General features: G+C 44.0%; 1 protein-coding gene across 1 annotated transcript; it reads right to left on the bottom strand.

Annotated features, from left to right (window-relative positions):
- Nucleotides 1–11,178: 11,178 nt before the first annotated feature.
- On the bottom strand, nucleotides 11,179–54,593 carry LOC115105333 (ceramide synthase-like). Its single transcript, XM_065007243.1, has 5 exons — nucleotides 54,021–54,593; nucleotides 39,503–39,589; nucleotides 30,673–30,892; nucleotides 24,681–24,776; nucleotides 11,179–16,170 (listed from the first exon to the last, which is right to left on the bottom strand). Exons 1-5 carry the CDS (start codon nucleotides 54,140–54,142, stop codon nucleotides 15,850–15,852), a joined length of 846 nt encoding a protein of 281 aa, XP_064863315.1. The 5' UTR covers nucleotides 54,143–54,593; the 3' UTR covers nucleotides 11,179–15,849.
- Nucleotides 54,594–54,938: the final 345 nt, after the last annotated feature.

Below are 54,938 nucleotides of genomic sequence, written 5' to 3'. Positions count from 1 at the left end.
TCGAGCCGCCGGGCGCAAGAGCGAGGGAGTTCGAGTGCCTGCCTCGAGCGGGGTAGCAGTGGCCATAATTCTTTGAACCGGGTAGTCAGATTGGGCCGCGGGCAAGCCACTGTTACCCTTCCTACATCCCTATAAAAAAAGCCTGCTAACCCAGTAGTGCCTGCAGTGAATTAGCCTTTACAGACATAAGGTAGTTTATTACGTGCCACAAGGCTAATGGCTAGCTGGAGTGAGCACTGTGTATAAACGCTATAGCCATGGTGGGCTAGTGAAGGCGTTAGTTAGCTAGCAACCAGCACGTAGGCCAAGATTGTTAAAGCTAGCATGGTGCTTGGTTCCCCTTGGGCAAGGGTAGCAGGCTCCATGGCTCCAAGTAATAGCTAGTCCGAGAACAAAGTGAAACATAACTAGCTTTTGCCACGTAGGTTAATTGCCTAGCTAGTTAGAACAGTTTTAGCCAGATAAATCAAATCCTCTAACAATGTGAACGTAACTAGCGATCACCTTGTGATCTAATAGCCTAACTAGTTAGCACAATGTTCGCCGGAGCCTGTGGAATCTAGCACTTAGTTAGTCTTGCGAATAAAAAAGCGTCCCTCGGCCGATAAGCAGTGATAGCTCTCAAAGGATCAGATGGGTATTAGCTGTATTACCTACAATTTACCATGTTAGGTGACATTATTGCTGTTTTGCTGGCAAAATCTTTTATTTTATTTATTTTACTAGGCAAGTCAGTTAAGAACACATTCTTATTTTCAATGACAGCCTAGGAACAGTAGGTGTGCACGATTTTACATTGCACTCTGTTTTTGTACTTACCGACTTTACCGGCTCCACATACTAGGTTTTCCAGTCCAAGAGACTGCCTGTTCAGGGGCAGAATGACATACCTTGTCAGCTAGGGGGTTTGAACTTGCAACCTTCCGGTTACTAGTCCAACGCTCTAACCACTAGGCTACACCACAGCCTGACCCAACTCTTTGAACTAACACACAGACTGACACTTAGTGGTGGGGAGTCGACTCCAAAATAATAGATTCCTCGACTCCTTGCTCGTCGACTCCCCGTGTCAACTCCCATTTCTGGGTGTCAAGATTCGATTCCGTTAGGAATCATCTCCTCGACTCCTAAGATTCAGTATCTTTGCAACGGAGGAAACCTTTCCAAATGTTGCAGCTTTCACAGCAGACAAAAAGAGCAAGTGAGGGAGAGGGAGAGAACCCTTTGAATTGAATGTAGAGATGGGAGGGGCACAGCCAGGCATAGCTACTCTTCATAGTGCCAATGAATTGAAAATGTGCAATAAAAATGATTTCCTATAGCTTATTTCATGACTTTAAACCCGGCTGGCTGTTGATGTCCTAGGTCAGGGCTCTCCAACCTTGTTCCTGTAGGATTTTGCTCCAACCCTAGTTGTAACTAACCTGATTCAGTTTATCAAACATCTAATTATTTAATCAGATGCGCTAGATTAGAGTTGGAGTGAAAACCTGCAGGATGGTAGCTCTCCACAAACAGGATTGGAGAGCCCTGTCCTAGGCAATGGATTGCGAAGCAGAATCCCTGCTAAACTTTTTGGAAATGGCAAGTTCACTTTCTCATCCATAATCACAGTCAACTGCAAATACGGTTCAGCGGCTCAAATCAGCATGATGTGGTGCATGTTACTAGGAAGGACGTCTACCATGGATGGATCGCTAAAATAATGATTATGATCACACTTCATCAATTTAAATAATATGGGGAGACCTTTACATTTGGCAGCCAAGCACGAGTTATCAGTGTAGCCTATTATCATCTAGACATGGCGTTGAAATATCTTCACGCTTGCAGTTTTGAAAAAACGAATCCCGTGTGAATCGTCCTGTGGAATAACGTACATGCTTCGAAAATAATTACAAAACCTAGTAATACCTGTCCCAATAGGGCTATAACATGGCAAAGAATAGGCTTATCAGTGTAGTGTGCCATGTCATCCCATAGGATCGTTCAAGGCTGCACACAGCAGAAATATCACTGAGCAAGAGTCGAATCCCTTCGACGCCAATCACAGCAGTTGGAATTGACTCCAAAAATCATGGAGTCGTGCACCACTATTGACACGCACCGAGACATAACATAAACGTACATCACACAGGTGTCGTTCCACCTCAAAATGCACAAGGAAAAGGATTCACACCCACCATCTTGGATTGTGCGGAAATCGTTTTTGTAGTTAGAAACAAAATAGATAAGCATTCCTGAAACATTATTTTGTTATCTGAGAAATTAAGATAATTGATTGCACCCAAATTGGCCATTTTAATGTATAAGATTCATATAATCTTCAATAAATATAGTTAACGTACATCCGATTTGGACTATAATTCTTCTAAACAAGGAGTAAGACATTAAGAATCCAATATAAATGGTCAAAAGCCACCCATGGACCCTCCACGCCAATCCCACCCCAACAACCAGTACACAGTATTAGTTCTTTGTCTAACAAGTAGTTTGGAGCTGCGTCTTGAAGTATTGCTTCTTTTTTAAAATGTATTTTACCTTTATTTAACCAGGTAGGCTAGTTGAGAACAAGTTCTCGTTTGCAACTGCGACCTGGCCAAGATAAAGCATAGCAGGTCAACATATACAACAACACAGAGTTACACATGGAATAAACAAAACATAGTCAATAATACAGTAGGAAAAAATATCTATATACAGTAGAGGTCGACCGATTAGGATTTTTCAATGCCGATCCTGATTATTGGAGGATTTTTTAAAAAGCGATACCGATTAATCGGCCGATTTAAAAAAAAATGTATTTGTAATAATGACAATTACAACAATACTGAATGAACACTTATTTTACCATAATATAATACATCAATAAAATCAATTTAGCCTCAAATAAATAATGAAACATATTCAATTTGGTTTAAATAATGCAAAAACAGAGTTGGAGAAGAAAGTAAAAATGCAATGTGCCATGTAAAAAAGCTAACGTTTAAGTTCCTTGCTCAGAACATGAGAACATATGAAAGCTGGTGGTTCCTTTTAACATGATTTTCAATATTCCCAGGTAAGAAGATTTAGGTTGTAGTTATTATAGGAATTATAGGACTATTTCTCTCTATACCATTTGTATTTCATATACCTTTGACTATTGGATGTTCTTATAGGCACTTTAGTATTGCCAGTGTAACAGTATAGCTTCCGTCCCTCTCCTTCTCCCTACCTGGGCTCGAACCAGGAATACATCGACAACAGCCACCCTCGAAGCATCGTTACCCATCGCTCCACAAAAGCCCCGGCCCTTGCAGAGCAAGGGGAACAACCACTCCAAGTCTGAGCGAGTGACGTCACCGATTTAAACGCTATTAGCGCGCACCCCGCTAACTAGCTAGCACATCAGTTACACCAGCCTAATCTCGGGAGTTGATAGGCTTGAAGTCATAAACAGCTCAATGCTTGAAGCATTGTGAAAAGCTGCTGGCAAACGCACGAAAGTGCTGTTTGAATGAATGCTTACGAGCCTGCTGCTGCCTACCATCGCTCAGTCAGACTGCTCTATCAAATCATAGACTTAATTATAACATAATAACACACAGAAATACGAGCCTTTGGTCATTAATATGGTCGAATCCAGAAACTATCATTTCGAAAACAAAACATTTATTCTTTCAGTGAAATACGGAACTGTTACGTATTTTATCTAACGGGTGGCATCCCTAACTCTCAATATTTCTGTTACATTGTACAACCTTCAATGTTATGTCATAATTATGTACAATTTTGGCAAATTAATTACGGTCTTTGTTAGGAATAAATGGACTTCACACAGTTCTCAACGGGCCAGGCGGCCCAATCTGCTGCATATACCCTGACTGCTTGCACGGAACGCAAGAGAAGTGACACAATTTCCCTAATTATAAGAAATTCTTGTTAGCAGACAATATTAACTAAATATGCAGGCTTCAAAATATATACTTGTGTATTGATTTTAAAGAAAGGCATTGATGTTTATGGTTAGATTCAATAGTCCGGTGGCCATTTGATTAATTGTTCAGCAGTCTAATGGCTTGGAGGTAGAAGCAGTTAAGGAGCCTTTTGGTCCTAGACTTGGCACTCCGGTACCCCTTGCCGTGCCGTAGCAGAGAAAACAGTCCGACTTGGATGACTGGAGTCTGACAATTTTATGGTCTTTCCTCTGACACCGCCTATTACATAGGTCCTGGATGGCAGGAAGCTTGGTCCCAGTGATGCCGTATGCACTACCCTCTGTCATGACGTAGGATCATAGCCCCACTATCTCTCGCTCTCTCCCATTACAGGTTTATGATGGACGTAAATACCGAAACTCCTTTCCCCACTTTGCCAAAATGAAAGTTGAGAATCCCTTTGTTACCACAGAGAACGACTTTGCAGTATGGTAACCTCAAAAGGCTGAATAATGCAACAACATTTATGTATTCCAAACAGTTTAAATTGTCCATGGGTATTTAAAGAACAATCCTGTCAAATGTGTTAATAATTTGTGACGCAACTAAAGATGGTAGGACAACATAACCGTTTCTCTTAATGTATATATTTCCCAGTTGTCAGGCTCACAACTCTAGGGGAACGTATATGATTAAATATGAAACTATTTGTGAGAAGATTAAATGTGATGTTAGTCTTCTAAATGAGAAAATATTGTTTAATGTAAAGTTTATCCAGTTTAGTGGCCACGCCCCCGTGAGCACAGACATTATACCCAAATGTCATGAAACACTCCTTTCCACAGAGTTAATAAAATTACTCATGACAAAATGTACATTTAGTCATGAGAATGCAGGGACAAGGTCTCCACATTGGAATGGCTACCACTCCACAGACCAAGCAGACTAAGGCATGAGCCGGATGTTGCAAAATGGTTGAAACTACAACTCCAACAAAAGGACAAGACCAGAGAACGTGGATATCATCCCCACGCTGAAATGGTTAGGAAATCTACAAACTAAAGACCAATTATTCAGTCTGCAGCTGTTGAATTACTTTAGTCTGTTCTTAGATCGAATGCGTTTACCAATGGTACTCTGAAAGACCCATTCACTATCGAACGACCAAATTATAACACCTGACGCATTCATTATAACAAGCTACAACTACGAAAGACTGATCTCTGGTGGACATCCAGAGACTTTCTGTCGACAATCTATCCAGCAGATGGACCAGACAACAAAGGCATACACTCGGAAATATGTCAATTGCAATTTATATTCGAATGAGTGGCTGTGCATGTTCAAAGAATTAGCATTTCCATGAGTGTAGTCAACTGTATGTCCGTGGGTCCACTGAGTTTCCCGCCTTTGAGCTGTCCCCACCTTTTCTTTGTCTACCAAGCCCTCATATCGGTTTCGTCAACTAGGGACTTTTTTGTGTCATGTTAGTAACCAATGTATGACATACTGTGTGTGTTTTATGTAATTCTATGATTGATTAGTTAGTAAATAAATAATTAAGCCAATTTGTATATCGCTGATTCATGATTTATATTAGGGTTTGTGCATAAATCCAAGGGTTTGCGACGTTCAGGAATGAGACTGATGAGGTAATACATTAATAGAAGACCGTAATCGATAAGATATGAACATCTGAAGAGTTAATTCAGGAAAGACTCTTTAAACTCTAAATATTCCCGTGGTGCCCCGACTTCCTAGTTAATTAACGTTTACATGATTAGTTTAATCACATAAGGAATAATTAGAGGAAATGTATTTGATAATATAAGTCTTCATATTTAATGATAGACACATTACAACACTGTAGCACAACATCTGTAGCGCCTTAAGGTCATACCAGGCGGTGATGCAACCGGTCAGGATGCTCGCGATGGTGCAGCTGTAGAACTTTGATTGAACCCATGCCAAATCTTTTCAGTCTCCTGACAGGGAAAAGGTTTTGTCGTGCCCTCTTCACGACTGTCTTGGTGTGTTTGGACCATGATAGCTCGTTGGTGATGTGGACACCAAGGAACTTGACCATCTCGACCCGCTCCACTACAGCCCCGTTGATGTTAATGGGGGCCAGTTCAGCCCGCTTTTTCCTGTGGTCCACGATCAGCTCCTTTGTCTTGCTCACATTGAGAGAGGTTGTTGTCCTGGCACCACATAGTTTAACCTGACTGTGAGAACGAACAGAGCCAGTCCCAAAACGCTCTTTTCCCCTCCCCCTTGGCCCTGACCCTTCAATGTTTGCAGATATGAAAGGTGGAAGCAATATGGTGTTTCACCACTACACTGCGCATACCCTCCAGACATGCAAATATCAAGAAATATTTTTTTCTCTATATCAAGGGGAAGCCGCTAAGTGGCATTTTAAGAAGATTCAACTAGATAAGTATAAACCCAGTAGCAATCAATAGGGTCAAACTGACAGAGACAGATATGAGGCACATGATAACAAGGGCTTCTTCCTGGCACAAATAGAGCTGCCTTATGGGCTCCACCTGCTCCCACAACTGTACAGGACATAGAAATAGCCTCCCCCATAGCATGGGTAATAAGAATCTGCTCTATCAAACACCGATACTCACCCGATGAATGGTAGTTTGACTGAAGATCCATGCGCGACGCAAGTAAATCATCCATTGATGGCAATTGAAGACCTGCGCCAAAATGTGGAGATCTGAAAAAAACAAAAAATGAAGCAATTTATTGCTGGAGGACGACGACTCATAATACAGGAACAGAGAAAATGTAATGCCGTCAAACATATACAAAGTATGTGTTTGATACCATTCCACTCAAGCCATTACCACAAGCCCGTCTTCCCCAATTAAAGCGTCACCAACCTCTGTGTTTCAGTCCCACTAAGGTGCCTCATTGTGTTGCGTGTGATTGCCCTCTGTTGGTCTTGGAGAGAACATTATCCTTTCATTTGCTTGGAATGTGGCAGCCTGGTCTCATATCAATTTGCAATGGTTTTTGTTGTTACTCTAGTAGATATCTGGACTATAGAAGTTGGCTATAAAGCACAAACAGATCTGGTACCAGGCTAGGAACGTGGGAAGAAAGGAACATCAGTTTATTGAGATGAACCTTAAGTGGCATTCTCTCCATCTGCACTGATATGAAAAGACAGGCTAGGTGGAAACTATACAACAAATGGTGCCTGCCGGAAACTAGCTTTCACTTGTCCAGTTCTTTCTGATCAGTTAGACTAGAGATTAGAGTGTAGATGCACCCAGAGAGTGAAACAGAGACCAGTGGTGCATTCAATTAGGTCAGGGGTGGGAAAACTACAGCTCGGATCCAGCCCGCAAGCCCATTTAATACATGGGAGATTGGAGTGGGGGGGTTATTATTTTGGGACTCCAGGCCACACTTGAACCTCTAGAATTTCTACATACTTTCTATATAGTTTTAATGGACCTATATATTTTCAATTCAAATAACTGCCCTTTTTTTCTGGCCTGCAAATAGGTTTTGGCCCAAAAAAGAATCGGTCCCCAAAGAATCTGTGCAGCCCCCCGTTTAATTTTTACATCCCGACGTGGGCTTCAAGCCAAAATCATTTCCCACCTCTGAGTTAGGTTCAACATTAGCTACTTGCTTGAAGGTTTGTACTGAATGGCATGTTTTCCCAAAACTGTGCACCGCGTTCATCAACAGCTTTTGAAGAATGTTTGCTCCCATTGGGTGGGTGTAGCCTGATCAAAATGGGTGTGAACATGTGCTTCATGAGCACACCATACACCATACACAATCACCCTCTGGGCCACCATTATCACACCGTTCTTCAAAATAGTTGTTCAGTACAGTACCTTTTCCGTTAAATTAAACGTTGAACAACGTTCTGTCGTACTGAATGCACCACTGGGTGGTGTTCATTGGGACACACCATAGCAAAACGGGAAACAAAAGTTCTTCTTAGACAACTTCAGATTGAAACAGGGAGGTACTCTCTGTTTTCCGTGATTCCCTCTGAGAATTTTCTTCGATTTCGTGCCTACTGCAGTGTTCTCAGAAAATTGAGGCAGAGGCATGTACAGCAATTAACGCAGATTCTGGTTTAAAAGGATTCATCAAATCAGTTTTATTTGTCTTTATGGGGTGTCTTTTACAAGTTGCAACAAAATAATTCCTCTCAATCAATGTTTAGGTTAGTTAAAGAGCCCATTCGTTTCTCAGATAAGAAATTCCTCAAAAAAGGGCACACAACAAAAAAAAACTTCATATATATATATATATATATATATATATATATGTATATATCAAAATCAGATATATAAATATATATGAAAAAATCAGATAATGTTATCAAAAATAACAGGAGGCAGGGAGTGTTGAAGGTAGTGAATAAGCTGCATTTAGTAAATTACACAGCCAAAAGGTGACATGAGGTGACAGACACTATTGTGAGGATGGAAGTCTGATTCGGGACAGAAAACGTTAACAGTACACCGTGTACTGTCATAGAGAGAGTCTAAATCCACAAAAAAACGAAGCACAGCAAACAAATTCGGAACTTGAGTATATAAAAACTTTAAACAAACCGTGATGATGGAAGAGAGAAGCACATTGGAAGACCCCCCAAAGGAGTTGACAAACACCCTTTATCCTAAAAAAATATAAGGCCTCCCGAGTGGCGCAGCATCGCAGTGCTTGAGGCGTCACTACAGACTCGGATTTGATCCCAGGCTGTGTCACAACCGTCCGTAACTGGGTGTCCCATTGTGCGATGCCCTATTAGCCCAGCGTCGTCCGAGTTAGGGGAGGGTTTAGCCACGGGGGGCTTTACTTGGCTCATCGCGCTCTAGGGACTCCTTGTGGCGGGCCGGGCGCCTACAGGCTGACTTTGGTTGTCAGTTGAACTGTTTCCTACGACACATTGGTGCAGCTGGCTTCCGGGTTAAGCGGGCGCATGTTAAAAAGAGCGGTTTGGCGGGTCATGTTTCAGAGGATCTCACCTTCTCCCTCTCCCTCACCCGTTGGAGAGTTGCAGCGATGAGACAAGATCGTAATTGGATATTCACGAAATTGGGGAGGAAAACGGGGTAAAAAAATAGTATGGGGATTTTTTAAAGACGTACCGTAGTATTGTACAAAGAGGACAGCGGAAATGCAACGGATAAAATGCATATTTAAAATAAAATGTTTTATCAGCCCAGTTATAGAATTCAGTTTTAACTTGAATCCAGTGGCCAGCCAGACAGTGGGCCATACCCTCGACACCTACCAGGTCCCTGTGAGTCCCTTGATAAGAAGGACCGGCCCTGTGTGGATATGTGTGAAATCAAAGCAGCAAAACTACTGGAAAAGTAAGCCTAGGGGGCACTGCCCCCAGACCCCAGCTAAATGTTCCACCTCTGCACAGCCATTAATCCTGATCACACTGATAATGCACAACTCAAGCTTCACTGTGCCGAGGCTCCTACATAGACTAGATATGGATGGATGCTGACCTGGGATAAGGGTTGTGTTAGTGGGAAGGGGAGACACTGCCCAATGCAGTCTGGGGGGGGTTGACTAAAGTGCCTGACAATCTTTGGTCTACCAACCCTACAGGTTGCAATACCACAAGCCATGTCAAAATGCATTTGGAAGAAAGCAAAGAAGAAAACAATGGCACAAGCAGGAGAAAACCGCATGCCATTCCAGGTATTTTCATATTTCAGAATCCATTGTTTTCATCGTAACTCGTTTCACAATTTTTAAAACAAATCTAAGTTATACAGTTATATGTTAACATCTTCATCAAACCCTGAGCAAAGAGAGGAGCCTCCAAGAAGGCCGAACATAAGACTTCATATATTATAACAAAACAAATCTGTCCGGATTAAGAATGAAAATAAAGATGATTAACAGGATATGTGTTTTGCATGCAGACCCTTTAACCCCTATGCATGATTCGAAGGCTCTGGATTGGATGTCAGGGTAGGGGGCGGGGGATTGCACTTTAGCGACACGTCAAGATGCCCTGAGTGTCAAAGTGTACGAGACTACTAGCTCTCTATAATCCGCCTCATACCTCACGACGACGTCGACCGTGACCTTGCAACAGACTAAGGGACATTTCAAAGGTATACCATGGAAATCCCTTAAGCCATCAATGTCACCCTCACCTTTTCAGGCCAAACCCCATGTCATGGTCTTACATATCAAATCAATAAAAAAACACTTCAAGATGGGGGAAAATGTCTCTGAAATGTCGATGTCAACCATATAAGGTTCCCAAAAGTGGCTGTCCTGTATTGTGAGGTGATTGGTTGCAGCGGTGCTGCATCGTGAGGACATTTGTGGCATTGACTTGAGGGCACGCAGATTCTGCTCTGGTCCAATAATAATACATTTTACTTGGGGTACACATTTCAAGATAGTCAAGGACATCTTGCATTAAAAGTAGGCCTACATAAAATCAAGTGCAGTACAAAAAAATAGGGCTCTGGTCAAATGTAGTGCACTATAGAGGGAAGAGGGTGCCAGTTGGGAGGGAAGAGGGTGCCAGTTGGGAGGGAAGAGGTTGCCAGTTGGGAGGGAAGAGGGTGCCAGTTGGGAGGGAATAGGGTGCCAGTTGGGAGGGAATAGGGTGCCAGTTGGGAGGGAATAGGGTGCCAGTTGGGAGGTAACCCATGTGAATATATGGAGAGTCTGTCCTTTAGGCGTGTCACTGTGAGCAGCACATCCAGAGAGCCTTTTTAAAGCCATGATGGCTTGATTGGCCTTGTTAGGAAATGGCCCTGTAGCCTAATTAACCCTGCGTTCCCTGGACTCTTGAGCTGCTGAGTGGAGAGACTGGACACCTGATGCCAGCAACGGCTCATCTAGATCAGTGGTTCCCAAACTCTGGGGCGGCATAATTTTTTGAAGAAACACAGTCCAGCTTTAAAAACGTACTCTTGAGAGCTGTAATAGTATAATACTCTAGGTGCAATTTTGAAATTGGGTAGTGCATCATCAGGTCCTCTTGTCATGTTAGTCATTGCATACCTTAAAGAGCGATTTACAGCTAACATTTGTTTAGCTCATAGATATTGTTGTAATTTTTTTGTCACTCAATATCACATGAACACACATTAGACATGGCAAAATCTATAGAACTGCAAAAACATTTGTATTAAAACTGCAAAATTTTAGGCTGTAGTGAGTCTTTGCACCCCATGACAAAAAAGAAGAAGAATTAAAATAAATAAATAAATTACAATAAATAATGGGGGGGGGCAGAATTGCATTCTCTCCACCAACAAGAGAAGTGTGAACAGTTTGTCATGAACAGTGCTTGTGCCCATAGAAATAGACGTGGCGCATACGCTGGATGTTCCCCAATGCTGGTAAACGTAAAGTAAGGGTATGAGGAGTGAGTGAGAAAGATGGAGACAGGAAGGGAGAGAGAGAAATAGGGAGGACAAGAGAGTGAGAGCGCACAATTAGAAGGCCTGGGATGTTTCTGTATGGAGATCTGTGGTCGCATCAGTCAGACAGACAGACAAAAGACACGAGTCGGGGCATATTGATAAAGTTGGACTCTTTGCCTCTGTCTCGGGGTCCGGGCCAAACCAGACAAACAAGCCCATTGTTTAAAAGCAGCAGTACTCAGCTTCCCTTCCTCCCTTCCCCAGCCTTCTGCCTGCTCTGCTCTTGCTCCAGCGCCACCCCGGAAGCACAGTGGCCTGGTTTGGTCCTTTCCCTGACTGGAGTGTTTCTCAGCACAAAATGGCTGAGTCCCCACAATGCAGGGGTCTACGGAGTACAGCAATGTCACCACAATGCAACCGTCCGCTAGAGAGGAGAGCAGATTCCCTATTCCCTACAATGCCGCAGTTTCCTGAAGAGAGATGAGTCCCCACAATGCATCAGTCACCAACAGAGAGCAGTCCCCACAATGCAGTAGTCTCCTACAGAGGACAGCAGAATCCCCAAAATGCAACCTAACATGCAGACAGAACTTCAGCGGACAGGGCCACGTTGACAAAACTGATGCAAAGGTGCATCCTGGGGCCCAATACTTATTAAAATAGCCTCTAAGACCAGATAACGTTGATTAAATACATGATGATTTGCTTGTAGGTTTGAAGCAAAGTTGTTTTGGTCCTCACACAAACACTTCCCTCCATTCTCAAATGTATCCAATTGCCAAGGGCAGCCTCAAGTCTGGTCGGTGTTAAAACTGGAAGAATGTGTTGAGTTTCAGCAGAAATAGTGTGTGTGTACGTGATATTAATGTACCTCTCACGGCTTCAAACTTTTCAAAGTGCTAACAGAATCTATAGAAGCTTCTCATTATCAAGGTTGTATTTCATGAAAAAAAATGTGCATATGGTAATGCATTCTCTAAAAACAAACATATTTCGTTATTATTATCCTGTATTTACAGCTATGCGATTGGTGCTCCATGCTAGCAGCACTGATGCCAACAAGCCTCAGTTCCTCCTTGCCACTATAAAACACATGCCGTGGATGGGCACTCTGGCTAAAATAACCAGCACTTCAATTTACTAGTAAATTAGTAATAATTATCTACAAGTTAACGGTGTTTAATTTATACAGAACTATTGCCTTCATATTTGAAGGCTACGGACAAGTAGGTTAAAAGACAACATAAAACTCTGAGAAAGTATTCAAGGTATTATTGGTTTGTGGACAATATGATAAGATGTATCACATTTAAAGTAACTGGCCAGTGTCCAGATTTCTATGAAATATGACCTATAATTAATTACAATGACTGGAATTGTTTGTTCTCTCAAAAAAATTAATTATGTTAAAAAGCATATTTTCTGTTTTGGAATGGTGTGGGCGTACCCAAACAGCCGAATGGTGTGGGCGTACCCAAACAGCCGAATGGTGTGGGCGTCGACCAGTCAAAAAATATTAATGCGAGTAGGCTGCCGGGATGACATCATCCTCTATGTGGAAATAGCTATCATTTTTTTTTAACTGTCTGTAGAGCTGGGCGATATGGACAAAAACCCATATCATGATAATGTACAACAACAAAAAAATCACAAAAAATGCTCCAATGATAATTCTGCGCTAAATTATAGAAATAAAAATTGGGTGCTAGAGCTGGGCGATATGGACAAAAAGTAGTATTGCAATAAATGTAACAATATTGCTCGATAACAAATACAATGATAAAAACATTTTATTTTTAAATGGACAGTTACTTTACATTAGCGGCAGGGCTCTCGATAATTTATTTTTCAGTGCCAAGTGACACTTGGCAGCCAGACTCAAAAAGTAAGCCATTTCATCTAACATATCCAGGAAATGAGATCTCTTGATTTGTAACCTATTAAAATATGATCCAATATTAGCAGGTGTATTTTTGACAACATCTTTGTGCAGATTGGCCTAAAGGCTATATTATTCACCACCTGAGGAAGTGGGAACTCAAAACAGCTAGATTGCTAACTCTAAATAGGATATTGTTGCTATATAGAATAAATAATTAGCCTACATGGCTATCAGTAAACATAGGCGAATGTCCTACAGAACCTTTCCACCGCTAGGCCTAGGCTACATGATGTAGGCATATTAACTGCAAATGGCGGGCTCTGCTCATCTCCGCTGCATCGAAACCATACTAACTACAGCAACTATTCTGGTTGTAAAGTGTTTCCATGAACTCAATTGAGGTGATAAATACATGATATACTCACAGAAAGCTGTGTCTCCTCTCTAACTAGAACAAAAGTAGTTGCTTTGAAAACGGAATAGCATTTTGAGCAACGGCCATATGCTTGTGCTTCTCTCCATCGCCGTGTGCAGTGGGTGTCAGCAGCCAACAGCGAAACAGGGACAAGCAGGAATCAACATAATGCATAGGCTATTACTGTTGACCAAATAATGATTTTAGGACAAACTACAGAATCATTGTATAGCAAAATCACAGAAAATTCCTGATGTATGCAAAATGCTTCGGTAAGGGGAAGGTAATGTCGGTAATTTTCTGCTTATCGTCCCAGCTCTAGATACAATTTTGAGGTGTTTTTTTCCCCTCCAATTTATGCTTTGGCCACAAATACAACTATAGGATGAGTCAACATTTGGGTACGAGTTAACAGAATATGAACTTTTAAAAGTGATATTTTCACTGGACAGTTACAAAAACAAAAAACGATGGTTGTTTCCTGCTTGCTGACCTGTTCTAAGGGGAAAACTCATAATTAATCCCCAGAAAAGGCAATCATGAGTAAAAGTAGAATACATTAAATGAGTGTATCGCCACCATCAAGCCTTTCTTATTCTATTCGACAATCTTGTGTTTGAAAATAGAGTATAATTTTGGAGCAGGGCCGCATGCAGCTGTGTAATCATCCTGCTCCAGCATCATGCTAGGAACATTACTGTTTTTTAAATCTAAACATCAGGTTAATCTCTACTACATGGGGTTTTAAATTGTCCTCGCCATTTTCAACCCAGTCTGTTTTATTGCACCAACTGGCACCTACTGGGCCGGTCCCTGGAGAACACAATGTGACCTTAAAAGGGATGCCCAGTGGTATACAAGCCCCTCCCATGTGGCCCCCAGACCCCCTGTTGCCTCAGGGCAGCATTGACCTAACAGAATCACCCCACCGCTCCCACCCCGCAAACTTGACGTTGAGTGACCGTAAAGTCTTGTCTCCACCCACTAAAAGCAGCTTCAGCTGTTGCAATGGAGTCGAACCCGGGACTAAACGAGCCCATTCCTTCTAATGCTGCTACAGCGCTCCCAGAGAAGTCTTGTGTATGTAAACATACGGACAAAGCTTTTGCTAAGCCACCCCCGTTAGGTAGGGAGGACACAGCACATAATATAGAGAGAGGCTCCTAGCTTGTGATGCCCCACCCTGTGTGACACTGAGGGGCGTGGGTTTATAGAATTCATGTAAACAGACGCAGCAGGGCAGCACACAGAACCCTGTTGGGCCGTAAACAACAAAAGAGGAAGACGAGCGCGCCGATTGGCCAGCGGCGGCAGCCATGGAGAACTGTGAATGAGGAAACGGGACAATGGGGAGGCGCTGAGGTGGATAAAGGAGGGTGGAGTTCCACAATCCAATCACATTAATGGGTTTTTGTGTAGCTATGCTGGTGCAAAGAGCTTGGTGCAAACATTTCTTTCTCATTTTCTCCTTCAAATGTAGATGAGGTGACACCCGTACCTATCTTAGTTTGTAAACACCCCATCCCATTCCACCCCTCCACCCACCACCCAGCCTTGTCACCATTACTATCTCCATGCCAAGTCCCCTTTCCCGCTCCTCCTCCTCTCCCGCCGGCGGTCTTTTCAAGATGAGGACTGGGTGGGTGGACAAACACTTCATAAAATGTGAATCTTCAGGACTTGACATAAAACCCATTGACAAAACAAAATAAATCAACAAATTCTACATACACATTCATCTACACTAACTGATCTTCAATCAGCAGAGCAAGTAATAGATGAAGTGGAGGGGCCGGGGGAGTGTATCAGCACCCCCACCCTCCCTCCGAAAAAAGCCAGGACCTCCATTCTCGGTCTTCTTCATATCTTTTAGGGAAACTCCAGTGTAGCACTACAAATATAACCCCTGTCCAATCACTCTAATCCAAGCACACACAAAAAAAATTGAGTAGAGCTTGGGACTGGGCATGGAGCGATCAGTAGTATCGAAGCAAAAGGGAAACATGGGGGTGGGGGCTCAGGGGGAGGAGGAGCAGTAGCAGTACTAGTGGAATCATAGTAGTAACGGTAGTAGTTTTGTGGAGACTGTGGTATGTAGCCGAAGTTCTTCTGCAGTAGAAGTAGTAAGTAGTAGTCGATGGTGGTTCATTTTTGTGTGACTCGAGCGCATATAGAGTAGAGAGAACCGAGAAAGAACAGAGAGAGCGCGATGGTGACGGAGTGAGCTCTCCAGCTCTAATGGTTTCCCTTGGGTTGGTTGTCCGTGAGGGAGGGGGGGCTAGGTGGGGGCAGGGGGGAGGAGTGACACTGGCGTTGGTAGAGCCGCCAGCCCTTGCGGCAGAGCAGCACGAACCAGTAGACCTGCGGCGCCAGGATACACAGGCTGCCCAGGTTGACCGACAGTGTCAGGTGGAACGGCACGCCGTAGACAGGGATGCCGTAGTGGCGGCCGTAGACCCAGTACATGTAGGGAAAGAGGGCGATTCGACACAGGAAGAAGCTGAGCAACACCATGCCCCCATTGGCCTTATGGATCCAGCAGTCCTGCAGACCCAGCTGTGAGAAACGATAGGAGAGGAGGATGGAGGGAGAGATGTGTTGGGAGAATATTGAAAAGGAGACAAAGAGAGAAAAAAGGTCATTATATGGTCAAACAGTCTTGAAATTCTAAGTGAGCAAAACTGGGCTGGACCTGTTCGAATACTTTGAAAATACATTCTTCCTTCCATGATGTAGTCACTGATCTGAAGACTGGACTGGTGAAAGCTATGAAGTGGTACCCATGCATCATGGTAGATCTGTTGATAGATACACTATTACAGGAAGTGAAGGAGGCATTCTAACAGTGCCCATGTGTGGTCTTGTGTGTTTTGACAGTGGCTCTGCAGTACCCATCCAGTCCACCAGAGGACACTAAGCAAGAGCGCAGAGAGTGGCCCTACTGAATGAAGTCAGAAGTCAGCAGAAAGTGAGCTGGAGACCAAGCAGGCTCACTGCTCTTTGCTCTTTTAGTGAAACATAAACCAGGAGTGTTTATTTAGTGAGTATCTGTATGGATACAGGTACCTGCCAAAATAAAGGAAACATCAACATAAAGCGTCTTAATAGGGCGTGGCCAACATGAGCCGCCAAAGCTGCCAGATCAGCTTCAACACACCTTGGCATAGATTCTACAAGTGTCTGGAACTTTATTGGAGGGATGCAACACCATTCTTCCACAAGAAAATCCATAATTTGGTGTTTTGTTGATGGAACACGCAGGTCTCAGGCACTGCCGAATCTCAATTGGGTGGAGATCCGATGACAGACACACAGAGGCCGAGACAGACACACAGACAGAGACAGAGACCGACACACCGAGACAGAGACGCGCACACACACCGAGACAGAGACGCACACGCACACCGAGACAGAGACACACACACACACCGAGACAGAGACGCACACCGAGACTCACACCGAGACAGAGACTCACACCGAGACAGACAGACAGACACCGAGAGACAGACAGACACACAGACACCGAGACAGAGACACACAGACACCGAGACAGACAGACACACACCGCGACAGACAGACAGACACCGCGACAGACAGACAGACACCGCGAGACAGACAGACACCGCGAGACAGACAGACACCGCGAGACAGACAGACAGACACCGCGAGACAGACAGACAGACACCGCGAGACAGACAGACAGACACCGCGAGACAGACAGACAGACACCGAGACAGACAGACAGACACCGCGAGACAGACAGACACCGCGAGACAGACAGACAGACACCGCGAGACAGACAGACATGAGACACCGCGAGACACAGACATGAGACACAGACATGAGACGTGTTTTGTTGATGGAACACGCAGGTCTCAGGCACTGCCGAATCTCAATTGGGTGGAGATCCGATGACAGACACACAGAGGCCGAGACAGACACACAGACAGAGACAGAGACGCGCACACACACCGAGACAGAGACGCACACGCACACCGAGACAGAGACGCACACGCACACCGAAACAGAGACGCACACCGAGACAGAGACGCACACACACACACCGAGACAGAGACGCACACCGAGACTCACACCGAGACACACACACACACCGAGACAGACAGACACACAGACACCGAGACAGACAGACACACAGACACCGAGACAGACACAGAGACAGACAGACACCGAGACAGACACACAGACACCGAGACAGACACCGAGACAGACAGACAGACACCGCGAGACAGACAGACACCGCGAGACAGACAGACAGACACCGCGAGACAGACAGACAGACACCGCGAGACAGACAGACAGACACCGCGAGACAGACAGACAGACAGACACCGCGAGACAGACACCGCGAGACAGACAAACAGACAGACAGACACCGCGAGACAGACAAACAGAGACAGACACCGCGAGACAGACAGACACCGCGAGACAGAGACAGACAAACAGACAGACAGACACACGCGAGACAGACAAACAGACACACCGCGAGACAGACAGACATGAGACACCGAGACAGACACACCGCGAGACAGACAGACACCGCGAGACAGACAGACACCGCGAGACAGACAGACAGACACCGCGAGACAGACAGACACTGCGAGACAGACAGACAGACAGACACCGCGAGACAGACAAACAGACAGACAGACACCGCGAGACAGACAGACACCGCGAGACAGACAGACACCGAGACACCGAGAGACACAGACATGAGACACCGCGAGACAGACAGACACCGCGAGACAGACAGACAGACAGACAAACAGACAGACAGACACCGCGAGACAGACAGACAGACACACCGCGAGACAGACAGACAGACAGACACACGCGAGACAGACAAACAGACAGACAGACACCGCGAGACAGACAGACAGACACCATGAGACACCGAGACACAGACAGACACCGCGAGACACAGACATGAGACAGACAGACAGACACCGCGAGACAGACAGACACTGCGAGACAGACACCGCGGACCGACACCGCGAGACAGACAGACAGACACCGCGAGACAGACAAACAGACAGACAAACAGACAGACAGACACCGCGAGACAGACAGACAGACAGACACCGCGAGACAGACAGACACCGCGAGACAGACAGACACCGCGAGACAGACAGACACCGCGAGACAGACAGACATGAGACACAGACATGAGACACCGCGAGACACAGACATGAGACACCGCGAGACACAGACATGAGACACCGCGAGACAGACACAGACAGACACCGAGACAGACAGATACCGAGACAGACAGACACCGAGACAGACAGACACACAGACAGACACCGCGAGACAGACAGACAGACACCGCGAGACAGACAGACAGACACCGCGAGACAGACACACAGACAGACACAGCGAGACAGACACACAGACAGACACCGCGAGACAGACAGACAGACACCGCGAGACAGACACACAGACAGACACAGCGAGACAGACACACAGACAGACACCGCGAGACAGACAGACAGACACCGCGAGACAGACAGACACCGCGAGACAGACACCGCGAGACAGACAGACAGACAGACACCGCGAGACAGACAGACAGACAGACACCGCGAGACAGACAGACAGACAGACAGACACAGACAGACAGACACACAGACAGACAGACAGACAGACACCGCGAGACAGACAGACAGACACCGCGAGACAGACAGACAGACACCGAGACACCAGATACGAGACAGACAGACATGAGACACAGACAGACACACAGACAGACACAGACATGAGACACCGCGAGACAGACACACAGACATCGCGAGACAGACAGAGACTCCGCGAGACAGACAGACACCGCGAGACAGACAGACAGACACCGCGAGACAGACAGAGACACCGCGAGACAGACAGACACCGCGAGACAGACAGATACAGACAGACCGACACACAGAGACAGACAAACAGACAGACAGACAGACACCGCAGAGACAGACAGACACACGACGAGACAGACAGACAGACAGACAGACAGACACACGAGACAGACACAGACAGACACCGAGACAGAGACAGACAGACAGACACCGCGAGACAGACAGACATGAGACACCGCGAGACACACACACAGACACCGCACAGACAGAGACATGAGACACCACACAGACACAGACAGACAGACACCGCGAGACAGACAGACAGACACCGCGAGACAGACACACAGACAGACACCGAGACAGACAGATACCGAGACAGACAGACACCGAGACAGACAGACACACAGAGACAGACAGACAGACAGACACAGACAGACACACGACAGACACACAGAGACAGACAGACAGACACCGCGAGACAGACACACAGACAGACACCGAGACAGACAGATACCGAGACAGACAGACACCGAGACAGACAGACAGACACACAGACAGACACCGCGAGACAGACAGACAGACACCGCGAGACAGACACACAGACAGACACAGCGAGACAGACACACAGACATCGCGAGACAGACAGACACCGCGAGAAAGACAGACAGACACCGCGAGACAGACAGACAGACACCGCGAGACAGACAGACATGAGACACCGCGAGACAGACAGATACCGAGACAGACAGACACCGAGACAGACAGACACACAGACAGACACCACGAGACAGACAGACAGACACCGCGAGACAGACACACAGACAGACACAGCGAGACAAGACACACAGACATCGCGAGACAGACAGACAGACACCGCGAGACAGACAGACAGACACCGCGAGACACACAGACAGACACCGCAAGACAGACAGACACCGCGAGACAGACAGACAGACACCGCGAGACAGACAGACAGACACCGCGAGACAGACAGACAGACACCGCGAGACAGACAGACAGACCGACACCGAGACAGACAGAGACAGACACCGCGAGACAGACAGACAGACACACGAGAGACAGACAGACACAGAGACAGACAGACAGACACCGCGAGACAGACAGACAGACACCGCGAGACAGACAGAGACACCGCGAGACAGACAGAGACACCGCGAGACAGACAGACACCGCGAGACAGACAGACAGACACCGCGAGACAGACAAACAGACAGACAGACACCGCGAGACAGACAGACAGACACCGCGAGACAGACAGACACCGCGAGACAGACAGACAGACAGACACCGCGAGACAGACAGACAGACAGACAGACACCGAGACAGACAGACAGACAGACACCGCGAGACAGACAGACACCGCGAGACACAGACATGAGACACCGCGAGACACAGACACGAGACACCGCGAGACACAGACACGAGACACCGCGAGACACAGACACGAGACACCGCGAGACACAGACATGAGACACCGCGAGACACAGACATGAGACACCGCGAGACAGACACACAGACAGACACCGAGACAGACAGATACCGAGACAGACAGACACCGAGACAGACAGACACACAGACAGACACCGCGAGACAGACAGACAGACAGACACCGCGAGACAGACACACAGACAGACACAGCGAGACAGACACACAGACATCGCGAGACAGACAGACAGACACCGCGAGACAGACAGACAGACACCGCGAGACAGACAGACAGACACCGCGAGACAGACAGACATGAGACACCGCGAGACACAGACATGAGACACCGCGAGACAGACAGACAGACAGACACCGCGAGACACAGACAGACACCGCGAGACAGACAGACAGACACCGCGAGACAGACAGACAGACACCGCGAGACAGACAGACATGAGACACCGCGAGACACAGACATGAGACACCGCGAGACACAGACATGAGACACCGCGAGACAGACACACAGACAGACACCGAGACAGACAGACACAGACAGACACCGAGACAGACAGACACCGAGACAGACAGACACCGCGAGACAGACACACCGCGAGACAGACACAGAGACACCGCGAGACACAGACATGAGACAGACAGACACCGAGACAGACAGACACGAGACACCGCGAGACACAGACACGAGACACCAGACGAGACACAGACAGACGAGACACAGCGCGAGACACAGACATGATACACCGCGAGACACAGACATGAGACACCGAGACAGAGACAGACACCGAGACAGACAGATACAGACACCGAGACAGACAGACACCGAGACAGACAGACAGACACACAGACAGACACAGACAGACACCGCAGAGACAGACAGACAGACAGACACCGCAGACAGACACACAGACATGAGACAGACAGACACAGCGAGACAGACACACAGACATCGCGAGACAGACAGACAGACACCGCGAGACAGACAGACAGACACCGCGAGACAGACAGACAGACACCGCGAGACAGACAGACATGAGACACCGCGAGACACAGACATGAGACACCGCGAGACAGACAGACAGACAGACACCGCGAGACACAGACAGACACCGCGAGACAGACAGACAGACACCGCGAGACAGACAGACAGACACCGCGAGACAGACAGACATGAGACACCGCGAGACACAGACATGAGACACCGCGAGACACAGACATGAGACACCGCGAGACAGACACACAGACAGACACCGAGACAGACAGACACCGAGACAGACAGACACCCAGACAGACACCGCGAGACAGACACGAGACACCGCGAGACAGACAGACACGAGACACCGCGAGACAGACAGACACGAGACACCGCGAGACAGACAGACAGACAGACACCGCGAGACACACAGACAGACACCGCGAGACAGACAGACACCGCGAGACAGACAGACACGAGACACCGCGAGACAGACAGACAGACAGCGCGAGACAGACAGACAGCGCGAGACAGACAGACAGACAGACAGCGCGAGACAGACAGACAGACAGCGCGAGACAGACAGACAGACAGCGCGAGACAGACAGACAGACAGAGCGAGACAGCGCGAGACAGACAGACACCGAGACAGCGCGAGACAGACACCGAGACAGACACCGAGACAGACACCGAGACAGACACCGAGACAGACACCGAGACAGACACCGCGAGACAGACAGACACCGCGAGACAGACAGACAGACAGACACCGCGAGACAGACAGACATGAGACACCGCGAGACACAGACATGAGACACCGCGAGACACAGACGTGAGACACCGCGAGACACAGACATGAGACACCGCGAGACACAGACATGAGACACCGCGAGACAGACACACAGACAGACACCGAGACAGACAGATACCGAGACAGACAGACACCGAGACAGACAGACAGACACCGCGAGACAGACAGACAGACACCGCGAGACAGACAGACAGACACCGCGAGACAGACACACAGACATCGCGAGACAGACAGACAGACATCGCGAGACAGACAGACAGACACCGCGAGACAGACAGACAGACACCGCGAGACACACAGACATGAGACACCGCGAGACACAGACAGACAGACACCGCGAGACAGACAGACAGACAGACACCGCGAGACAGACAGACAGACAGACACCGCGAGACAGACAGACAGACACCGCGAGACAGACAGACAGACACCGCGAGACAGACAGACAGACACCGCGAGACAGACAGACAGACACCGCGAGACAGACAGACAGACACCGCGAGACAGACAGACATGAGACACCGCGAGACAGACAGACATGAGACACCGCGAGACACAGACATGAGACACCGCGAGACACAGACATGAGACACAGACATGAGACACACGCGAGACAGACAGACACAGAGACAGACAGACAGACACCGAGACAGACAGACAGACACGAGACAGACAGACACCGAGACAGACAGACACCCAGACAGACACCGCGAGACAGACACGAGACACCTCGAGACAGACAGACACGAGACAGACAGACAGACACCGCGAGACAGACAGACAGACACCGCGAGACACACAGACAGACACCGCGAGACAGACAGACACCGCGAGACAGACAGACACGAGACACCGCGAGACAGACAGACACGAGACAGACAGACAGACAGAGCGAGACAGACAGACAGACAGCGAGACAGACAGACAGCGCGAGACAGACAGACAGACAGCGCGAGACAGACAGACAGACAGACAGCGCGAGACAGACAGACAGACAGACAGACAGACAGACAGACAGACAGACAGACAGAGCGAGACAGCGCGAGACAGACAGACACCGAGACAGCGCGAGACAGACACCGAGACAGACACCGAGACAGACAGACAGACACCGAGACAGACAGACAGACACCGAGACAGACAGACAGACACCGAGACAGACAGACAGACACCGAGACAGACAGACAGACACCGAGACAGACAGACACCGAGACAGACACCGCGACAGACAGACAGACACCGAGACAGACACCGCGAGACAGACAGACACCGCGAGACAGACAGACACCGCGAGACAGACAGACATTAGACACCGCGAGACAGACAGACACCGCGAGACAGACAGACACCGAGAGACAGACAGACACCGAGACAGACACACAGACACCCGAGACAGACACACAGACACCGAGACAGACACACACAAACAGACACACACACAAACAGACACACAGACAGACAGACCCACCCTTTGAACCCTCTATGCTCCTTTGAGACCTCTTACAAAGTCACTTCGATCACTTCTAGCCATGATAGCCAAAATAATGAGCAACTGGGCATTTTTATACATGACCCTAAGCATAAACAATTGCCTCCATGGATATGGTCCGATTCTGGCAAAGCTACTTTTAGCTTTAAGTTTTCAAAATGCATACTGCCTCCAGCTCATTGCACAGTGGTGCGTGACGCACTGATGAAGCCCGCCATCCGATTTTCCACTCCAAGCCTCTGTATCTGTACGTGTGTGATAAACAAGATTCATAACAAATATACTGTACACGCGCCAATTTCATTTCACAACATCATGCAAATTTACCTACAGACTGATTGGCCGGTGTAGATTTGTTTTATTAGCCTGTAATAGCCAGCTTTTGGCCAACGAAAACCTTGGTGTGTATACATGGTTGTTATAAGTGGTGATTAGGATGTTCTAATGTGTGTGTGCGTGCATCGCTCTCACCTGGATGAGGATCTTCCCTAAGGAGACGAAGGGCGTGCTGAGCTCTGTGAGGAACAGGCAGCCAATGAAGTAATCGCCCTGGTCCCTCCTGAAGAACTGAAAGGCACAGGGAGGGAGAAGGCACACAGTTACAAAAATCTGAAACAAGACCATGCACACACAGAAATACACACACACACCCACCCAAAATGGTCCTCGGTACTATAGGACTTGTAGGCAAATTGACTTTCCCTAGGGCTGCACATACAAAAACACAAGTCAGGACACAGCTCAATAACACCAACAAGGCTACAAACCAACTTGGCCAACAGAGGTCAAACCAGGCCCAGGGTCATGTTCATCAGGCAACAAACAGAAGAAAATGGACTGAAACTGGGAGGAACTACCTGGACGTTTCCAACAAGAAGCATTTCGTAGCAAAAGGTTTCCGTTGCATGCAACAATGAACAAGACCCAGACTTATGCCATAAGACCAGACGTTAACCTCTTGAGACTAGGGGGAAGTATTTTGATGTTTGGATGAAACTGCCTATTTCTCAGGCCCAGAAGCTAGAATATGCATATAATTGCAGATTAGGATAGAAAACATTAACGTTTCCAAAACTGTCAAAATATTGTCTGTGAGTATAACAGAACTGATAATGCAGACAAAAACCTGAGGAAAATCCAACCAGGAGGTGCTGCTTTTCTGAAACCGCTCTGTTCCATTACATGCCTTCCCTCCATTTAAAGGGATATCAACCAGATTCCTTGCCCTATGGCTTCCACATGGTGTGAACAGTCTTTAGACATAGTTTCAGGGTTTTATTCTGAGAAATGAGTGAGAATGATCACATCGCGTCAGTGGATAGCTGGGTGTCCTTAGATTTTTGCATGCGCGAGCAGCTTGGAGCAGACCTTTTCTCTCTCTCTCTCTCCTTTTGGAAAAAGCTACCATCTGGTTGAAATATTATCGATTATTTATTGTAAAAACAACCTGAGGATTGATTAAAAAAAACATTTGACATGTTTCTACGAACTTTACGGATACTATTTGGAATTTTCGTCTGCCCGTCGTGACCTGCACGAGCCTGTGGATTACTGAACAAAACGTGCCAACCAAATGGAGGTTTTTGGATATAAAAATAACCTTTATGGAACAAAACAAACATTTGTGTAACTAGGAGTCTCGTGAGTGCAAACATCCGAAGATCAAAGGTAAGCGATTAATTTGATTGCTTTTCTGACTTTCGTGACCAATCTACTTTGCTGCTAGCGGTTTGTAATATTTTGTCTGCTGAGAGAGCTGTCCTAACAAACACTTGTTTTGCTTTCGCTGTAAAGATTTTTAAAAATCTGACACGCCAGGTGGATTAACAACAAGCTACGCTGTGTTTTGGTATATTGCACTTGTGATTTCATGAAAATTAAATATTTTTAGTAACTTAATTTGAATTTGGCGCTCTGCAATTCAGTGTATGTTGACGAAAATGATCCCGCTAAAGGGATCGGTGCGCCAAGAAGTTTAAGGTAAGGGAATAGATCACAATGAGTAAATTAGTAAATGTATGGAGGAGCATTGATGGAAGCTGCAGACAGGGAGGATGCCAAACAGAGGGCTCTGTGTGTGTTATGTGATGATGAATAAACCAGTAGTGTGTGGGGCCGAGACACCAGTTCTGCCATCTGCCCAATGGAAGAATGACCTGCAGCACAAACTGCTGCCATGTAACACTACACCTACCTACCCCCTGTACCTGCCTGCTGGACCCAGAGTGTGAGTGTGTGTGTGTGTGTGTTACCTGACTGTGTGGGAGGGAAACAAAGCAGGGAGCAAAGGAGGAGGTGTAGGAGAAGGGGAGGAGAAGAGGATCACAGCAGCTGGAGCCTGAATAATGGAGGTGTAGGGTAAGGTGATCTCATATCACCATTGAAAGCCACTGAAAACTAAGATGCCAGGTTTCCAATGCACTTGACCTTCTCTCTACATGAAATGGACACAATTTCTTATTTGACCTTTATTTAACTAGGCAAGTCAGTTATGAACAAATTCTTATTTTCAATGACAGCCTAGGAACAGTGGGTTAACTGCCTTGCTCAGGGGTAAATCCCCCAGCTCAGGGATTCGATCTTGCAACCGTTCGGTTACAGGCCCAACACTCTAACCACTAGGCTACCTGCCACTAATACGACGTGTGTGTGTGAGAGAGAGAGAGAAAGAGAGAGCGTGAGTGATGGAGCAAGCTAGCGAGATCTCAGGGTTTTCTTTAGCGGGCAATTGCCGGCTTTAGGCCCCCAAAAATAAAATGAAAAGCCTATAAATTAAACTGTTGCCGGAAAAACAAATCCCATTGCAAACTAATGCTTTTTAGTAATTGATGGAAATACCAGTTGATGTAAATGCATTTGACCTTTAGGCTTATCGGTATATAGGTTAATTTGCATAATTTAGTGGAATTACTTTAGACTGTATTTTCGTTAGCCATCATGTATTTTATTTATTAACTAACAAATATCACACGCACACAGCATTCAGAGACTATTTTGAGTGGGATTTCTCCTGCAGTTGGAATAAAACATGTGCTTTTAAAAGCCAATTAATTGCACAACAATTCTAAATGCAACCACGTGCTGAAAACTGTTTTGGTGCAACATTTTTCAAAATAGCTATTATTTTTATTTCTCAACTGGTAATTAAAGCTAGCCTCCCATTCAAGCGCAGGCAACAGGCTATCAGCACATCACCCACCACTTTACAATGGGGAGCTGGAGGCAGTATGCATTTTGAAAACATAGTTAATTATTTGAAATCAGAATGTTTTATTGAATACTATGAGGAATGTCTTACTCTGCTTCAAAGTAACCTATTGGCAAAATCTGACTATGGGAGCAATTATTACTTCATTGGCAGAGCGTGAGTTTCAAGTTTGGGGAAGCTTAGAATTTATTCTACCAATCTGTGTGCCAGTTGTGCATTTCTCAAAATCATTGTCACGTGGTCAATCATAAAATTTGGAACTAATGTGAGATCACCAGCCTCTGCCATAGGGACACATTGATACGTGATCCATTGGCGGCTAAAGAAAGATTTTTTTCAAATAGTATACTTTGAATTATAGTTTTAACATCACTCACATTAGATGTTAACCCATACAAGTCTAAGTCCCTGAGGTTCTACTAAGCTATATGGAATTGTTTTAAGGTTATACCAAGGATCATTAAGCTAATTGATTTAGAATTTTAAGACCCCTTGAAGTATATATATATTTAAAAAATGTACAAAATGATTAGATAAATTATTTTTGGCCTTACTGCTATTAGCTCATACAAATGCATTGAATAACAGATTCACTACATGGAACATCCTATAGTACCAACAAAAATATCAAAAAGTTGTTTTGAAGAGTTTTTTCTATGTATCCGAGAGATATAAGAACAGGAAACATATACACACACTTTTTTTCTTCACACATGTATTTAACCCCATTAAGACAAGTCTTCTGACACTTGTGGAGAAAACCATCATGTTTGTGAGAATCTCATTTTTCCATGGAGGGATTAAATTCGTCATTTGGCCAAACCGTTTGGACGCTACAGACGACTTTGTAAGAAGGCCGATTTTCGGGATGTTTCATGGTCTGACGAACACCCCTCTAGCTCTGTCACCACCTTTCACCGCAGATGGGCTGTTTCATGGTCTGACGAACACCCCTCTAGCTCTGTCACCTTTCACCGCAGATGGGCTGTTTCATGGTCTGACGAACACCCCTCTAGCTCTGTCACCTTTCACCGCAGATGGGCTGTTTCATGGTCTGACGAACACCCCTCTAGCTCTGTCACCTTTCAACGCAGATGCGGAAGTGCGACATAGAAAAACAAAGATCTCTAGCTTACATTTACAGATTCTCATGGGGATTTGTGTATTATGCTAATTAGATGTCCACGCTCCCCCAACATTATCAGGACAGAGAAAAACAGACATGCTCATTGCTCACATGGAGCAATCCAAACGAAAGACAAATCTCGTAAATGATGGTTATGAAATAAACCAACGCTTGTTTTTCACAAGTGTGGCAAGTTGTAAACTCTGCAAACAATGTTTCCACTCCGAGAATGAGAACAGTAAAACACTAATTAATACATTAACAGAAATTAATGTAACCAATTGATGTACATTGATAAAAATAAATAAAAAGGGTAAACAATTCACACAAGGGAAACAATGAATGCGAAAGAATTGGCAGGAGACAGCAGAGCCATTCTGGAGAGAGATTCGCCACACACCCCTCCCCTTCTTCTTGTCTCAACATTTAAAATTCTACTCAAGACATCATCTTCACACTTATTTTAGATGCTATTCACTGACAGCCGCAACTCAATAATCAGCTAGGCCTATTGCCACGCAAGCTGCCCAAATTGCGGGATAATGATCCTTGATTCTTTCTGGTGAAGAAGTATTTTGAATAATGCATTTATTTCTGTATAGACAGGAGTAATTATATACTTCCCTATTGGACCCACCACTATGCCATTTCTCTCATGTTCTATCGGTTGTCACATCAACTTTCTGTCATTGTCTAGAAGCCAAAGGTACAATTCTAGTCATATTAGCAACCCATCCTAGTTGTGGCATCTTTAGATTACCCCTCTTTCAAAGTTCCTAACAGAGATTTTCATCTCTATCACATATGGAACCGCTATCGGGTGCGCTGTTTAGAATAGTGTTTTCCCGCAAATTGTATTTTGGGAAATGTTTGAAAATGATGTTTTATTGGCTGCTTCATTACATGAGTTGAATATTCTGTTAAGGTGCATTACCATAATGTAATTGTGATGTCTGTCATGCTGAGCACTATGGGTGGACGCCTTAATGGGTTATGCACCCAATGCATATGGGTCCGGTTAATTTCTCAAATGGCCAGTAAATTAACATTTTCCCGGTCACATTACCATAATTGTCCAGCGCCACATTTTCCGTGGGTATGTGTGTTCTCTCTCGATTATTGTCATGATACACTCATCTGTCGTTATGTGGATATTAGCTAGTGTTCTTGACCGAAAATGCAGTCGACGGGGTAGACAATGTAATGAAAACTAAAAGGAAAAGCAAATATCAGCTAGCCAGGCTACACACAGGTCTCTTTCACACGCTCTCTGACTCATTTCATTTGCAAAGCACTTTCCAAATAGAGTTAGTGCCATCTCTCTCTCAGTGCCATCCTCCTTCCCCTCTATCCACCCTTCCATCCCTCTCACTGTCAGGCAGCAGAATGGTCAGCAGGGAATCTCACCCCCCTCCTCTCTGTTCTCTTGCACGAGAGTGATGGGCAGCATAATGGTCAGAAGGGAATCTCACCCCCCTCCTCTCTGTTCTCTTGCACGAGAGTGATGGGCAGCATAATGGTCAGCAGGGAATCTCACTCCCCTCCTCTCTGTTCTCTTGCACGAGAGTGATGGGCAGCATAATGGTCAGCAGGGAATCTCACCCCCCTCCTCTCTGTTCTCTTTCACGAGAGTGATGGGCAGCATAATGGTCAGCAGGGAATCTCACTCCCCCTCTCTGTTCTCTTTCACGAGAGTGATGGGCAGCATAATGGTCAGCAGGGAATCTCACCCCCCTCCTCTCTGTTCTCTTTCACGAGAGTGATGGGCAGCATAATGGTCAGCAGGGAATCTCACTCCCCTCCTCTCTGTTCTCTTTCACGAGAGTGATGGGCAGCATAATGGTCAGCAGGGAATCTCACCCCCCTCCTCTCTGTTCTCTTTCACGAGAGTGATGGGCAGCATAATGGTCAGCAGGGAATCTCACTCCCCTCCTCTCTGTTCTCTTTCACGAGAGTGATGGGCAGCATAATGGTCAGAAGGGTCATATCACTTTATCACTCTCCCCTCCTCTCCCTAATCAGTGACAGGCAGCAGAATGGTCAGCAGGGACTCCCAAAAACTTTTCCTGGTCAATAAGTACTGTGCTATTTCGGCACAAACCAAGGTAGTGTGTGTGTGTGTTACTAACCAGGGTGACGGGCAGCAGGATGGTGAGCAGCGCGATGTGGTGGAGCACCAGCAGGAACTCACGGCGGACAAACGAGTTGACCGTGGTCAACGAGTGCTCCTTATACTCCTCGTGACCCTTGACCCGGAAGCGGTAGTAGTGGCTGAGGTACATGGCGTAGATATCGTATGTCATGTAGGGCACGCCGTACCAGATGACAAAGTAGGTGGCCAGCCAGTACCTGAGAGAAAGGGAGGGTTCATTATTTCACACTATTATGCAATGAAAACAAGAGTTTCTTATTTGACGAGTTCAGTGAGTAGCTAAGTTGGCAAGGTCATGGGTTCAATTCATTCCCACAGGGATGACACACATATACAGCGCATTCATTGTACTGTAAATCACTTGGAATAGTGTCAAGTGTTTGTGGCATACATTTTATAACATTACCTCTAGCTAAATGTGGGAATTAAAAAATGTGGAGAGGGTGAAACGCATGACACACACACTCCCCTCCCCTATTTATTTGTCCAATTAGCCCAGTTGATTAAGGCACATTAGTTGTCACACGTGTGTTGTAAGGTTACAGGCTGGCAGGCAAGTGGTAACTCATGCACGCTGGCTCTAAACTGCGCTGTGGGAGTATTAAGCCCTGGTGGGGGGGAATTAGCAGAGCACTGATGCTGGGTTAGGTCAGAAGGTAGCCAGGGCATTGTACTGACTACAGCTGGGCCAGGGTTGGAGGCCGCCCTGAGTCAGTGTAGTCTGACCTAACCCAGCATCAGTGCTCTGCATCAGACCATTAGCATAAATATAATGCCAAGTAGCACTGGCTGAACCAAGATAGAGATACAGGGATAAGGATGCTAAACGATGCTAGGTTATGCTATGCTAGGCACTGGCTGAGACAGGACAAGGACGCTAATCGAAAACGATGCTGTTAAAAGTCAACTGCCGCTGAGAACCAACTTCTCCTGGTTTAAAACTGCCTGTGTGACATCGATGAGTCAGAAGTGTAAATAGGGCCTTCCGAGTGGCGCAGTGGTCTAAGGCACTGAATCGCAGGGATAGCTGGGTCACTAGAAATTCTGGGTTAGAGTCCAGGCTCTGTCACAGCTGGCCGCGACCGGGAGACCCAGCGTCATCTGGGTTAGGGGAGGGTTTGGCCCAGCGTCGTCTGGGTTAGGGGAGGGTTTGGTCGGCAGGAATGTCCTTGTCCCATCGCGCACTAGCAACTCCTGTGGCGGGCCGGGCGCAGTGCACGCTGACACGGTCGCCAGGTGTACGTCGTTTCCTCCATACATAGGATAATTTTGTAAGGGAGTTCGTCATGAGTTACTGGATGGTTGGGTATGAATTACTTACGAATAAGGCCCAATTTCCCAGAAACAACACATTGTGGTCCGCCCCTGGCTGTCATGTGAACACTTGTCGTCAAGTCTGCAACGCACACACATTTCACTCAGCAAATAGGAGTGAAAATGGGCTTCCATAAAGATGGTACAAACTTCCAATGCATTTCAACAATATGGAAAGATGGCCAGGAATGGATTACATCCAACACGGCTGCCTGTCAACAGTCAAACCACTGGTGTTGTTGAGTATGTTAGCTAAGTAGATAGCTGGTACTAGCGAGCTAATAGCTACTTTTGGTTATACAACATGTGATAGTGCTAGCGAGCCAGGCTAGCTATGATACTCGATGAAAGGAGAATGATACTGTAGCCAGCTAAATTCATCAAGTGTAATGTAGCATGTCAGAGGAAGATGTGCATTGCTCACGTTAGCTAGCTACCTTGCTAACAACAGCTAACTGTAGCTCATTGGCATTTAGCCTCAATACAGGGCAGGCACTTGGATACTAGCTTACTAGCTAGCTAATCACAGGATGTAGACAGCTTGCTTTCAAAAACATTTAAACTGGCTAGCTAACGTTAGCCAACTCAATTCAGCTCTGACAAAGATATTAGGTAGCTAGCATTCGGGGGCTTCGTCTGTTCACCCAAAACAATATACGTGTTCTCATAAAAGTTTGTGTATTTTCTTGTGCAAAAATAAATGAAGGATAGTACTTGTCTACTACAAATATAGCTATGGCTCTGCCAGCAAATAGCAAACTGTGTCAGCAAGCATTCAGCAACGTACACATCTGGTTGCATAGTCATGGTGTCAGTGTCACCGGCCTGAATCTATTCTGTAGTTAGTCCCTCTATTAGCATTAATTACTTACAAACTAGAGACAGTAATTTCTCACTATATGTTCATTGAGTGACAATATTTTATTTTATTTAATTTCATTCCATTCACAGGCTACATACAAAACATGGTGAATTGTTTACATTTTTTATTCAGCAATGTTGTGGGAACACCTCCCCCTTCCATATTAGGAGCTGTTACAGAAGGCTGAGGCAGTGGCCACGCACAAGTTCTGCTTCAGAGTAATGGGGAGACACTTGAATCAGGTTGGTCACAGTTATGACTAGTTTCAGGAAACTAGGCGTATGTCGCATGCCACTACTTCACAGGAGCAGCATTTGAAAGTAAACATGCATTTTATTAGCACAATTTTTTTTTTTTTAAATGCCTTCTAGAACATGTGCCTTAATAACAAACTTGTATTCCATCCATAAATACAATTGTTAAATTACAAGCCTAGTTGGTTTAGCCATGAAAAAAGACAACCTTCCCACTAGCCATGATTGGCTGAGATAATGTTCCACTGTGCAAATGGACTACTCCTTGGACCGAGTGAGTAATGCCATGCTGGCACGTGTCTCTTGTGAATTCGTTGTAAATCAGGATCTCTGATTGGCTATGTTCAACCGTGTATTTATAGTTGGCTTCCATGACTGTATGGGTCAGATATAGGAGCTGAAGTCGACCAGTATCTGTGACGAGAGGGTCCTGGAACTGATCTATGCTGCAATGCCCATTAGGTGTAGGAAACTCCTCAGAAGGGCCAAAAGTTGTTCACTGTGTGTGTATTTATTTCTTGTGTCAGTATTTCATTTTAAATGTATTTCTTTTTGTATTTTTTATATATATTTTAAACTCTACATTGTTGGAAAAGGACCTGTACATAAGCATTTCACAGTTTGGTTTTTCAAATCCATTTTGGACTACAGACTGTCCAAATAGCAAGTTACAAGTGTCCAAATCGGATGTGTGTGTGATCAAACAGCAGCCATTTGCTGACATGGCTACGCTAGTTGTCATAGTAATGACGGGTGTGCACGCAGTGGTGTTTGCTGATTCGTGATGGTGCTCGTGGTTCACTCAGAAGTTATATAGCAAGATTAGGTGACAATGCCTGCTGTAGAAATTTACCAGTTGCTTTGCATGTTCAAAATCATAGTATAAGAACACAAAGACTCATAAGGATAAGCTGATCCAACTTTCAAATGAATGAATCCTTTTTGGATCAGCCACAGCAGTCAACTTGCTAGCTAGATAGCGGTTTAACACGTTCCCTAATTTGTTTGTAAACAATTAACAAGCTAGTTAAATACTACATGTTCTTGTCAAACTGTCAGTCGTTAGCAAGCAATATGCCAAATAAGTCTAAAAAACACTTGAGGGCAAATGATTTTGATTTAACCGTTCAGACAAGTCACATGGCCAGGGATGATATGTATTCAACTTCAAACCAACTATCAATGTAGTTTAAAATGTCACATTCAATGTGCTCATTGGCTGTCCAGACTGCAGGAAAAATAACCAATTCGAATATGCAAATAAATAGGAGTAGAGTCACTTCAAACTGACAATGTGAACAAGGCTTTAGTTTACACCTGTTGTTTATGAAGCATGCAACACATGACATTTGATAAGGTGATTACTAATAAGACAGTACATCACAAGTGTTTAGTAATATGACCCTTCAATAAATGTCACTCATCAACTCTTCCTCGTTTTTCTACAGATGGCCTGAAGAGACCCTGTGTATTCTTCAAACATGTCAGGGAGCCAACTTTTGGCTACCCAGGCTATTTGCATTAAACTCCTTTTTTGTTTTTTGACTCACAAATGCACACTCACTACCCACACACACATGCATTCAGAAAGTATTAAGACAGACACACACACACACGCATTCAGAAAGTATTAAGACACACACACGCATTCAGAAAGTATTAAGACACACACACGCATTCAGAAAGTATTGACACACACACGCATTCAGAAAGTATTGACACACACACGCATTCAGAAAGTATTGACACACACACACCTCCTCTGTTCATCATCTATACTGATTTCCTAGTCACTTTTATCCCTACTTTTATCCCTATGTACAGTTGAAGTCGGAAGTGTACATACGCCAAATACATTTAAACTCAGTTTTTCACAATTCCTGACATTTAATCCAAGTAAAAATTCCCCGTTTTAGGTCATTTAGGATCACCACTTTATTATAGGAATGTGAAATGTCAGAATAATAGTGGAGAGAATGATTTATTTCAGCTTATATTTCTTATCACATTCCCAGTGGGTCAGAAGTTTACATACACTTTTAATTAGTATTTGGCAGCATTGCCTTTAAATTGTTTAACTTGAGTCAAAAGTTTCAGGTAGCCTTCCACAAGCTTCCCACAATAAGTTGGGTGAATTTTGGCCCATTCCTCCTGACAGAGCAGGTGTAACTGAGTCAGGTTGTTAGGCCTCCTTGCCCAAACATTTTCTATAGTATTGAGGTCAGGGCTGTGTGATGGCCACTCCAATACCTAGACCTTAAGCCATTTTGCAACAACTTTGGAAGTATGCTTGGGGTCATTGTCCATTTGGAAGACACGTTTGCAACCAATTTTTAACTTCCTGACTGATGTTCTGAGATGTTGCTTCAATATATCCACATAATTTTCCTTCCTCATGATGCCATCTATTTTGTGAAGTGCACCAGTCCCTCCTGCAGCAAAGCACCCCCACAACATGATGCTGCCACCCCCATGCTTTCAGGGTGTCGATATAGGACTCGTTTTACTGTGGATCTGGATACTTTTGTACCTGTTTCCTCCAGCATCTTCACAAGGTCATTTGCTGTTGTTCTGGGATTAATTTGCACCAAAGTATGTTCATCTCTAGGAGACAGAACTCGTCTCCTTCCTGAGCGGTATGACCGCTGCGTGGTCCCATGGTGTTTATATTTGCGTACTATTGTTTGTACAGATGAACGCGGTACCTTCAGGCATTTGGAAATTGCTCCCAAGGATGAACCAGACTTGTGGATGTCTAAAAAAATAAATTCTGAGGTGTTGGCGGATTTCTTTTGATTTTCCCATGATGTCAAGCAAAGAGGCACTGAGTTTGAAGGTAGGCCTTGAAATACATCCATATGTACACCTCCAATTGACTGATGATGTCAATTAGCCTACCAGAAGCTTCTAAAGCCATGACGTCATTTTCTGGAATTTTCCAAGCTGTTTAAAGGCACAGTCAACTTAGCGTATGTAAACTTCTGATCCACTGGAATTGTGATAGATTATTTCACTTAACATTCAATGTGTCTGTAAACAATTGTTGGAAAAATTACATGTGTCATGCACAAATTAGACGTCCTAACCGACTTGCCAAAACTATAGTTTGTTACAAGAAATGTGTGGAGTAGTTGAAAAACGAATTTTAATGACTCCAACATGTATGTAAACTTCCGACTTCAACTGTACAGTGCCCTCAAATTATTCATACCACATTCTAAAATGGATTACATGTTGTTTTCCATCAATTGACACATAATACCACATCTACCAATAGATGTCCTCCTTTGCGAGGTATTCTCTGCTCGACTTAGGGACCTTACAGACAATTGTATGTGTGGGTAAAGAGATGAGATTGTCATTCAAAAATCATGTTAAAACACCATTATTGCACAGAGTGAGTCCATGCAATTTGCGACTTGTTAAGCAATTTCTACTCCTGAACTTAATTTGCCATAAAGGGATTGAATACTTATTGACTCAAGACATTTAATATTTTTTATTTGTCAATATGTTTTAAAAACATAACATAAATCCACTTCACCAATATGGGGTATTTATTGTGTGTAGGCCAGTGACAAAATCTCTATTTAATCTATTTTAAATTCAGGCTAACACAATTGTAGGATAAGTCAAGGGATGTGAATACATTCTAAAGGCACTGTACCTCACACATACTATACTGACACTCCAACACACACACACACGCATATTGACGCCACACACGTCTATTATCTATCTTGACTGCCTGGTCACTTTTACCCCTACTTACATGTACATATTACCTCAACTACCTCGTACCCCTGCACATCGTCTCTGTACTGGTACTCCTTGTATATAGCCTTGTTATTGTTATTTTATTGTGTGAGCATTTATTTAGCAAATGTTTCTTACTTAACTCTGCATTATTGGAAAAGGGCTTGTAAGTAAGCATTTCACTGTAAAGTCTACACCTTGTGTATTCGGCACCTGTGACAAATAACATTTGATAGTTTGATTAATTTATGTATTCATTCGGGTTCACAGTGTGGACTGAACAGAGGTCACCGTACCGAACGGTTTGGTACGAATGTGTACAGTTACAACTAATATTTGCACATTGTTATATTAGCATAACACTGCTTCCACATGATTATGTGAAGTATGGTTTATTCTACATAGAACTGTTACACTTTAAAGTTACCAAAACACTTAGTTTAGAATATCTACATAAGTTCAGCAATTGCACTAGTCTCAAATGACTCTTTAGGCTACTGACCGATGCAAAGCTTCCTCCTGAGTGGTATGAGAAGAGTGCCAGCCTCCTGCATCTCACATCTGCTTGTAGTTATTGAACTCTGCCTGCTGGAACCAAGGGTTGAGGCAAACTCTGTCATATCCAGGATGGAGTGTCATGCACTTCACCTCCCTGCCGTGTAACTGCACCCTTCTATAACCTGTAATACATTACATAGATGGAAGGGACTTCATCACCCACTGGAGACTTGAAGACAGAACCACACCCAGAGAGCTGTGCATGTCAGTGTGTGCTTAGACAGCCAAGTCCTTAGATTCAGCCAAATAGACTAATAGAATGCCATTCTAGTTCTGGTTAGACAGCTGAAGTTGTGCTCTACACACAACTGATTTTTATTTGCTTGGTAAGTGTAGGTCATACTGGTCTATATTGACATCAATATGATAGTTGCAGCATAAAAATGTGTCTTTGTAACAAACACACGGATACATTTTTAGTTGATAAGTGGATCTACACTAAAGCTGGGCGATGTTTGTGCAATGTCCACATGTAACCTACACCTGTAGAGATACTAGTTCTGGGATTTGTCCCCCGGGAAAGATCTAACAGCGGACATAAGGAGAGATGAGACAAAACTAGCCAGTTATAGAACATTGTGATGTAGGACAGCTGAGCTGACTCGAGACTGGGCATTCAACTCACAGTTGACACGGTTTCAATGGTAACATGTATTTACATGACATGATGAAACGTTAAAACTAAGTTAATAGCAAGGTGTTGTAAGAACAAGTAACTTATGAAACACATTCCAGACACTGGCTCCTGCCATAAATGATTTGACAGAAATATCAGCTAGATAAGATAGCGTGGTGATATCTGTAGCTGGCTATGCTAGCTAGCTGCTGTCAGCTTGGCTAAACACAAGGTCAGTGCAGGCTTTAGCTGACACGTCATTCTCTAGATAGTCAGCTGAATACACGACCTGGTAATCCATCTGGCTCTGGGGACTTGTGAATGTTAACCTATTTAAAAAGGTCTTACTCCCATTGGCTACGGAGACATGATCACACAGTCATCTAGAACAGCTGGTGCTCTCACGCATGGTTCAGTGTTGATTGCCTCGAAGCGAGCATAGAAAGCATTTAGCTCGTCTGGTAGGCTTGCGTCACATGGCAGCTCGCTGCTGGGTTTCCCTTTGTAATCCGTGATAGTTTGCAAGCCCTGCAACATCCAACGAGCGTAGGATTCGATCTTACTCCAGTATTGACGCTTTACCTCTGATGGCGTCGGAAGTCATAGGCAGATTTCTTATTGGAGTCCCGCTCCTTGAATGCGGCAGCTCTAGCCTTTAGCTCAGTGCAGATACTTCCTGTAATCCATGGCTTATGGTTGGGATATGTACGTACGACGTCATTGATGTACTTTTTAATGAAGCCCGGTAACTAATGTGGTAAACTCTTCAATGACATCAGATGGAACATATTCCAGTCTGTGCTAGCAACACAGTCCTGTAGTTTAGAACCATCTTTTTAATTGACCACTGGTACTTTCTGTTTAGGTTTTAGATTGTAATCAGGAGGATAGATTTATGGTCAGATTTGCCAAATGGAGAACTTTGTATGAGCCTATGCGTGTGGATTAAATATGATCTAGAGTTTTGCCTCTAGTTGCACATGGCATGCTGGTAGAAATGAGGTTATCATTAGTTATTCTAACTCAGGCGAGCAGAACCTTGATACTTCCCTAATATTAGAGATTGCGCACCAGCTGTTAACAGACACATACCACCCAAGGTAGAGCCTGAGTGAGTTCACTCAACCACTGATAGGGGGCGGCAAGTAAGCCCACTATAAGCTCTGTGGAAAACCGAGGTGATTTGTTCAGACCACAACTTACCGTTGTAATTAGGTATGAAGAAACGGCAAGATGATAAGTGAGGGAGGTCAGGGTGTGTTCATTAGGCACTTATCCAACAAGAAGCTCTTGCTTTTGTGGTCCTGATACTGCTTGCATGAAGCATTGCCGTGTAGCGTAAAAAAACAACTATGCAGACAGAAAGAAAACATGACTTCTTCGGCCGCACTGATTGAAGCACCCGAGTCGAGGAACTTGTCCCCCTGTCTGTTACTGGCTGACCTACCTGTCAGTCATGACGTCACCGCTGCATGCCAACACGACGATGACTCCTGCCGTGGTGGCCATGATGGCGTGGATGGAGGACACCAGCCTGAGAAGGATAAGAAATGTTTCAAAATAGAAAGTTACACATTTTAGAAGAAGCTTTAGATTCACTGCAATTAACAGCTTGTTCATCAAATCAAATGTTATTGGTCAAATATACAGGGTTAGCAGATGTTAATGCGAGTGTAGCGAAATTATTATGCTTCTAGTTCCGACAGTGCAGTAAAATCTAACAAGAAATCTCACAAATTCACAACGACTACATTATACACACAAATGTAAAGGGATGAATATGTACATATAAATATATGGATAAGCGATGGCCGTACGGCATAGGCAAGATGGTATAGAATACAGTATATACATATGAGATGAGTAATGTAGGATATGTAGACATTACTAAAGTGGCGTTATTTAAAGTGACTAGCGATAGCTTTATTAAATCAGTTTATTAAAGTGGCTAGAGATTTGAGTCAGTATGTTGGCAGCAGCCACTCAATGTTAGTGATGGCTGTTTAACAGTCTAATGACCTTGAGACTGAAAAAGAGCTTCTGTCTCTCGGTCCCAGCATTGATGCAACTGTAATGACCTCGCCTTCTGGATGATAGCAGGGTGAACAGGCAGTGGCTCGGGTGGTTGTTGTCCTTGATGACCTTTTGGCCTTCCTGCTGTAGTTGTCCTGGAGGGCAGGTAGTTTGCCCCATGTGACGCATTGTGCAGACAGCACTACCCTAAAGAGAGCCTTGCGGTTGAAGGCTGTGCAGTTGCCGTACCAGGCTGCTACTCTAAAGAGAGCCTTGCGGTTGAAGGCTGTGCAGTTGCCGTACCAGGCTGCTACCCTAAAGAGAGCCTTGCGGTTGAAGGCTGTGCAGTTGCCGTACCAGGCTGCTACCCTAAAGAGAGCCTTGCGGTTGAAGGCTGTGCAGTTGCCGTACCAGGCTGCCACCCTAAAGAGAGCCTTGCGGTTGAAGGCTGTGCAGTTGCCGTACCAGGCTGTGATATAGCCCGACAGTATGTCCTTAATTGTGCATCTGTAAAAGTTGAGTGTTTTAGGTGACAGCCTCCTGAGGATGAAGAGGCACTGTTGCGCTCCGTTCACCACACTGTCTGAGTGGGTGGACCATTTCAGTTAGACGGTGATCTACTGTCCCGTCAATGTGAATGGGGGGGGTGCTCCCCCCCCTCTGCCATTGCCGGAAGTCCACGATCATCTTCTTTATTTTGTTGATGTTGAGCGAGAGGTTATTTTCCTGACACCACACTCCGAGGGTCCTCTGAGCTCCTAGGATAGGGCAGTGTGCAGGCGATTGAGTCATCTGTGGACCTATTGGGGCAGTAAGCAAAGCCAGCCAGCCGGTCTGCGCATGCTCTGAGGACGCGGCTAGGGATGCTGTCTGGGCCGGCAGCCTTGCGAGGGTTAACACGTTTAAATGTTTTACTCACGTTGGCCACGGAGGAGGAGAGCCCACAGGCTTTGGTAGCGGGCCGTGTCAGTTGCACTTTACTGTCCTCAACGCGAGCAAGTTGCTTCATTTGTCTGGGAGCAAGATGTCAGTGACGGGGCTGGTTTTCCTTTTTGTAATCTGTGATTGACTATAGACCCTGCCACATACGTCTTGTGTTTGAGCCGCTGAATTGCGACTCTACTTTGTCTCTATACTGATGCTTTGCCTGTTTGATTTCCTTGCGGAGGGAATAACTACACTGTTTGTATTCGGTCATGTTTCCAGTCGCCTTGCCACTATTAAAAGCAGTGGTTAGGGTTTTCAGTTTAGCGCGAATGCTTGCAATCAATCCACAGTTTCTGGTTAGGGAAGGTTTCAAAAGTCAGTGGGAACAACATCTCCGATGCACTTGATATTAAACCCAATCATCGAGTCAGCGTATACGTCAATGTTATTGTCTGAGGCTACCCGGAACATCTCCCAGTCAACTTGATTGAAGGAATCTTAAAGCGTGGAATCCGATTGGTCAGACCGCATTGGATAGACCTGAGTACGGGTGTTTCCTGTTTTAGGTTCTGCCTATAGGATGGGGGCAACAAAACGGAGTCATGGTCAGATCTGCTGAAGGGAGGGCAGGGGAAGGCTTTGTATGCATCGCGGAAGTTAGAGTAGCAATGGTCCAGAATGCTACCCACTTGTGTCAAGCATTTGATATGCTGATAGAATTTAGGAAGCCTTGTTCTCAGATTAGTGTTGGTAAAATCCTGAGCTACAATAAAAGCAGCCTCAGGACACAGTTGAAGTCGGAAGTTTACATACACTTAGGTTGGAGTCATTAAAACTTGTCTTTCAACCACTCCACAAATTTCTTGTTAACAAACTATAGTTTTGGCTTGTCGGTTAGGACCTACTTTGTGCATGACAAGCAAGTTTTCCAACAATTGTTTACAGACAGATTAATTCCAGTGGGTCAAAAGTTGACATTAAGACACTAAGTTGACTGTGCCGTTACACAGCTTGGAAAATTCCAGAAAATGATGTCATGGCTTTAGAAGCTTCTAATAGGATAATTTACATCATTTGAGTCAATTGGAGGTGTACCTGTGGATGTATTTCAAGGCCTACCTTCAAACTCAGTGCCTCTTTGCTTGACATGGGAAAACCAAAAGAAAATCAGCCAAAACCTCAATTTCTTTTTTAGACCTCCACAAGTCTGATTCATCCTTGGGAGCAATTTCCAAGTACCACGTTCATCTGTACAAACAATAATATACAAGTATAAACATCATGGGACCACACAGTCGTCATATCGCTCAGGAAGGAGACGCGTTGTCTCCTAGAGATGAACATACTTTGGTGCGAAAGGTGCAAATCAATCCCAGAACAATAGCAAATTAACTTGTGAAGATGCTGGAGGAAACAGGTACAAAAAGTATCTAAATCCACAGTAAAACGAGTCCTATATCAACATAACCTGAAAGGCCGCTCAGCAAGGAAGAAGCCACTGCTCCAAAACTGCCATAAACAAGCCAGACTACGGTTTGCAAATGCACATGGGGACAAATATCATACTTTTGGAGAAATGTCCTCTGGTCTGATGAAACAAAAATTGAATTGTTTGGCCATAATGATCATCGTTATGTTTGGAGAAAAAAGGGGAGGCTTGCAAGCCGAAGAACACCATCCCAACCGTGAAGCACGGGGGTGGCAGCATCATGTTGTGGGGGTGCTTTGCTGCAGGAGGGACTGGAGCACTTCACAAAATAGATGGCATCAGGAGGCAGGAAAATGATGTGGATATATTGAAGCAACATATCAAGACATCAGTCAGGAAGTTAAAGCTTGGTCGCAAATGGGTCTTCCAAATGGACAATTACCCCAAGCATACTTCCAAGGTTGTGGCAAAATGGCTTAAGGACAACAAAGTCAAGGTATTGGAGTGGCCATCACAAAGCCCTGACCTCAATCCTATAGAAAATGTGTGGGCAGAACTGAAAAAGCGAGTGCAAGCAAGGAGGCCTACAAACCTGACTCAGTTACACCAGCTCTGTCAGGAGGAATGGGCCAAAATTCACCCAACTTATTGTGGGAAGCTTGTGGAAGGCTACTTGAAACATTTGACCCAAGTAAAACAATTTAAAGGCAATGCTACCAAATACTAATTGAGTGTATGTAAACTTCTGACCCACTGGGAATGTGAAGAAAGAAATAAAAGCTGAAATAAATCTATTATTCTGACATTTCACATTCTTAAAATAAAGTGGTGATCCTAACTGACCTAAGAGAGAATTTTTACTAAGATTAAATGTCATGAAATGTGAAAAACTGAGTTTAAATGTACTTGGCTAAGGTGTAGGTAAACTTCCGACTTCAACTGTATATGGTTTCCAGTTTACAAAGAGTCCAGTGAAGTTCTTTCAAGACTGTTGAGGTATCTGCTTGGGGGGGGGGGATATACATGGCTGTGACTAATCGAAAAAATAATTATCTTGGGAGAAAATACGGTCGGCATTTGATTGTAAGGAATTCTAGATCAGTTGAACAAAAGGACTTGAGGTCCTGTTTGTTATGATTACACCATGAGTCGTTAATCGTAAGGCATACACCCCCGCCCTTCTTCTTACCAGAGAGATGTTTGTTTGTCAGCGCGATGCGTGAAGAAACCGGGTGGCTGTACCGACTCTGACAACATATCCCGAGTGAGCCATGTTTCCATGAAACAGAGAATGTTAAAATCTGATGTCTCTCTGGAAGGCAACTCGTGCCCTAATTTCGTCCACCTTGTCGTCTAGAGATTGGACATTGGTAAGTAATATGCTCGGAAGCGGTGACTGGTGTGCTCGCCTTCTAAGTCTGACCAGTAGGCCACTCCATCTGCCTCTCTTGTGCCGACCGCGTTGTTTTGGGTCGGCTTCTGGGATCAGATCCCATGTCCAGGGTGGAGGTCCGAACAAAGGATCCGCTTCGGGAAAGTTGTATTCCTGGTCATAATGTTGGTAAGCTGACATATCTTTTATATCCAATAGTTCTTCCTGGCTGTATGTAATAACACTTGAGATTTTCTGGGCTAACAGTGTAAGAAATAATATATAAAAAAACGAATTACTGCATAGTTTCCTTGAAGCGAGGCGACCATCTCTGTCGGTGCCATCTTGTCATCTCATGAATACAAGTTGAAGTAGAAATATGTTAATAAACAGAAACAGTATTTACAGTACTTACAGGCAATAGTCAAATGTAAAGCTGTCAACTTTGCCAATGTATGTTAGATTCCGATGAGAGACAAGCAAATAATAGGGAGAACAGCATCCTCATACCCTCCGTTTTCTAAAGTAGGAATGTCACTACACAAGTTGCAAATGGACAGAGTATAATTTTTCTTCAGGGAAATTAAGGATGTAAGCATTTTACCCAGGGTAGCCTACTCCACATCCTGCCTCAAGCAATTGTGGTAGGCTAACAGATAAGCACCCATTTCATCAGTTTGCTGTTCCATTTGGTATTTCCTTTGGTCTTGGTCTGCAAACTTCTATTAACTATATTTCTGAGAGGTGTGATTCACATATAAGAGAATGGGATACTCCGTTTCACTTCTCCCTTTCATTCGGGGGCCTGCCTTTTATTGAAAACATTTGCGCCCAATATCTGTAATGTGGGATGTTATGCAAATGGTCAGCGATTGGATCATCTTCACAGAAGTTGCAATAATACCCAAATCTGTGTTTTTCCACACAGGAAAGGAATATAAAATGTTTAAGAACAGATTTATTTTTATAGTCAGCATTTTGAAAACACATATTTCTGAAAGCTATGGGACCTCTGCTTTAACCAGGGTTGGAGTTAAAAATAATAATAATAATAATAAGAGTAAGTCAATTCAGATAGGGACAGGGGGATACCTAGTCAGTTGTGCAACAATGCATTCAACTGAAATGTGTCTTCAGTTGGAATTCAGGAAGTGAACTGAAATTCCAATTAATCATAAGAGGCATTTACTTTTCAATGCCTTCTGAATAAACTGAAAAGGAGAAGCTATATATTTCAAACGTTTTTCCAATTTTTAAATCATACATTCAAATGAATTGCTGAATTGGGTGACCTTAATTCGAATAGACCCCAACCCTGCCTCTCTATTGACAGCGCTAAACCAGCACATCGTTTCTTAGAAGACAACGATTGGACCGGTTACTTTCTAGACTGTCCAACTGCCCCCCTATTGGAGCAGCTCTAGACTTAATCCTTATAGTGAAGGAAATAAAATGCTAGTAAAACATAGCGACATTCAGTTTGGACTCCAGGCCAATTCAATGGGAACATAACGGGCAGGTGTGACTGACAGGCACTGCAGAGACTTGATATGGATGGCCCATCACAAATCTAACCACCATTCATTCTGCACAAATTCAAGGATCAAAACACCAAATAATTATATTTCATATGGGCTGCGACCAAAATTGCTCCACTATGGGCCCTGGTAAAAAGTAGTACACTAAAGGGAATAGGGTGCTATTTCAGACACAACCAAGGAGTTCGCATTTAAAATGTGGACGAAGGGCTTGTTCAACCAGGCACTCAACTTCCGTCTTAGTTTGACAGATCTTGGCATCTCTGGCAATATGCAGCTTGAAAACACATTACTTCACCCTTACACACAGCCACTCGCTATTCACGCCTTTTATGAATCGCTCAATTTCCAAATGATTAAAGGTGATTGTATTTAGCAGTACAGTAGTCTCACTCCAGGCTAGGTCAAAAGAGGGAGAAGGCACACAGAGCCATTTCCTGTTGAGACCTGCTGCTCCGGAGGCTCGCACCCTTCTCCACAGACCTTCGTTTCATATTGCAGCTTTAATAGGCCTATCATTTCTTTCCTATGGACAATAAAGTATCTATCCATCTATCTAGTATTTATTAGTGTTGTCACAATACCAGAATTTTGACTTCGATACCATCACGATACTCGATACCACGGCAAAAGAATAAGGCATATTAGCCTAAGTCACAGAATGGCACTTGACCCAGCCAGAAACTCAGCTACTGCTCTGTTTAATCATTGGCCATCTTTTGAGCTCAATATCATTAGATTTTTTTTTTAATTACTTCAACATTTTTCAAAGACAGCAATGTATTCATTAAAAATCCATTTGACTTTGGTAAAAGCAATCTAACTACATAAATGGTAATCCTTTATTTGAATGGTAATCCTTTATTGATCGCCCAAATTCAGTGTTCAGATAACGGTTTCAAAACAGCCCATTCCTGAATCTCTCTGCAATTATCAGTGGTTTGGGATAATGTCCTTTTAAGGTAGCCACAATTTCATCATATGTAGATTGAATGTTTTTCCTCCCATAACAGTAAAACATGTTGGCACAACGACTTCTGCTATAATTTCATTTGCCAACACAAAGTACTCAAAACATTCTGTGTAAGAACTCAATTGTTCCACAGATTCATAAAATGTTCCTATATTTCCAACCAAGGCAGACATTTTTGGTTTATTTTTCTTTCTCACACTTTTCAGACAGTCCCTTACTCCTAGACCCCTTTTTTTCTTCGTTTAACCCATGATGACTTCACTTTCTTCCGCAGCTAAACTCTTCCTATCCATTGAGGCTCTCGTTGCTGTAACATCAAAAGCTAGCTAGCATCACTTGACTGGCTAGCTCCATGTTTTGTTTGCGTATTTCTACAGCGGGAAAAAAACTTAGACTTTGACAAAGATAATGAGCCCAAACGTGAGAACGTTTCTTCCTCGTCGCCAGTTTTGTTGTATGGCACACTGTGTAACTTATAGAACATGAGACGGGAGTAGAAATTAACGTGGGCATTGTTTAATGTGTTTAACAGTTAGAACATGCCATGCATTTCAACGTAGGTAAGCAAGGGGGGTTTACAGGTGCCCTAAAGGGACAAAACTAGAATATCAATACACAACAAAGGGATATATCTGTTCCTGGTTCATTTTTGTTGGAATGGGGCATGCTTATTTAAGATGGTGAGGAAAGCACTTAATGAATAACCAGGCATCCTCCACTGGAAGATGATTTAACAAAAGAGCATTTGCGAAAAAAGCACAATCGTTGCATGACTGTACCTAACCATAAACACCAATGCCTTTCTTAAAATCAATACACAGAAGTATATATTTTTAAACCTGCTTATTTAGCTAAAAGAAATCCAGGTTAGCAGGCAATATTAACCAGGTGAAATTGTGTCACATCTCTTGCGTTCATTGCACGCAGAGTCAGGGTATATGCAACAGTTTGGGCCGCCTGGCTCGCTGCGAACTAATTTGCCAGAATTTTATGTAATTATGACATAACATTGAAGGTTGTGCAATGTAACAGGAATATTTAGACTTAGGGATGCCACCCGTTAGATAAAATACCGAACGGTTCTGTATTTCACTGAAATAATAAACGTTTTGTTTTCGAAATGATAGTGTCCGGATTCGACCATATTAATGACCAAAGGCTAGTATTTCTGTGTGTTATGTTATAATTAAGTCTGATTTGATAGAGCAGTCTGACTGAGCGATGGTAGGCAGCAGCAGGCCCGTAATCATTCATTCAAACAGCACTTACGTGCGTTTTGACAGCAGCTCTTCGCAAGCACAGCGTTGTTTATGACTTCAAGCCTATCAACTCCCGAGATTAGGCTGGTGTAACCGATGTGAAATGGCTTGCTAATTAGCGGGGTGAGCGCTAATAGCGTTTCAAACGTCATTCGCTCTGAGACTTGGAGTAGTTGTTCCCCTTGATCTGCAAGGGTAACGCTGCTTCGAGGGTGGCTATTGTCGATGTGTTCCTGGGTCGAGCCCAGGTAGGAGTGAGGAGAGGGACGGAAGGTATGCTGTTACACTGGCAATACTAAAGTGCCTATAAGAACATCCAATAGTCAAAGGTATATGAAATACAAATGGTAAAGAGAGAAATAGTCCTATAATTCCTATAATAACTATAAGCTAAAGCTTCTTACCTGGGAATATTAAAGACTCATGTTAAAAGGAACCACCAGCTTTCATATGTTCTCATGTTCTGAGCAAGGAACTTAAACGTTAGCTTTTTTACATGGCACATATTGCACTTTTACAACACTTTATTTTTGCATTATTTATACCAAATTGAACATGTTTCATCATTTATTTGAGGCTAAATGTATTTTATTGATGTATTATATTATGGTAAAATAAGTGTTCATTCAGTATTGTTGTAATTATCATTATTACAAATAACTAAAAATCGGCCGATTAATCGGTATTGGCGTTTGTGGTCCTCCAATAATCGGTATCGGCGTTGAAAAATCATAATCGGTCGACCTCTAGCTTGTAAGCATGCATTAAGTAAGGTAAGGTTGTATTTGGCGCATGTGACAAATAAAATGTAATTTGATTAAGCATATATTTTTGTTAACTGTAATTTTGTTAGTTATGCTCCAACTTTCCCTCCATCTTGTGCTAACATCAGTTCTTTATAAGTATTGGTTCCAATAGTTGAAGAGAACTGTCATTCAACAGCAGAAATGGGGCAGCTGAAGCAACCAAGATAAATGCCTTCTGGTGCAACGATGTGACCATGTCTCTCTCAATCACTGTGGAGGGAACAATCCCCGAATCAACTCAGTGATTTCTAAACAAATGTGAAAATGGCCCAAGAGAGTGTGGTTCAGTTGGTTGGAGGAGCATGGGGCTTGGAATTGCAGAGCTGTGGGTTTGAATTAGTTGTTGTATTAGCCACATATCAAATATAATTTTATTTGTTACATGATTCGTAAACACGTGTGGACTAACAGTGAAATACTTAGACCCTTCTCAACAGTGCAGAGAGAAAGAAAATAGAGAAATAGAAAGTAAAAGACAAAAAGTAATAATAGATACATATTAGGGCTGTGCATTGACAGGGACCTCAAGAGACGAAATTATCACGATACCATAGAATACTTATATGTATTTTTATTCAATACTGCGATTTTATTGCGATTTAATCTTCCAAACATATTGCTTACTACGCTGAACAAAAATATAAAGTGCAACATGTAAAGTGTTGGTCCTCATGTTTCATGAGCTGAATTTTTTTTTAAATCCCTGAAAATGTCCATACAATCCGATTATTTCTCTCTATTTTTTCACAAATTTGTTTACATCCATATTGGTGAGAATTTATCCTTTTCCAAGATAATCCATCCACCTGAAAGGTGTGGCATATCAAGAAGCTAATTAAACAGTATGATCATTACACAGGTGCACCTTGTGCTGGGGTTAATAAAAGTCCACTTTAAATACGCCGTTTTGTCACAACACAATGACACAGATGTCTCAAGTGTTGAGGAAGCATGCAATTGGCATGCTGACTGCAGGAATGTCCACCAGATAATGTAATGTTAATTTCTCTACCATAAGCTGCCTCCAACGTTGTTTTAAATAATTTGGCAGTATGTCCAACCGGCCTCACAACCGCAGACCACATGTTTCCATGCCAGCCGAGGACTTCCAAATCAAGCTACTTCACCTGTGGGATCGACTTGTGTTGTAACTATTTTGTTGCATGTTGCGTTTATATGTTTGTTCAGTATGTGTCTGCTGTAGATAGAGAAGAGTGTAAGAAGGTTGGTTGTTTCCACTTGCCACTAAACAAATGTATTTCAACGTTTATGTATTTATATTGGTTAATTGAGATTACATATCAATAAGGTGTATGCCATTGGTCTTGCTGCAGACAGGAGGGTAATACAGTTGTCCTCCACAGCTAAATGTTCTTGTCTATTTTTAGGTATTTATACCTATTGTATATTATACTATTTTTGTAATTGTTGTCTTTGATTAAAAAAGCCCAGTCTGATAATTCAATACAAGCGAATAAACACCAATCAACTGGGACTGCTGGCTGAGCATTCCTTTCTTTTAAAAAACAATGCAAGGGAGTTAAGAAGTACGATCACATCTGTTACAAGAGCATAAGAAAATTAGTTTTGATCAGTCATGGAAATAAAAGCGTTGAAAACATGTTGGCTCACTATTTAAAAAAGGAAGCTGGAGAACCAGCTAGATTATGAAAAATGCAAGAGATTTGGTACAGCTACAGCTGACTAGCACTAGCTAACGCTACCAAGCAAAAACTGATTATTTTTATAAATCAATACGGAGTCAAAGTATCAATATAATATCATCCAAAATAATAGTGTGATATGCAACTATCGATTTCTTCCCCCATCATTACCACATATAGTTTAATGAATACGTCTTAACTGTATGTTTCATTGGATACAAGTGTTCACAAAAGAACCATGTTATTAGAACTATATTATTCCTGCATTGGCCAATAGCCACATATTGTGGAGCACGAGCTCCAAGTGTGTAATAATGTTTAGACTTTATAAATAGTTGTGCAAAAGGACCTATAATGGAGCGAGCAGGTTGCATCTATGGTAACTAAGTGCAGCAAAACACTTTTTTCCCATACTCTACCTTAAAAGATTCAATGCGCCACAAGACATGATGAACATTAACACCGGCTACATATGCCCCACCCTGGAATATGCCGCAGCTCATGGACCCAGGCCTGTCTGATGACCCGGAGCATATTCAGAAGAGAGCATGCATGCCGCATCATCCTAGGAGGATACTCCAGTTATACTGAGGCACTACTGACCCTGTCCCTACCCAGGCTTCTTGAAAAGGAGGACACAGCTCTGCAGACTTCGCTGTCAGCCTCCTCAACTCTCCATTCAGAGACTATCTACCCCCTGACCGAAACACAGCAACAGGTAGGAACGCCCGCAGCCAAAATCAACCGACAATCCAAAAGTCAACAATACAGAAGGTCACCTATCCCATACCTCTGTTCATTAATTAGTCACTAAGATCGCTGGACCTCGATTAATAATTGTATAATTTCTATACATTTTTGTATTTTGTCAACCTCTTAAATCATCCATATTTTGTATGCGCAATGATTTCAGTTTGTATTGACTGCTATGAGTGTATCATTCTTTTTACTTTACTGAACACACTCACATGACCAAATGTATGTGGACACCCCAACACCATTGCTGACAGGTGTATAAAAATCTAGCACACAGCCCTGCAATTTCCATAGACAAACATTGGCAGTAGAATGGCCAGTGACTTTCAACATGGCACCGTCACAGGAAGCCATCTTTCCAACAAGTCCGTTCGTCAAATTCCTGCCCTGCTAGAGCTGCCTGGTCAGGTGTAAGTGCTGTCATTGTGAAGTGAAAATGACTGAGCAACAACGGCTCAGCCGCGAAGTGGTAGGCCACACAAGCTCACAGAAATGGGACCACTGAGTGATGAAGCGTGAAGTAATCATCCGTCCTCGGTTACAACACTAGCTAACAAGTTCCCAACGGCCTCTGGAAGCAACAAGCCCATGATTTTGGAATGAGATGTTCGACGAGCAGGTGTCCACATACTTTTGGTCAGTATCTATCCATCTTTAACTGTATGTTTCATTGGATAAGCATGTTGACAAAATGACCATATTATAATTCATATGAAGCCTATATTATTATGTTAAGCATGGCTACGAACAGTGTGGCTACATAGGTGATCTTATGTTCTTCCCATGATGGAAAGACCTGGGCTTATCCTGCCTGAACACACCAATAGGAGGAGGCCTTCACATCAGTCCCACACACATGGTGCACTGCAGGTGGAGATACGGTCATTTCCATGTAAAGGGACCCATGAGCACCAACATGTGAAAATGGGTTTCAAATGAAAGCTAAGAGTCTATATAGAAAGTCTACATCTCCATTAACTTATTTTTTAAAAACATTTTTGTTGCATTACAAAGTGGGATTGAACAATTTAATTGTATTTTTTTGTCATCGATCTACACAAAATACTCCCTAATGTACATAATCTAACTTTTGACAAATGAATACTAATTTAATAACTCAAATAGTTGCATAAGTATTCACCCATTTTGCTTAGTCAAGGCTAAATTAGTTCTGAAATAAACTTTGTCATAACAAATCACATAACTGGGTGAAATAATAGGACTTCTTTTTTTTTGTCCCCCATACATACAACAACTGTAAGGTCCCCCAGTCAAGTACTGAATTTAAAGCACATATTCAACTACAAAAGGCCAGGGAGCTTTTCGAAAGCCTCAAAGAGGGGCAGTGATCAGTAGATGGGTAACAATAACAAATCAGACACGGACTATATCTTTAAGCATGGTCAAGTTAATAATTACATTGTGGATTATGTATTAAGCCACCCAGACACATCAAAGATGCTGTAGTCCTTCTGAACTGAGCTACAGGACAGGAACGAAACTGCTTATGGATGTCACCATGAGGTCATTGGTGATATAAAAATGTCTAGAGTTCAATGGCTGTGATGTGAGAAAGCTGAGGATGGATCAACAACATTGTAAAAAAAAAATGGTTAGGCATACATTTTAAGTGAAATCAGTCTCACCACAATGAAATTGTCCACAAAACACCACTTTACCCACGTGACACAAACCCAGACGAATGCTGTTCACAACGGTCTTGAGGGGAGTTGGGGCAAATGAGAATAAAACTGTTTATTGTTCATTACAAATGTCAATACCATTCTTCTACTTAACAATATAGAGGGGATATATACTACATGACCTTCTGGGAAAGCTTTCCACTAGATGTTGGAACATTGCTGCAGGGACTTGCTTCCATTCAGCCATGAGCCTTAGTGAGGTCGGGCACTGAGGTTGGGCGATTAGACCTTGCTCGCAGTGTTCGCGGTGTTCCAATTCATCGCAAAGGTGTTCGATTGGGTTGAGGTCAAGGCTCTGTGCAGGCCAGTCAAGTTCAAGACTAGCAGGGCAGAAATTTGACGAACTGACTTGTTGGAAAGGTGGCATCCTACGACTATGCCAGTTGAAAGTCTCTAGGCTCTTCAGTAAGGCCATCATACTGACAATGATTGCATGGCTGTGTGCTCAATTTTATACACCTGTCAGCAACAGGTGTCTGAAATAGACAAATCCAATCATTTGAAGGGGTGTCCACATACTTTCATATATATAGTGTATGTGGAACGAGAAATGGTCTGGTCTAATCTTGTTATAGAATCTGTATTTTTTTAAATGCCACTGCCTAAAATACCGCCAGAAGGAGCAGCACACTGCAGCTTTTCCAGATGCTCACTGACCCACTGGCACTTTAACGGGCAGGTAAAACAAATACAACACATACAGTAACAGGCCAAGAGATCGTAAAACAAACGTATATGAATTAACTATTAATTAGGTTGCTGATGGGCATTCATGATAACATTAGTTGTCTTTTTGTAACCTAGTCTACGTTATTGCAGCCAGATAATGCCCGATAGCTTCTCCCGCTATCGAGATATGTGACATAATCAAACTGGTGAGGCATTCAACGCTGACTTGACGGGGTTACTGAGCTAGCTATTTAGCTATGTATCCCCCGAGGCATCAACACATGCGTTTAAGAAATGCATTTTCCGTTAGATGAGCATTAGCGAATTAATAGAAGCGTGATTAAGGCCAAGCGATCGGCTCAGTATACTGTAGTTCAGCACTTTACATTGCATAACTCAGCCACCACAGCGATCGCGTTTGAAGGGGAATTATCAACTAGCTAGAGAGTGACATGGTACAAATGAGCATCGAACTCACCCCTGCGCATGTGATTGTGTAATTTTGACCAAGACGCAGCAATATTCCCATGGTATTACTATGTTGTAATTCACAGGGCTAGCCACCACCGTTATGATAACGCAGCCTACAATAACATTATCGGGTACGACAATGGCCATGACGACATATGAAATGTACAAAAGCATAATTTCTAATCTAATATCTTTCAGCACTGTTTGAAATAGCAACTGTGGCTAATTCGGTTAAAACCCACGGCAAGCTCGAGACTCAGCAATTTGTTGTATCAGCTTGCATGGCCGTACTAGCTAGCATAGCCTCCTAGGGCCAGCTACTGCTTGACCAGCTATGTCCAGGATTAAACGTTTACCATCTGGAAAAAATAATAATAATAATTACCTCTCGCTGACCAGTACAACGTCTGCATCGGTCCACTGTTTGAAAATGGACGGGAGTACCCTCCGAAAGACGAAGAAGAGTCCGGGAAAAACTACGACGCCGCAAGCCAGCACTTGCAACATCCTTGCGCTTCTCCCACTATCGACCTATCTATTATTATAATATGGGTCGAGGGCTGCAAGATGTATTTTACACACCGCGTTTTACACCGGCGACTGGGATTCGCCGTGTTTGCTAGACAGCATTAGTGCTCACGCCACAAGATCCAGTCACCGGTGACCGCTGCGTTTTTTCCCTTGCCTCAGCAACACCACACTGTACACACAACCTAGCTAGCGAAGGTACCCGGTGATTGATTGGTCTTCACTCCTGGCGCAAAGCCGGTAACGTTAGACAGCACGCTAACTACATGCCGCGGAATACAATTTAATATCGAGGTTTGGTAATATTCTACCAGAAAAAAAACTGGGGAAAAAAATAATACATATGTGAATTAAACCGAGGCAAGGTTTGACCTACGCGTCGGTTTCTCCGAGTTGGGGTACCTTGCTTTGCGAACTATCAACGACTCGACAAGCGCTCTCTTATCAAAGATGTGGAAAACTTAACCAAGACAGACCACAGCCTGTCGTTTCAAATGAGTCATAGTGGGCAGAACAAGCAAGGAGGTGGGCAGAGTCAAGCACGAGCTAGCAAGATCCTATTGGCGTGTTTTAGCTGTATTTGCATATTTCCGATAGGCAACGCCTTCTCCATGCGCGTGTGCAATATATCAATTCCTTTTGCACTTTTAAACAACGCAATTAAAAAAAAACTTCAGCAAAAGGTAAAGTCTAGAAAACTTAGTCCACTGTTTGTAACAAATTATAGTTTTGGGATCAGAAAACTGTATTGAGATCAATGACAAAATGTGCTATG

The sequence above is a fragment of the Oncorhynchus nerka genome, linkage group LG22 (genome assembly GCF_034236695.1).
Source record: "Oncorhynchus nerka isolate Pitt River linkage group LG22, Oner_Uvic_2.0, whole genome shotgun sequence".
In the NCBI taxonomy this organism is placed as follows: domain Eukaryota; kingdom Metazoa; phylum Chordata; class Actinopteri; order Salmoniformes; family Salmonidae; genus Oncorhynchus; species Oncorhynchus nerka.
The sequence above is the reverse complement of the archived record's forward strand: the minus strand, read 5'-3'. Positions and strand labels throughout refer to the sequence as shown.

What these genes read in the sequence shown, in the direction of transcription:
- LOC115105333 (XM_065007243.1), bottom strand. Translation starts at nt 54,142, where the DNA reads ATGTTGCAAGTGCTGGCTTGCGGCGTCGTAGTTTTTCCCGGACTCTTC. An exon ending in GGTGACGTCATGACTGACAG is followed by an intron (nt 30,893 to 39,502) that starts GTAGGTCAGCCA and finishes CCTTTCTCTCAG; the next exon opens with GTACTGGCTGGCCACCTACT. An exon ending in TAGGGAAGATCCTCATCCAG is followed by an intron (nt 16,171 to 24,680) that starts GTGAGAGCGATG and finishes CGTTTCTCACAG; the next exon opens with CTGGGTCTGCAGGACTGCTG.